At 45.3% G+C, this 71,169-nt stretch overlaps 3 protein-coding genes across 10 annotated transcripts; 2 read left to right on the forward strand and 1 right to left on the reverse strand.

Moving 5' to 3' along the window:
* Positions 1-16,904: 16,904 nt before the first annotated feature.
* Positions 16,905-32,536, reverse strand: LOC125400350 (zinc finger protein 431-like). 8 transcript variants are annotated; one of them, XM_087905847.1, is made up of 7 exons: positions 31,183-32,536; positions 27,269-27,518; positions 25,646-25,709; positions 24,658-24,784; positions 24,402-24,462; positions 23,073-23,260; positions 16,905-17,209 (listed from the first exon to the last, which is right to left on the reverse strand). In XM_087905847.1, exons 3-7 carry the CDS (start codon positions 25,658-25,660, stop codon positions 17,145-17,147), a joined length of 456 nt encoding a protein of 151 aa, XP_087761973.1. In that variant the 5' UTR covers positions 25,661-25,709; positions 27,269-27,518; positions 31,183-32,536; the 3' UTR covers positions 16,905-17,144. The 8 variants fall into 8 exon arrangements, with proteins under 8 accessions (XP_087761973.1, XP_087761974.1, XP_087761971.1 ...); XM_087905848.1 differs by lacking the exon at positions 27,269-27,518 and having other exon boundaries at positions 31,266-32,536; XM_087905845.1 differs by lacking the exon at positions 25,646-25,709 and having other exon boundaries at positions 31,266-32,536.
* Positions 32,537-32,758: 222 nt separating this feature from the next.
* Positions 32,759-38,120, forward strand: Sts (steroid sulfatase). Its single transcript, XM_048434310.3, has 10 exons — positions 32,759-33,158; positions 33,437-33,589; positions 33,815-33,936; positions 34,042-34,164; positions 34,627-35,047; positions 35,461-35,597; positions 36,025-36,162; positions 36,365-36,524; positions 36,874-36,995; positions 37,234-38,120. The coding sequence occupies exons 2-10, from the start codon at positions 33,441-33,443 to the stop codon at positions 37,539-37,541; spliced, it is 1,680 nt and encodes a 559-aa protein (XP_048290267.3). The 5' UTR covers positions 32,759-33,158; positions 33,437-33,440; the 3' UTR covers positions 37,542-38,120.
* A 2,246-nt stretch (positions 38,121-40,366) lies between these two features.
* On the forward strand, positions 40,367-50,598 carry LOC125400334 (uncharacterized). The gene is made up of 6 exons (XM_087905850.1): positions 40,367-40,466; positions 41,385-41,582; positions 41,907-42,036; positions 42,783-43,200; positions 43,285-47,473; positions 48,854-50,598. The coding sequence occupies exons 1-6, from the start codon at positions 40,444-40,446 to the stop codon at positions 50,256-50,258; spliced, it is 6,363 nt and encodes a 2,120-aa protein (XP_087761976.1). The 5' UTR covers positions 40,367-40,443; the 3' UTR covers positions 50,259-50,598.
* The last annotated feature ends 20,571 nt before the right edge of the window (positions 50,599-71,169 follow it).

Consider the following 71,169-nt stretch of genomic DNA (forward strand, 5'->3'; position numbering starts at 1 on the left):
CAAATATAAGGCTTCCACATTGAGTTCACAGTTTGACTTTCTGTCCTAATAGACGTGTGGTGTCTGGATTAAAGCCTCTCAACAACAGCTGCCCTTTGATTTGTGACTCTAACTGCCCTCTCACTAAACTTAACATAGTCACAAGTATATGAGTTAAACTACCTTTTCTATGGACTATTAGTGTAATAGAGAGTTTCAGAGATATACTTATCACCTTTTCAAAATGTATATATTTTATAATGTGAATAATATGAAATAAATGCATTGACAATTTTACAGAATAGCTCATTGTATTATGAATCAAATGGAAATATAGGTTCAGGCATTGTTTCCTTGACTTCTTTCTTAAAAGAATGACTTTCAAATGTAATTCACCTATCTGAAATTTAGGTATATGATTTTGTGATAGTTTAATAAGCACCAATGCACTTGATTATGTACATTGTTGTTTTGATTTCAAACATATAGAATACATTACAAATTCTTCAGGGGTACATCTGTATCAGCTTATACATGGAAATTACCTTTCATGTCTTCTAGAACTTTGACAGTGTTTTTCAATATTATGGTCTTCCCATTTATTTCCTAAAATACAGTGCCAGAAAAATGCATGTTATATATTAAAAATTGTAAAAAAAAATTAGTTACCATTTGAAGCAAAACTTAAAACCATGTCGAATTTCTTTACCAATTCTTCTTTCTCAATCATATTATAAAAGAGCATCATTAAGAAATGAACAGTTGTCCCCTTACTGGAAACATAAAAGATAATTCAGTCTTACCTATAGCAGTGGTTCCACAATGCTAATCTCAACTACTGTTGTTATAGGAAAGTGCTCAACCACTGTCCTTTCTCTCCCTTTCTGCACTGTGAATCTGCCAGCTTCAAGCTTAACCTATGTACTCACCCTCTTCATCTATAATCATACATTGAAAGTCAGAGAGACTGGAGGTCACTCATCACCTGGTTAATTTTTCCTTCTCACACAATGTGAAAGTCAAAGCCCAGTCCTGAAAAAGGTGAAGGACTATGTACCCAGCACTAGGCAGCAGAGAGAGAATTAGGTTTTCAAAGCTTTTCTCAATTACATAGTGTGAGGCAACAATATTACAAACTCATAGTCTCCAGCACTCTCAACAAAGCTCAGAGGTCAAGGGCCATCATCCAAGTCACCACGAAGAAAAATAGAACCTGTCTGGCTCATGACTCATCCCTGTCCAAGCAGCTCTGACAGCTCATCTAACCTGTTCTTCTTGGCCTGGGGACAGTGACTCCTATATTCACCGTGGCATGGCTTGTGGTCAGCATACTTGTAATCTAAGAATGTATGATGGTTAGCCAAGAGCAATGCCCTGTGGGACTAGTCCACCTCAATCAGCACAGGGGAAACCGAGTCACAACTGCTTTCCTAAGAGCTGAAAAATACAGCTGATCTAGAATTGTTATACTCTCCTGGGACAAAAGGTTGTGACCCCGTAATGGCCCCTGAGTAGCACGCAGGTCAGAGGCCTTTGACGGAGAAGTGGGTCTTCTGACTGGTTGTATATCATGGTTGTCTCATTTGTTATAGGAATGTACCTTAATGGCTGATTAATCCTCGTGAACAAACATTTACAACTCATGATACTAATCTCTATCAGGCATGATGTGCATGCTACTCATCTTTGGATATTTGGGATGCAGCCCTCCCTCACTTAAATTCCACTTTGTGTGACTTAATGTCTCCTAAGGACCTTTAAATCCTCACACCATTAATTCTATTATCAACTATACTCGTCTGCATCACAGTTTAGTAGTGGAGCGCTACTCTACACAGGAGAAACCATTTACAAGCCAGAAGAAATTAACTACAGATGGATCTCAAATCTAAAGGTTAAAAGTGCAGAACTTCTGAAGATCCAGGAGAGACCAGAAGTCTCCGCGTTTGCCGAATGTTCAGCTATCTCTCAACGTGCGACAATATAAGAACGACAGACACCACCATCTGCGGCTCCCAATGCTCTGCTCTGAGAATACACAACCCAGACAGTGAAGGGATTCAGAGGCTACCAGCAAAGAGCTGCAAGTTTAGGACTACTGAGGCAGGAAGACGCTAAACTCTGTCTGTCTGCTGGCTCCCACCCACCACATGGGCCTTGAGCCTCAAAGGAAGCTCCATCTAGTTTAGGGACATTGGCACCTCTCTCGCCAAGCCCAGCCACTCCTCCCATCTGTGGAGAGCAACCCCTCACTCACCATGGTGCAGATGCCCAGCTGACACGCTCTCTGTGAGCTGCCGAGCTCACAGGTTATCTGCTCACAAGAGAGCCCAAGACACGGTTCCTGAGAGAGCTGAACCACGATGGAGGTCTGGCTCCCGGAAGAGCCCTCTCATCTGACTGGCTGGTCTGTTGGAGGCTCTGATTGGCTGGTGAGGTCTGAGTGATGAGACCAGGTGAATTGAAGCACCATAGTGGAGCACAGATTTCTAATGTGAAGACAGACCTATCCCAGATTGGTTGGAGGTTTATGCCAAATTCAACAGCAAGTCAATTGCTAATGTAAATCAGTGGGGTCAGTTTTAAAGGGAAGTATACAATTTCAGAAAATTAACTAAAATTATTCTAAATAACCTGGCATTAAAAAAAGAAATGAATTGGTTGTTGGAGGCACAATGCTATAATCCCAAAACTCCACAAAGAAGGCGGGCAGGTCTCTGTGTGTTCAAGACCAGACAGCTAGTAATGCTACATGGAAAAACCCTGTCTCGAGAAAAAAAAAATCGAACAAATTTTTGAGAAGCTGCTTTGGAGCTTCTGCTGGTGAGTATTTATTGATCTGACATATGTGGGTGGTGGGGAAGGGATTTCTAAAAGAAATGGTCTGTGACCTGAAGAGGCTGCAGAATCTGAGAATGAATTCCAATGGCATCCAACAGAAGTGAACTGGGTGTGGCTTCAGGTCCCTGGAGGAGTGTAGCTAGCATTGACCTTGCCAATAGGCCCCAGTCACCTGTTAATGTCAGGGCCTGAAGTTCCTCAAAAGGGGATAAATGAAGACCCTTTCTTCTTTAAATGCCCGACGTTGGGGAAAGGACTTGTAGGAAGCAGGCAGCACTTAAAACTAAGGTTTCTTGTCCTAGTCTTGCCTTCCGCACCTGTTCCCCTCTGAATGTTCCCTCTCAATAGGAAAGGTCATGAGGTCTTACTCTTTCCCCAGAATAACTTCCTACCTATCATTCTGATGGATTGTTCTGTACTGATTCCTAACCCTAACTCAACTCTTCCACTGGAAATAAATAAAGCAAATATGTGAACAGATGAATGAACAAACAAACAAAGAAAGAAAAAGTTCACAGTTGTTTATTGACTTTTGTTTTCATAATGAAAACTTTTGACATATGACCTAAAAAGTGTCTGGAGTATACCTTTATACTCAACACACCCCTCTCTGTCTCTCTGTTTCTCTGTTTCTCTCTCTCTCTCTCTCTCTCTCTCTCTCTCTCTTTCACACACACACACACACACACACACACACAGAGAGAGAGAGAGAGAGAGAGAGAGAAACATTTGAATAAATTTAAAATTAAATTACATATACAAGAAAAGGAAGCAAACAGATTTACTGTCATCATCCCATCACTTAGAAGGTAGAATGAACTCTGTGAACTCTGAAAGTCATGGAGAATAGCGGGAATTCCTGCTGCATTTTGTCAAGTTTTTCTCATAAGATTTTCATCTTTTATGATCATGTGAGAGTCTACATTTTTTATTTGATAGATGGGTACATGTTCCTTCTAGTTCTACTGGCTGTACAGCTTTGACAATGCAAGCAGGTTGGATTTCATCAAAGAACTTTTTGCCTTTTTAATTTCATCTTTGATAGCCATTAAGTGCCATCTAGTTGGTTCATGTTGTTTCATGAGCACCTTTCTATCTCTTTTGTTTTTTGTGTCTTGTTTTGTTTTGTTTTTTGAGGCAGGGTTCTCTATGTAACATCCCTGGAACTTGCTTGATAAATGAGGCAGGCCTTGAACTCACTGATATCCTCCTGCCTCAGCATCCCAAGTCCTAGGATTACAAGTATTATGTCACCACTGCTTGGCTTTTCCTAATTCTTTTTTGGTGGTGGTGGTGGTGGTATTTTGCTTTCTTGTTTTTTGAGACAGGGTTTCTCTGTAGCTTTGGAGCCTGTCCTGGAACTAGCTCTTTTTTTGTTGTTGTTGTTGGTTTTTCAAGACATGGTTTCTCTGTAGGTTTGGAGCCTGTCCTGGAAATAGACCCTATAGATCAGGCTGACCTCAAACTCACAGAGATCTCCCTGCCTCAGCATCCTAAGTACTAGGAATATAGGCACCAGGCTAGATTTTTTTCCTAATTCTTAAATGGGGTAACTATCAAAGGCATTTCTTTGTACTTGGTTTGTGTTTGATTGTTTGCTGTTTTGAGTTTTAGATCATCTATTCCCTGGGCCCTAGGCTCCACACCTGTCCCCTGAAGGCACCTGGTAGGAGTGAGACTCAGACTAGTAAAATTCAAGGTCACCACCCCTTGCTAAGGTCTTGAACTCCTGCTTGAACCATTAAAGGGTGAGGCTACAATTTGACTGGCCTGCTTAGATATGCTTCTTTTGTTGTTGTTTATTGAGAAAGTGTTTCCCTGCCTAAGAGTCCAAGCTGTACTGGACCTAGTTCTTGTAGACCAGGCTGGCCTTGAACTCACAGGGATTCACCTACCTCTGCCTCCCAAGTGTTGGAATTAAAGGCACGTGACACCACCACATGACCTAGATAGATGTGCATTTTTGCTGCCTTCTTGCTGAAGTTGGAAAACATTACCTTCTTGTTGCAGTTCAGAAATTGATAAATTCAATCATTTTTGGGTTTCTTAGCAAAAAAAAAGAAAACTAAAAAACTCATAAAACCTTTATTTGCCTTCTTTGTTTGATTTCACATTTTAACTTGATTTTTTTTTTTTTGGACAGGACCTGTCTTTTTATTTGTGCTTCAGACAAACTATTTCCCTACATGGCCCATGACTTTCTTCTGAACACTGCTGCTGCAATTACAATTTAGAAAGGAAAACTAAAATTAAAATAAATAATCTGGGATTAACAAAGAAAAACGGGAAAAAGCAGCATTTTCTTTCCTTCTTTTTTGTTTTCTTTCTTTATTATTTTTTGAGGCACAGTTTCTCAGTGTAATAGTTGTAGCCATTCTGGAACTCTCTTTATAGACCAGGCTGTCTTCTTGGTAACATTCTGGTTTTTTTCCCTTATTTTCTATCTGTAAATCGACATTTCTTCTCTTTTTCTCTCTTGTTTTCTTTATGTGGGTTTTTTGTTTTGTTTTTGTTTTTCTCTGTTTTTGGAACTAGCTCTTGTAGACCAGGCTGGCCTCAAACTCCCAGAGATTCACTTGTGTCTGTAAGATATGGAACCAGTCCCCTCTAATGCTTTCATCTTGGTCTTATGGGCTCCATGCTGTCAGTACTGCATGAAAAACTCCAGTGTGCAACCCTTGTCTGTCATGCCATCAGCACTCAGGGACTGGAAATACAAGGATCAGGAGATCATCTTCAGCAACACAGCAAATGTCAACATCCTGGTGGGAAACGGACCCTCTAAAAGAAATCAATAAAATGACATTTTTACTTTTTATGTCTGAAGGAAAAACATTTAAAACAAATCACTATGTCAATATTATTCCTGGAAATGATATCCAATTGGGAATTTCTAAAATTATTTCACAGCTTTTTTAATTTTCTCTGACTCAGTACTTAGTCTGAAAAGAAGGGTGAGATTATATGAACAGAACAACAGAAAGAGAACCCCAAGCATGCAAGTGGTGGCCATAGTGAAATGTCTTTGAAAGGAGACTTAGATGTTAGGGAACTGACCTTGCTACCTTTCTCCCTCCCTCCCTCAGTCCCTCGGTCCCTCCCTCTCACCATGTCATAATTGTGGCAGCCCCGTGGCACACATAGTCCTTTTGCTGATCAGTCAGACACACTTTTTATTTTTTAATTTTTGAATTATGGGTGAAGTCAATTATTTGAAATCTTAGATCTATTATTATTATTATTATTATTATTATTATCATTATTAGTTGAGTTTTGGTTTTTTGACATAGGGTTTCACTGTGTATCTTTTTCTGCCCTGGAACTCACTTTGCAGACAAGATGGGCTTCAGACTCACAGAGATCCAGCTGCCCCTGCCTCTGCCTCCTAGTGCAGGGATCAAAAGCACAAACTAAACACACTTTCTTTTCAAGACAGGGTTTCTGTGTGGTACCTTGCCTGTCATGAAGCTCACACTGCAGAGAAAGGTAGCCTCAAACTCACAGTAATAGGCCTGCCTCTGCCTCCCCTGATCTCTGAGGTCTTCAGTCATCTCTATCTATCTGTGTAGTTGTCTATCAACCTATGTATTTATGAATCTATCTATGTATCCACCTGTCTGTCTATACATCTATCTGTCTATTCATTTAATACTTTACTTATTTATTTTTTGCCTTTTCAAAGTTTCTCTCTAGCTTTGGAGTCTGTCCCCTAGAATAGGAAAAAAAGGAATGCTTCACCACCCCCCAGGTAGATGTTTTCTTCTTATGGTGGGCAATGAGACCTATAAATTTCCTCAAAGGATGTATTCACTGTGTGCCAGGTATTCTGTAGGGGTTATGTTTTTCTTTGTTTAGGGGAATACTCTCTCTCTCTCTCTCTCTCTCTCTCTCTCTCTCTCTCTCACCCTTTCACCATAGACAGGAAGCTAAAGGTTTACAGTATTTTTCTTTCTTTTTCTTAAAGATTTATTTATTATATACAGTGTTCTGTCTACATGTATGCTTTTAAACCAGAAGAGGGTACCAGATCTCACTGCAGATGGTTGTAAGCTACCATGTGGTTGCTGTGAATTGAACTCAGGACCTCTGGAAGAACAGTTAGTGCTCTTAACCTCTGAGCCATCTCTCCAGCCCTATAGTATTTTTCTTTACACATATAGTATATTGTCACAATGTGGAGAATCTGAAGACACTGATTTCAAATCATGGTCTTCTAGAGGCTAGGAGACTGAGAACAAAATGGACCTTGAAAATATGGCTCATAGTGTTTACCATCTTGCTGAGGTCAACACTCATCAAGATGGTTACCAGAGGCAGCCTCCTGAAAGCTTCCATCTTGGTGAAGTCAACATCCATGCTGTCTGCAAAGGGCCTTGACTAAAATGTTTTAAACTGTGATCCTGCCTCCCTCACACACACACAGGGACGGACATGGCCATACTAAGAGAAACAAACAAAATTTGAAATTACACTCAATGTATGAGAGAGTCAGAGAACACAAAACAAAACAAAAATACACAATAAAAACATGCCACAGTGTGGTCTCATGCAGGACTGTCATGCATTTGGAGATGAAATTCTGCCAGGGAATTTTGATTTTTAATGTCATTCACATCCCATGGTGATTGTAGTTCTCCTCTTGAACAAGGAAAGTATCAGAACTAGAGAGATGGAATTTCTGCAACTTCCAGAAACCACAAGGTAGGGATCTATTGTGCTCTTCTGGTAAAATGGAGTACATGCAGATAAAGTGTTCATGCATAAAATAAATTCATTATTTTTTTCCTAAATTAAAGAAATAAACAAGGGCTGGAGAAATAGCTCAGACTTTAAGAGCACTGGCTGTTCTTCCAGAGGTCCTGAGTTTAATTCCCAGGAGAGATATCTCAGTGGCTCTTCCTTAATAAGTGTCTTCATTTCCCAGCACCCACATGGCACCCCATAAGTGATTGTAAATCCAGTTCCCAGGTGATCTGACACCCTCACATCATTGCACATATAATAAAGTTAAATAAATCATAAAAACTTATTCTGTCTGACTTTGGACCCTGTCCTGGACCTACCTCTTGTACAACAGCTCTTGTAGAACTGGAAATAAAGAAACGTGCTGCCACCACCACACAGCTAGATGGTTTTTTCTAAATGGTAAGCAATAAGACCTATAAATTCCCTCAAAGGACTTAATTCACTGTGTGTGCCAGGTATTCTGTAGGGTTGTGTTTTCCTTTGCTTGAGGGAATACTGTGTGATTCCCTCCCCCTCTCCCTCTCATTCTAGGTCTCTATTTTGTCCTGTTCCATATAGGAACTTCTCTGTTTTTCTTGATTTTTTTCTTTCAGTCTGTCTTCAAAATTTTTTAAACTAAATGTATGAAGACAGAGCAACCAAGCATGATGTTCAAAACACTGCTGGGGCTGGGATGTGGTAGAATAGGCCTTTGACTCTGGCACTTCACTCAACCTGATTTCCACCTGCAGGAGAACAGCAAGAAAAAGTTCCTGCCAGGTGGTTGTGGCCCATTCCTTTAATGTCCGAGAATATCTGGGGAAAATAAAACCAAAATTATGAGAGCTATTAATAAGAGTAGAATTCCTAGAAAGTCTTTGATTGTATAGTAAGGGTGGAATGGGATTTTTGTCTGTGTCTGAGTTTAAGCCTGATGGGGTGTTGGACCCTGCTCCATGAAGAAACAGTAGGTGTACAAATACAAGGGCTGTGATGATAAAAGGTAGGATGGAATGTAATGCAAAGAATCATGTGAGGGTGGCTTTGTCTACTGAGAATCTGACTCAAATTCATTCTACTAGAGTTGTGCCAATGTAAGGGATGGCTGATAGTAGGTTTGTAATTACTGTGGCCCCTCAAAAGGATATTTGTCCTCATGGGAGAACATAGCGTATAAATGCTGTTGTTATTACGGCGAATAGAAGGACAATACGTATGTTTCAGGTTTCAATTATATTTTAAGAGCCATAGTAGACACCTTGTCCTACATGGAGGAATAGGCAGATGACAAATATGGAGGCTCCGTTTGCGTGTAAGTAGCAGATGAGCCAACCATAGTTTATGTCTCGGCAGATATGGGTGACTAATGAGAATTCTGTTGATGTGTTTGATGTATAATGTATAGCTAGGAATAATCCTCTGAGAATTTGGATAATTAAGCATAGGCCAAGTAGAGAGCCGAAGTTTCATCATGATGAGATGTTTGATGGGGCTGGGAGATCAATGAATGAGTGATTAATGATTTTGATTAGTGGGTGTTTCTTTTGGATGATTGTCATTAGGAGTTTATTGGCCTTATAATTAATTGGATGCAGAATTACACATGCAGGAAGAACAATGAAAGAATCAGAACTGGAGAGGTGGAATTTCTGTAATTTCAGGAAATCACATGTTGTTGATCTAGTGCCCCCTTCTGGTGACAGGGAGTATATGAAGAAAAAGAAAAAAAGGAAAACCAAAAAATACAAACTAAGAATCTATGAAAAATAATGCTGACTCGTGTGGGGGGGTATATGACTTATAAGAGAGAGGTTTTATTGGGATAAAAATTGAAAGTCTCATGCTCTCATGATTGCTCCTGCTCTGCCTTCACAGGCTGCTCAGGAAACTTTCTTCCTTTGGTCTTACCAAGGTTCAGAGAGCCATCAGGCACAGTGAGGTAGAAAATGAGGCACCTCTTAGAGATTCTCAATGGAGGCCTAGCCCCTTGTTGTAAAGCAGAGAGGTGGAGCAAGGGCCTAAGCGGTGGGCACAGAGGAGCTGGGATGCCCACAGTGGTATTTGTACGTTTGTTCCTATCTTGGGTAGTGCCAAGTCAGTCAATCAAGCTGATGTCCACCTGCAGAAAAGCTGAGAGATCCTGCAGGGTGGTGCGGTGGTGGCCCATTTCTTTAAAAACAGGTTGTATTTCATCAAAGAATTTCTCTGCATTTTATATTTCACCTTTGATTGATATTAAGTGACATCTAGTTGGTCTGTGGTGTTTCATGAGCACTTTCCTAATCTTTTGTTGTCTTGTGTCTTGTTTTGTTTTGTTTTTTGAGGCAGGGTTTCTCTATGTAACAGCCTTGGAGCTTGCTTGGTAGATGAGCCAGGCCTTGAAATTACTGATATCCTCATGCTTCAGCATCCCAAGTGCAGGGATTACAAGTATTATGTCACCACTGCTAGGCTTTTCCTAATTCTTTTTGTTGGTGGTGGAGGTGTGGTTTTTTTTTTCTTTTTTGTTTTTGGAGACAGGGTAAAATTACCTGGTGTGAGTGAGAAGAAGACACAGAATGGCAACAAACCTTCTTAGAGTTTATTAGAGGGCAGTGTGCACAGGCCTGGAGATCAAGGTGCAGACAGAGAGTATGGTGCATCCATCATTTAAAAGCTGCCTTGCACACGCGCACAGGGGGTTGGTGGGACTATGGCACACTGATGACACAGGTGATGGATGAGTCACACATGTGTGCAAGTGTTTAGCTGAGGCATATGTAGATGTAACCACATATGTGTGCATGTGGGTCACACACAGGGCCCTTTGTGCTTGAGGGTATGCCCTCACATGCCTGCCTTTAGAACACAGAAGTGCAGTCTTATCCATGGCTGAATAATTACATTCCACCCTTTTGTTTATTACAAAAATTTGGGGAGTTTGTGGAGTCTTAATGGATGAGAATGGGGCGCCATAAGGTCTCTCGTGACTGCTTCATGCTGACTTTGTGGGCGTTGAGGAGTTTAGATGCTTGACCATGTCTGGGGGTGGCTGATTGCTGTTATATTTTTTGGGCTCTAAGGAACTGGCTGTCTGACAGCTTGGACCTTGCAATATGCTGGAAAGGCCAAAAATTATGTCTGGAAAAAATTTAGATACCTGTGATTAAGAGAGGCGAGTCCTAAGATGTAAGATAGAGGGGGTTTCCTTTGGGGGGTGGGAAGGGGGAATTTCCCAGAGGTTCCCAAGACCAGGAATGACAAGGGAAGAATAAAAATGATACTTATTCTGGGTGAGTCTGGTACATTTAGGTAGGACCAATTGACTCCGGGGAACTTATGAAAAAAAGTTTGAAAAGACAAATTTTATACATATTAAAAGTTTATGATTATGATGATAGAATGGAAGAGTGTGGGAAGGGGGAAGAAGGAGGAAATTATTGAAATGGAAAATTATTAGAGCCTTTAATGTTTTACCTGAAATAAATGCTAAGGCACTGGTTTTCCTTTTGCATCATGGTATTACCTTACCATCCAGGAAACACTGCTGCAGTCAGTGATAAACCTGTTATGTTAAAGTCTGTTTTGTGAGATTTCTGAAGTTTGGGGCTAAAACTCATCATTGTTTCTTACCACCTGGGCTTTTGACAGTGCTTGTACCTCTGGCTCCATGTTTAATGATAATCCCTGTAATAACAGCTGAGTGGTTAACTGGAAATTTAAGCATGACATTGGAGATGTGGAGAATTTGGTAAAGCAGATAGGAGAAAGTGGAAGAGGGAGAGTATATGGAGTTTTGGGCACAGAAGAGTTGAGTAAGGATGAGGCTTTTATTTTTCTGGAACTGGAGAGAGAGTGGCTGATCTTGGTGTCCTCTGGAACTTAAGGGAATAGGGTCCTGTTTGAGTTACTTTATATGAGGGAGTATCTTGAGCTGGAATAGCAAAAGGTTTAAGATGCGACAGGTGAATCCAATGAGGAAGTCCCCCGAACTTGGAAGCTATGAGAGTTACAAGAATTACTTTTTTAAAAAAGGGGCTCTCCCATTTAGGGGGAAAAGGTGAGGTGTGTTGGTCTAGGGAAGAGAATAATACCTGATCCCATGTTTTAATCAGCGGTGGACATGAATTAACACATGGTTGAGGTAATGAGTAATTGGTAAAAACCCATAATAGGGAGTGTAGATGGGATAATAGTAGAGTAAGCAGGTGATCAGGAAGGGGAATGGTTTTAGGTGAGAGGCTGAGGGTTATAACTGGCCACCCACACATGAGTTTAAAGGGCAAGATAAAAGGGGAGCTTTGGGGGAGAGCCCTAAGACTAAGAAGGGCCAGAGGCAAAAGTTTTACCCAGTCAAAGTGAAACTCCTGTGACATCTTAACAAGAACATTTTTAAAAGAGTGGTTAGTTTGTTATACCTTCCCTGAAGACTGAGGGTGGTATGGGATTTGAAAATGCCAGGGGATGTTAAGAACCTTGGACAAATTTTGGGAAATTGTGGAGATGAACTCTGTGCCATTTTCCAACAGAAGAGAGGTTTGGATTCCAAGCCAGGGGATGATTTTCAGAGAAGAACATTGGAAACTCTCTGGTCCCTCTACCTAGTGGTGGGAAATGCTTCAATCCACCCAGACATTGTTTCCACCAAGACCAAGAGATATTAAACTCTACTGACCATGGGAGTATGAGTAAAAATCCAGCTGCCAATCAGTTCCTAAATGGGAGCCTCTGGCCTGGTGGGTGGGGAAAGGGAAGCTATAGTATTTGGTCTTGGGATCTTACTTTTGACAGATTTGACAAGAGGCAGTGATAGTTTTTAAGAATTCTAAGTACTCATGGATGGGTTGGAGGTGAGCCTTGACAACATAAAACAGAGCTTTACTATTAGGATGAAAGAACTGATGTAGGTAGGACAGAATTTGCTGGGTGTCAGGGGGTGTCTGTGAGAATGCAGGCTGTACTGTATAAAACCCCTGAGGTGACTGAGATAGGCTTGGGCTCTGGAATGCTGCTGTTCTAGCTGCATGATCAGCCCAGTTATTTCCCTTGGAAATAATGGAACTGTTGGTCAGATGAGACCGACCGTGAATAATTCCTATAGCTTTGGGGCGATGGGAGCCTTTTAACAGGTCCATAATATAACCTGAGTTAGTTATGAATCCTCCTTTCATTGTAAGAAGCCCACATTCCATCCAGATAACTGTGTGGGACAGGAGGATATGAAAGGCATATTTGGAGTCTATGTAAACATTTAAAGAGTGTTCTTTTGCTAACTGAAAGAAACAGGTAAGTGCTATCAATTCAACCTGCTGATTAGTGGTATGGGCAGAAAGTGCCCCTGCTTCCACCACCCCTGTATCCGATATTATGGCATAACCTGATCTACGGGTCCCATTACATAGAAAGGAGCTGTCATCTGTGTACCAGGTATAAGGGGCCTGGGACAGTTTGCCTGCCTGTATATGTGAGGGGTGGGGCAGTAGATGCTCTGAGATTTCTATGTAGGAGTGAGATGGGGAGTAATTAATGTTAGGTTGAGGTAGGAGATTTGAGATATTAAGGGGTGGGCAGCATTGGAAAGTGAGTGTGGCATCTTCTACCAGTGCCACCTGGAGGGAAAGAACTTGGGAAATGGGTAAGGTTTTAAGCATTTGTAAGTTAAGAGGTGGAACAGATTGTGGCAGGAGAAGACAGTGTTGGGTGACCCAAAAGTTAGTTTTTTTTGATCCACAAACAAGAAGTTCAGCAACTGCTAAAGCACATAAGCAGAGTGCCCATCCCTGAGTGGTGAAGTCCAGCTTCTTTGACAGGTATGCTACAGGTGCAAAAGAAGGTCCCAGTTGATGTCCTAGGACCCCAAGGGCATATCTCACCTTCTCTGTTACATAGAGGTAAAAAGTACATTAACTCTGGGAGATGAGGAGCTAGGGCCTGGATAAGAGCTTGCAGGAGTCTCTGGAAGGGTTTCGTAATTGGCTGTAGAAAGGACTCATGCAGAGAGCTCAGAGCTGCCTCATATAAGGGGCGTGTGAGGGGAGAAAAAGAGGAGATCCAGGAATGCAGGGAGCCATTTATTCCTAGGAATGATAAAACCTCTTCTTTTCTGGAAGGAACTGCAAGGGACTGAATTAGTTTCTTTCTGTCTAGGGTAATAGCGTTTTGAGTTGGGGTTATCGTTAATCCTAAATAAATGACCTGATGGGGTAGACAGTTTGGCTTTAGAAGGTGAGACTTGATTGCCCTTTTTGGACAGGAAATTTAAGACTGGAAGTATCAGTTTTGCTGATGTCCAATGATGGGCTGCAAAGTAAAGTGTCATCCACATAGTGTATGAGTTTCGACTTAGGGAGAGACAATGAGAGCAGGTCAGAGGCTAAAGCCTCGACAAACAGATGTGGGCTGTCCCAGAATCCCTGGAGAAGGATAGTCCAGGTGAGCTGTGAGGAGATGTGAGTGTCAGGATCAGTCCAGGTGACTGCAAAGATGTTTTCAAATTGAGAGCTGAGAGGAATAGGGAACAAAGCATCCTTGAGATCTAGAATTGAGAAGTGGGAGGTTCCTAGAAGAATGGTGGAAAGTGTGTAAGGGTTAGGCACTACAGGATGAAGAGGGACCACTGCGGAGTTAATGAGCTGGAGGTCTTGAATGAGGCGATATGTTACATTAGGTTTTTTTAACAGCAAGTATAGGGGTGTTAAGGGGAGAAGAGGTGGGGCAAAGTGGGTTTTTTCTTAAAAGGCCAGAGAAAATAGGCTTAAGGCCTCCAAGGCTCTGGAGAGAGAGGGGTACTGAGCTTGAGTGATGTCCTTAGTAGGATCTTGTAATTGGACAACAATGGGGGAATGGTGCTTAGCAACAGAGGGGTTTTGGGTGTCCCAGACATAGAGGTCTACCTGCATGGCTGGTAGAGGAAAAGACACATTGGGGTTGAGAGGTTGGGAGTCTAGGAGAAGGAGGAGTGGAGTGCTGGTGTGTCTGGGGTAAGGTAAATGGGAGGAGCAAATGAAATGGAAGTTCCTACTTTTACTAAAAAATCCCTTCCCATGAGAGGTGCCAGGCAGGTTGACATGACTAAAAATGAATGAGTGAGATAAATACCTCTAAAAATACAGTTAAGTGGTGGAGTCTGCTGAGGTAGACAAGGCTATCCCTCTACCCCAACAATAGGGAAACTAGGAGAGGTAGGCCCCCAGAATTCCCTCAGTGCTGAGTATGTGGCTACGATGTCCAAGAGAAAGGAGATGGGCTGTCCTGACACCGTGATGTTTACCCATGGCTCCCTATTACAGATGATGGTTGTGGTTGGGTCAAAGGAGCCTAGACAGCCTCACTCGTCCATGGCCAGACCTAGATGATCAATTTGGGAATAGTCTCCATGCCACTACGTGCATGAGAACCATCTACTGCCCAATATCCTTCCCTATGGCATCTTGGACAAGGTCTCGTGGGACCAAGATGAGGATTAGGGCATGCTTGAGGCCAATGACCAGTTCTACCACATTTGAAACATGGGCCTGGCAGTTTTCGAGCTCTGGGTGACAAGGTAGCAGCACGAACAACACGGATTGGGCGGTCTGTCACCTCGGCTGGTCGGGAGGCCATGGTTAGCACGTGACAGTCATTTCTCGCATGGTACTCATTAAAAACCAACTATAAGACTTTTGCCTGCAGGGTCAAGGGTCCTTTGTCCAAACATTTAAGATTCGCCCTAATGTCAGAGTAGCACTTATTAAAAAAATGAGTCATTAGTAATTGTCTGCCTTCCGTGGTTTCTGGATCTAAGTTAGGATACTGTAACAGAGCTTTTGTGAGGCACTCCAAAAATGTGGAAGGATTTTCCTTCCTATCTTGAATGCTCTCTGAGAGCTCAGTATAGATTACTTGTTTGAGGGCAGCCTTACAAAGACCTGTCAGGAGCCAAGTCCAAACCCAGTCCCTAGCTAAAATCCCACCCGGGGCTACTCGAGCAGGTAGTGGGAGGGGGAGCTGAAGAGCAAGCAGAGGGAGGTGTCGAGGCAGCTGGAGATAAAGAAGCAGAAGTATCTGACTGTTGAGGTTGGGAAGATGTGGATTCCTAAGCAGGGGTTGAAATTGTGACGGCATGGGCTGAAGGGACAGTGCAGAAACAGGGGTTGAATGAACAATGACAGGGGCTCAAGGGACAGGGGTAGAAACAGGGGTTGAAGGAGTAATAGCAGGGGCTGAAGGAACAGGAGTGGAAACTGGGGTTGAAGGTTCAATGGCAGGGGCTCAAGGGACAGGAGTAGAAAGAGAGGTTGAAGGAACAATGGCAGGGACTGAAGGAAAAGGAGAAGAAAGTGTGGGCATAGTGGTAGCTGACTGACCACTGAGGCTGAAAAGGTGGGGTTTCATTAGTTGGGTCCAGAGCTGAAATAGAAGGTTCTTCCAGTACAGATGGCACAGCCAGGAACATGTGAGCAGGCACACAGCTTGCAAGGTCAGAGGGCTTAGGCTTAGAGCTTAAACAGTAAAATGTTTGGGTGTATGGAAACTCCTTCCATTTGCCTGTACGCTGACAGTAGTTAGAAAGTTCCTGTAAAATATTGGGATCAAAAGTGGCATTAGGCGGCTACTTTAGATTTTCATCTAAATTGTAACAAGGCCATTTTTTGAACAAAGGTGGACACGTGTGAGAATCTATAGGTAGGGCATTAAGGCCTAGGGTTTGAGGGCCTCTAAAAGGCATCCCAGGGGGGAGGCTGGATTGATGGGCTTAGATGGCTTGCTTCCCATAGTTGAGAGCGTGAAAACACATGAAATGGCAGCAACACAAGGCCTGTTAAGGGACATCTCCCCCTATAGGTGGGGTGCAAATCAGCATGTCATTAGACCTGTGGGAGGATGGTTAGGCCTGTCTAGATCCAGTCAGGGTGACTAGAAACCCAGAGATGCCAGAGGCTGCTCTGAGTGGCCTCTCACAGTGAGGAAAAAAAGAAAGAATGATCTGAGGGACCCTGGGTCCTCAGTCACAGGTGGATTGGCCCCGTGCCATTCCAAACACAATCTCAACTGAGGGAAGCAATGCACAGACGAATGCCAGTGAAGGGAATGACCATAGCCTTGAAGACTATAAATGGTTATAAAAATGAACACATGTATTGACACGAATAAGATAAAACCTTAAAAATTAAAAAAAAAATCAAAAAGCAAATATTAAAATAAAAGAAATAGGGTAAGAAAAAGTCATCTATATGAAATGAAAATACACAGTCTGAATACTGTTATTGTGTTGTCTTTCAATTGTTTGACTGCTGAGGAAGGAGGAACAGATGCTACAAGTCATTTGATTATAAATGCTGCTGGATTAACCCAACCTATATATTTTGAAAATGACTTCAAAATTTGTGTCAAAAGATATGTTACTTTGTAGAAAAGAATTTACTTTTATTTCTGCAGGAAATGAGAGTCTGTGGTTTCCTTTTTACTTAAGAAAAATTACATTTAATCAAGGAAGACCCCTTTAAAATCTCCAGTGGAAATGAATGGCCCAGATGATCCTTCTCCTCTGATGAAGTTTCTTCCAAGTTCTACATTCAGAAAATCTCCAAGACTGCTGGTTGAGATAATCTGATGTAGGATGTCCTTCTCTATGTGTCGCTTTAATTGGTTGATGAATAAATCTGCTTCGGCCTATGGCAGAGTAGAGCAAATCCAGGCAGGAAATCTGAACAGAGATATATAGAGAGTGTAGGTAGAGTCAAAGAGATGCCATGTAACTGCCAAAGAAGAAGGATGCCCGAACATTGCTAGTAGGTCACAGCCTCATGGTAATAATTAATTAATAAGAGATTAATAAAAAATGTTGTCCTCTGGTCTCCACATATCTGCATTGGTCCTGCAAACCCATAATCACATTGCACACACACAAACACCATAAATCTTTGTTAGAAAGTAAATCTTAGTGCCATTACATTACCTGACATCTCTGGATGATTTCCTTAGAAGGCAATTCTTCAAAATAAAATGACAAATGGGTAACTAATGGGGATGAGGAAAGCATGGAGCATCTACACACACACACACACACACACACACACACACACACACAAAACATCAAGCTATGGTATGAGATACACATTGAATGATGATTATCCTACTTTTTACACCTCTACCAGATAAACAAAAACACTGTTTTTGAATAAACACGAGATCATTAATGTTTCTTATATTTTCTTCTATTAAGCTTTTTAACATTAACATTGTGAAATTGGGTTGACAGAACAGCAAATGTTGGGAGTACATTGTCTACACTTAAATTTGTATTCAGGAGGCAGACACATGAGGATCATGAGTTCAAATGCATCCCTGAATCATAACTAACATCTAAGGAAAACTGAATAAGAAACAAGAAAATCTCAGGAAAATCTGAGAGTTTGTGGAAATATAAAAAGAAAACCAATAGCAAAAACCCACCACCATTTCATAGACACTCTTACTTGAAAAGTATGATCACACACTGCCTGATATTTAAAGAAACAATGGACCACTTAGATGATGGGGATAACATTCTATGCATTACAGTAGAAAAATACCTATCAATAAGTAAAAACACAATAGATTAACAAAAATCACAGAAGAAATATAAAAACCACAAAATAAACTTCACTAAATGAGTATGTCACACATGGAATACTTTTGTATTTACCTCAAATGCTTCAAAATAGAAACTAAAATGCAGTGGTCTGAACCATTATTCTACAGTGAACATGTAAATAATTTACTACTATCAAGGCTATGATGAAAAATAAATAAAACATTATTTTTTTTCTTGATGCTGAAGACAACTGTGATGTCTAAAGTCTTTAGAAAATCATTTTCAGGAAAAAAGTTGTCATCAATGTGAGTTTATCCATATGTCCTGACTTTGGATTGACTCACATAGGCTTTAAAATATTTAGAGCACTAGAAACATGGCTGGGCAGTTAAGAAATGTCCACTCCCAGGACCAAGGTCTCATTTTTGACAACTTCCTGGAATTTCTGCTATAAAATCCTCGGATCTAATATTATCAGAAACCAGCATACACATTCACATACCCACACAAAAACACACTGATATCACATAATCACAACTAAAACAACTCTTTAAACATTTTCCCTCATGAAAGTTTTTCCCTTGTAAGAATTCATTCCTATAATACAGGTGTTAAGACACCAAATGGCTTACAAAGTTTTTCTTCACCATGAAGCAATCAGGTAGGCTTGAAGTCTGAGAAATCAAGACTTCTAAGTGAATGGAATCATTTGGGAAGACTTATGAAATGCTGTCCTGCTGGAGGAAATAAGTCACTGGGAATAGGCTTTACTAGTTTACACTTTCTGCTTCATGCTGTAGGTTAAGGATTTGAGTTCTTAGCTTTCCATTTTAGCTGTCATGTTAGACACTTGTAGCCATAACTTTCTTTTTTTTTGAGAAAGTGCTTCTCTGTAGCTTTGAAATCTGTCCTAGGACTAGTACTTGTACACCATGCTGGTGAGACCCACTTGCCTCTGCCTCCTGAGTGTGGGATTAAAAGTATGCACCACAATTACCCAGCTGTGGTGTCACTCGCTTTCATGGTGATCCTGTATCCTTCTGGAACCAAAGGCAAAATTAATTTTTATACATTGACCTAGACATTGTATCATGACAACAGAAAAGGAACCAATATAAATCAATAAACTTTTATACCTGAATCAGTGATTCCATTTAATTGAAGAGAAATATAAAATCTAAAAGGGTTACATTATTGTTTCAATTCATAGTGCTAGTATTACAGCTCTGAAGGGAAAGTTATCCTGACTGTCAGAAGTCAGGCTATACCTACAACTATGAAATGAAGGTAGTCTGGATATCTACAGCTGTGTGGAGAAAGATACCCTGATTTGATGAGGGATTCCTCTCAGTGTGCTGTGATTACCATTAATGAATTAAAAAACTGCCTTGGCCTGTTGATAGGGCAGAACTTAAGTAGGCGGGGAAAACTGAACTGAATGCTGGGGGAAGAAGGGCACAGTAAGATAGATGCTATGGAGCTGCCAGAGACAGATGCTGGGATTTTGATCCAGTAAGTGACAGCCACATGGCCATACACAGATTAACAGAAATGGATAAAATTAATATGTAAGAGTTAGCCAATAAGAAGTCAGAACTAATGGGCCAAGCAGTGATTTAATTAATACAGTATTTGTGTGATTATTTCAGGTCTAAACTAGCTGGGTAGCTGGGAACCAAACAAGCGGCCTCTGTACAATACTGCTTGTCAGAAGTCAGGTTATACCTACAGTTGTGAAGGGAAGGTATCCTCTGTATGCTGTGAACATGTTTTATTGTCATTGGTTAATAAAAAGTTGCAGGGCAGAATATAATCAGGTGGGATGAGATAGAGAGAGAGTAGGTGGAGTAGGTGGAGTAAAAGAGGTGCAATGTATTGTTGAAGCACAAAGATGCCAGAACAGAACCTTACTGAAAAGCCACCAACCTTCTGGTGAGATTAACAAAAATGAGTTAATTTAAGATGTAAGAATTAGTTAATAAGAAGCTTGAGTTAACAGGCCAACTAGTGTTATAATTAATATATTTTCTGTGGGACTATTTGGGTCTAGATGGCTACAGAAACTGCCTGAGCAGTCTCCAACTACAATCCTGGATATCTACAGCTGATAGGAAAGCTACCCTGACTGTTATTAAGTCAGGGTATCCCTGAAACTGTGGAGAAGAGGCATTCTGAATACTTATAGCTCTGAAGAGAAAGGTACCCTCACTGTCATGTCAGGATATACCTACAGCTGTGAAGGGAAAGTATACTGGACACCTATAAGGAGAAAGGAATCCTAACTGTTGAGAAGTCTGGCTGTAACTGAAGCTGTGGAGGGAAGGTAGCCTGAAACCTAGGGCTCTGAAGAAAAAGGTACCCTGACTGTTAGAAGTCAGGCCATACCTACAGTTGCGAAGGGAAAGTGTATTGAATACCTACAACTATGAGAAAAGGTATCCTTGTGGAGGCCCAAAACCACAAGCCTCTTTCCACCTTATCTGAAGGTCAGAGTTTGAGGTTGCACAAAAGTGTTAACAGGTGTGGCTACACACCCTGACCTAAAGTCTGGTTGTTTTGTGTTTTGGACTTTAAGAGAGCCCATACAAGTAAATCCACTTCTCCTTGAGCAAAGGTCAAAGAATCCAAACATACTTCTGCTACTTCTTTTGAATTAAGAGTTTGACCCAGGGAATGACTGCCTTTAGGATATTTGGTCTAGGGAGGGTTCACTCCCTGAATAACAATGTTTTTCTCAATAATTAAGGACTTGATGGCTCAAAATATTGAAGGAAGTAACTGTTCTAGTTGTCTTTTGCATTATGCTAGAGCAGTCTTTTGTCTTCTTCCCCCTGTTGTATTGGTGTGTAAAACTATATAAAAATTGGTTTGCAGAGATGGTTCAGTAATTAAGAGCACTGCCTGCTCATCTAAAGGTCCTGAATTCAATTCCCAGGAACCACATGGTGGCTTACAACCATCTCTAATGAGAGCAGCTGCCTTTTTCTGGGCTGCAGGAATGCATGTAGGCAGAATACTGTATACACAATAAATAAATCTTTTTTAAAAACTATGTGAAAAATTAAATGCAGGCAGGTTTACAGTATTCATGGGAACTCCCTCCTGGTACTGTTCTATGCTTCTGTTTTATTATTTTTACTTGTGTCTTCATTCTCTTTACTTATGTTCACATCCCCATGCCCCTACCCTGGAAAGTGTCAAAGATGGTCCCTGACATATACTGACTATTGGGAAGTCTGGCTATACCCAAGGTATGTTCCAGTGTGAGATGTTCTCCCTAAAGAGTGTAGCAATACTGTACAAAATACTCCCTAAAGAGTGTAGCAATACTGCTCCCCTACAAAATAGAGCCATCACAGCTGGGCCCTGTTTCACTCTGTTAAGAGAGCTTCAAAGCAGAGACATCCATTGCTGTTCTGCTCCACTTCCCTAAGGGAGTTTCCTAGCAGAGGTGTCCAATGCTTCTCTGTTCATCCAACTAGGGAGTTTCCTAAAAGAGATGTCAATTTTTTTCTCAACTTCAGCCCAATTTGTTACTTCTCTGCTTCACTGGAGTTGATGGGAAACTGTTGCAGAAATGTTGCAGTCTCTGGTGAAGAGTCGCTACTTCTGCTCTGCTCCTTTAAGGGAGTTTGCCAGCAGAGGTGACCAAAGCTTCTCTGTTCCAATCCACGAGAAAGTTTCTTATCACTCCAGTGAAGATCTTCACCCTAAAGTCATTCAAGAAATTTATTTGGAAGGGATGAATCCAGGAGGAGCTGCCTCTATCAGGGCAGAAATGGGCAGATGCCAACTGAACATGTACAGAACTTATAGAAAAGTTCTCAGGGGCAGAGATTTCCCAGGGAGAAGATTCTCGGGGTGGTAATTGTTTAGATGTCAATCCCTGATCTTGAACAATGCAGAGATTGGCTGGATTTCATGCTTAGGGATTGGTAGATCTCAAGCTTAGGGATTAGTTGGTTTTGTGCTCAGTTGCTCAAGGGTAGAGTGTGTTTCTTTGGCTCTTCTTTCAGGGCCAACGTGTGTTCCTTCACTGGCCCCTTAAAACCCTTTGAGTCTGGTTTCAGGGTCAGGTGTTTCTTTCATTGGCTTTAGATTCAGGATCAAAGTGTGTTTACTTGTCTTTGTTTTAGAGTCAGGGTATATTTCTTTAGCTCCAGTTTTAGAGTCAAAATTATATATTTCAATGGCTCTGGTTTCAGGGTCAGGATGTGTTTTCTTTAACTGGCCCATTTACCCTACACACGGGGCTTCATAAATTCATTTTACCATGAGTTTGTAAGTACAAACAGTATAAAAATGACATCATAATGCTTGAAAAGATTGTTAACACTGTCAAATTTGTTTCTACAGAAGAAATAGTCTTGTGTTGTAGGCAGAGGATTCTTCTTCATTCATGGCTGTCCCAGACCCAAAATAATCACACAGAAACTATACTAATTAACACTGCTTGGTCTTATCTCAGGATTCTTATTAACTAATTCTGACATCTTAAATCACCACATTCCTATTATTTTGTATTTTACCATAAGACTTATGATTTGTCAGTAAGGTTCCAGGGCATCTGTCTCCTTCAGCAGATACATGGAGTCTGACTCCACTTTCTTTTTTCCTCTGTCTCTAGTTGGAATTCCTGCCTTGCTCTAATCTGCCCTGCCATAAAACCAAAGTAGCTTCTTTATTAAACAATGGTAACAAAATACATTCACATTGTGTAGCTTATTATAAGAGTTTTGTTTAAGATCCTACCAAATACTTTATAATAAGAAGTCCTCAGTATCTTTTTCAGGTAGTCAATGTCTATTGAAACATACAAAGATTTCAAGAGATTGTTGCACACAAAAAGTTTTACTCCTCTATAAAGTACAAAACTTTATCACACTGAATACATTTATAGAGTTTCTCTGCAGTATGATTTTTTCCTCATGATTTAGATTATTCATAAATGCAAATGCTTTACCACACTAATTACATTCATAGGGTTTCTCACCAGTATGTGATCTTTTATGTTTTCGGAGACTACTGTGACATGCAAAGGTTTTACCACACTCATTTTCTTCATAGGGCTTCAATCTAGTATGTGTTTTTCCATGCCTGTGAAGATGACTGTCACATGCAAATGCTTTAACAAATTGAGTATATACAGAAGTTTCCTCTCCAGTTTGACATTTTTCATGCCTACAATGATAATGGTACATGTGAAAGCATTACTATATTTAATACATTGTTGACTATTTTTATTTCTATAAATTAATTTTATAATTTAGTCCTATTTTAAAGAGGAATTATGTGTTAAGGTTTTATCACCATGTTTACAATCTTGTTTTTTCCCTTTATTAAGGCATGTTTTTCATCTTTGAAGATAACTGATAACAGCCTTTAATACATGGTTCACATTTACAGAATCTTTTTTTCTGTATGAGAATTTTCATGTATTTGAAGAGAACTGAAAAACTCAGAGCTTTACCCCTCTTATTGCATTGATAATGTTTCCTATACTGTGAGTGATACTACATTTGTTAAGTGAACTAGAACAAACAGAAGTTTTTAAACAGTCCTAGTACTCATAGTGTTTTTTCTGAAATGTGAGCTAGTTGATATATTAACAATGAGACTAGAAAACCAATTAATTACTTGTATACGTGTGCATCAAATTCAACAAGTATACTCAACATGGGGACTGTTAAATATCTTCTATTTGTTCTGAGAGAGGGGTATGTTATATCTTTTCACATCCCTATGCTCATGTGGCTTGTATCCAGAGCAACATATGATATACCTAGTAAAGGAAGAATAACAAATATGTCTTCCACATTGAGTTCACAGTTTGACTTTCTGTCCTCATAGACGTGTGGCGTCTGGATTAAGGCCTCTCCACAACAGCTGCTCCTTGATTCATGACTCCAACTGCACCCTCACTAAACTTAACACAGTCACAAGTATATGGGTTAAGCTACCTTTTCTATGGACTACTAGTGTAATAGATAGTTTTAGAGATATACTTATCACCTTTTCAACATGTATATCTTTTATAATATGAATAATATGAAGTAAATGCATTGACAATTTTACAGTATAGCTCTCATTGTATTATGATTCAAATGGAAATATAGGTTAAGATTTTTCTTCCTTGACTTCTTTCTTAAAAGAATGACTTGCAAATGCAGTTCACCTATCTGAAATTAAGGTATATAATTTTGTGAGAATTTAAAAATCATCAATGCATATTTATTATTTGCACTGTTGTTTTTGTGTAAAACATTTGGATTCATTACAAAGTCTTCAGCAGTATATTTGTATATTTGTAAATAAAAATTACCTTTCATGTCTTCTAGAACTTTGACAATGTTCTTCAATATTATGGTCTTCCCAACTATATCCTAAAATATAGTGCCAGAAAAAAATGTATGTTATATATTAAAAATTGTTAGAAATTTAGCTACCATTTGAAGCAAACCTTACAACCATGCCTGATTTACTTTCCCCATTCTTTGTCAATCATATTACAAAAGAGCATCATTAACCAATGACCAGTTGTCCCCTTATTTGAAACATGAAAGATAATTCAGCCTTACCTATAGTAGTGAGGTTCCTGTAGGTCTCCACCATCACATCTTTGTATAGACTCTTCTGGGAAGGATTCAGCAAAGTCCATTCTTCCCAAGTGAAGTCAACATGCATGTCATCATATGTTACTGAATTCTAAAATCCCATACATGTGTACAACAGAAAGTATAATTTTGACAACACTGTAAATGTATACTTCTTTGACAGTATAGTATAGATTTCTGGTTCTCACCATACTTTTCCATGATATAGACATCATAATTTAATCACCAAGTCATTTAGAAGCAAATTGAAAAGGAAGTTCACTTCTATCATTTCTAAAACCTTTGAATGGGATATCACTTTGCAAGAGAAATGCCTACTACTGAACAATGAAAGATACATAAACAGAACAACAGTACAGAGTACAGATAAGAGAAATTGTATGAATGATTAATTCCTAACTACAAAAAAGGAAAATAAGATGAAAAAGCTGGATGCACTGCACTGAATCATGCCTCTAATCCTTGTACTCAGAAGGCAGAGGCATGTATGTCTATCTGCCTCTGTGTTCAGTACCAGCCTAATCCATGCGATCGCTTCTAGGACAGCCAGAAATAAATGTTAAATACCTGTTTCACATAAAAAATACCAATCAAACAAACATAAAAGATAGAAATAACTCATAGGCATTTGCTGAAGTTTCTTCAAAGAGTTATGTATTCACTTCAACTCTTTATTCATCTACCAGAAACTTGAAATGCCCCAATTTAAACTTTAGCATAAATAAGATTTTACTAAAAGTCACTGTGTGTTTAAAAAGTTATGAATGGACAAATGAAAACAATAGTGATTAATGTGCTGATTACAAATAATCAACACAGAGCAGGAAAGATGGCTCAACAGTAAAGAGTTCTGCTGGTCTTGCATACAGGTAGGCTCAAGGACTTGTTCCATTGTTCCAAGTTTAGGGCTTCTAGTACCATCTTTTGATCAATGTAAAGACCAGGTACTCACATGGTACATATCCATGCATACAGGTAAAATACTTAGAGGTAGGCAGAGTGGGCAGAACTGAATTCTGGAAGGAAGAAAGCAGAGTCAGAGAGAACCGCCATGGAGTTGCCAATATCAGACATGCTGCATCTTTCCTGGTAAGCCACAACCTTGTGGTGACATACAGATTACTAGAAATTCGTTAAATCAAGATGTGAGAGTTAGCAAATAAGAGGCTAGAGATAATGGGCCAGGTAGTGTTTAAATTAATATCATTTCTGTGTGATTATTTTGGGTGTAAGCTAGCCAGGACGACAAGCAATCCCATCCTCATCACCAAGGAGAGAACAAAGGGCCACCCTCCTCCTACTACAAAAATACTCTTTTTAAAATAAAAATTCCAGGGCTGGAGCGATGGCTCAGTGGTTAAGAGCATTGCCTGTTCTTCCTAAGGTCCTGAGTTCAATTCCCAGCAACCATATGATGGCTCACAACCATCTGTCATGAGGTCTGGTGCTCTCTTCTGGCCTACAGGCATATGTGCAGGCAGAACATTATACATAATAAATAAATAATTATTAAAAAAATAAATAGATAAAAAATAAAAATTCAAAGCAAACAAAACAGGCAGAAAGAAGGTTATGTACCTGTAATCCAAAGACTCAGAACACACAGGCAGTATTAATGTCATGAATACATGCCATTCTGAGATAACATAAACATATTATGAGATAAGATAAACATAATGATACCCTCTGTCAAATTTTAAAATTCAAGATATGGGTGAAGCTCAGACCAACAGTATATGCTTTATAGGAACAAAACCACCATACAACAATATAGAAAGAAAAAAGCCAGGAATGCTGGCCCACCTTTAATCCCAACACTTGGGAGTCAGAGTCAGAGGTTCTCTGAGTTTGAAGCCAATCTAGTATATAGAGCTACTTTCAGGACAGCTAGGGCTACACCGTCAAACCTTGTCTTCAAAAATAAACAAACAAAAATGAAAACAGTAGGCTACCAAACCACCTTAGCAACAAATAGCTGTTAATTCTAATGAATCTTGTGTGATTTAGTGATAGAGTTTATGGTGGTGGGGAAGTTATAACAGCAAAAGAAAAAGTTGACTGATTAGTTTTAACCACAACACAGTAGGCACAAAGAACAGGAAATGGACTGAGGCTATAGAAACTTATATTGTGGGACTCACCTCTGGATGCTGTGATTATTGTTGTTTAATAAAGGAACTGCTTTGAGCTATAGCAGAGCTATAGGACAGAACTTAGGTAGGCAGGGGAAAATAAACTAAATGCTGGGAGGAAGAAGGCAAAGTCAGAGAGAAGTTATGAAGCCCTGCCAGAGACAGATGCTGGGAACATTACCTGCAAAACCATAGCCATGTAGCAATACATAGATTAATATAAATGGTTTAAATTAAAATGTAAGAGTTAGCCAATAAGAAGCTAGAGCTTGTGGGCCAAGCAGTGATTTAATTAACACAGTTTCTGTATGATTATTTTGGGGCTGAGCAGCTGGGAACAAACAAGCAGCCCTTACTGCTTATCGTATCACATCCCCAATGAGAGATTTCATCCAGAAAGGCTCCTCCTACTAATGTTTCACAAGCCATCAAATGAAACTTACCAAGAAGAGGCACATGTTAAAATACATCTTCCGATCTGTATTATGGATCATATCAATTCTAACAGGTGTAAGATGAAATCTCAAAGTAGTTTTGATATTCATTTTCCTGATGGCTAAAGATGTTGAACATGTCTTCAAGTATTTCTCAGTCACTTTAAATTCTTTTACTGAGAATTCTGTTTAGAGGTGTTCCCCATTATAATTGGATATTTGGTTTGTTGTTGTCTAGTTTCTTGAATTCTTTAATATCCTAGGTGAGGAAACCCAGAATCACATAGAAAAATATGGTATTTACTCACTTATAGGTGGACATGAGCAGTTAAGTAAAGTATAATCACAGTAATCACAGCTAATCACAGTATAATCCATAGACACAGAGAGGCCAAGTAATAACAGCTTTAGGGGAGATGCATAGATCTCCCTGGTAAGCAGAAATAGAATAGATTTTGTGGGTACACTAGAGGCAGGAGGGATAGGAAGAGGAAGGATCAGGTGAGCAAGGAAGGGACAGATGGGGAGCAGACCGGGAGAAATGACTGGAATAGGGGAGCTTTTAACAGGGGATGTGGAAACAGTGTAGTGAAAACTTTCTGGAACCTATAAATGTGACCCTAGTGAGGACTCCTAGTAATCAAGAGTATGGAGGCTGAACTAGCCATCTTCTGTAACCACATAAAGCTCCCAGTGGGACTGGGACACCAAGCCAACTGCAAAACATTCAACCCACACTTGTACTGCCTGCAAAATATGCTGAGGCACTGGTGACTCAGAGCTTTCTTAGTGGCCAATAAATGACTGGTCTATCTTGAAGCCCATGCTGTGAGAGGAAGTCCATAACTGACACTGCCTAGATGGTAAGGAACTAGAACTCAAATGGTTCAGAGAACCAGGGTAGAACCAAATACAGCTGACCAGAAAAAAATATCAATAAAATGATTCTTAACTATTTCCTGTTATAATCATAAGTTGGTACCTGGCCTACTTGTTATTCAAGAGGCGTCTTCCAGGGGCTGATGGAAGCCCATGGAGAGATTCCTACCCAAACATTAGCTTGAGCTGTAGGGATCTTGTAGAAGGAGGATGTGAGAATTGTAGCATTTAGTGGTTGAGGAAATCAGGGGAACATGGCCCATGAAATCAACTAAGTAGGGCATATAGTGGCTCAGAGAAACTGACATAACAATCACAGAGTCTTCATGACTCTGTTTCAGGTCCTCTGCATGCATGCTATGGTTGTTTAGCTTGGGGTGTTTGTGAAGCTCATAACTGTAGGAGTCATTGTGTCTCTGACTCTTTTGTCTGTTCTTAGGACCCTTTTTCTTCTACTGCATTGCCCTGTCGAGCCTTGAAATAAGACTTTGTGCCAAGTCTTATTTCACCTTGGTATGATATATTTAGTGATATCCTAGGGAGGTCTGCTCTTTTTTTGAAGGGAAAAGGAAGCAGTGGAGTTGGGACAATGGGGATTTGGTGGGGGAGGGACTGAAATGAGTAGAGGAAGGGGAGAATTGAATCAGGATATATAGAATGAGAGAATAAATACAAATAAAATAAAACTGCATTTAGTCTAAGTTCAATAATCCTTATAATCTGTAGCAGCCCAAACATCACAAATGTCTAAAGTCTCTTCTGACATTTAAGACAATCTCTTGAATATCACTTGTTGGAAAATCAAAAAGATTAAATATTTACAACATACAATGGCACAGGACATATTCCCATTCATAAAAATGGGAATATGACTATGTTACAGCTCCCATCTTAGGCAGACTCATGTCTATGCCACACCAGTCAGAAGAACAGATAGGCAGACCACAAACCCATGAAATTTCCATACACCCTGTATTCCCACAGACACAATCCTCCAGCAACCCTACAGCTGCTACCTCCAAACCATGTATGCACCCCTATGTCAGATGCATAGCCTCTGCTCAAGTGCAGGCCACATCAGCCAAAAAACAGGTGGGAAAACTGAGGTAAAGACTCTGCTGGACCAGAACCTATGCCAGTCACCAGAAATTCACAGAGGTTTCTTGTCTGTGCACCTCTTCCATTCTTTTAATAATCCCACAACACTACCCCCAATCCCACTTCCCTCCTCTTCTCTGTGCTGTAGCCTTCAACTTGTGTGGAGACCCACATACTATCTGCAAGAAGTCCATGTAGGCCACCTTCCAACTGACCTTCCTCATTCTCTCATTCCCCCTCAACACTATCCCCAAGTTCCTTAACCTCTCCAAAACATGGACAGACACTCTCTGCTGGAGCAAAGGCCACACCAACAGTAAGATTTTCAGCCCTAACTTGGGATGAGAGCCCCTGTTCAACCATAGGCCACATAAAGCAGAAAATTAGAAAGCAAATAGAAATCAAGGAACAAAACACCCATGCAACAAAGACAAACTGAGAAATCAGTATCTTGATACCCAAATTCCTCTTACCCAGATACTTGAACACCAACATAAAAACACAATCAACAACAGTCAGAGCAATAAGTCACTACCAGATTCCAGCTATCCTACTACTGCAAGCCCTGAATATTCCAATACAATTGAAGCACAATGAAGTTAAGACCAACTTTACAAAAATGACAGAAGTCCATAAAGAAGTAAATGAATCCCTTTTAAAAAGCAGAGAAAGGCTAAATGAAGTATTGGAGAAAATTAATAAATCCCTTAAAGAAAGCCAAAACGTAAACAAAGAAACAGTTGACAGAATTGAGTGAATCTGTTCAAGACCTTAAAATAGAAATAGTAGCAATTAAAAAATATGAACTGAAGGAATTATAAAAATAAAAACCTAAGTAATCAAGACCTACAGAGGCATGCTTCACTAAAAGAATATAAGACATTGAACAGAGAATTTGAGACTTTAAAAGTATGATCGAAGACATGGACATATTGATCAAAGAAAATGTTAAACCTAAAATTTCCTGAAACATAACATCCAGGAAATCTGAAACACTAGGAAAAGACCAATCCTAAGAATAACAGGAAATGGAGGAGAATCTCACCCCAAAGACACAGAAAAAAACTTAAAAAAAAAAATTCATAGTCAAAATTTTTCCTAACTAAAATGACACAGGAGAACACAGTAGGGCTCATAGACGCTCACAGAGGCTGAAATACCAATCATGGAGCCCGCAGGAGTTTATGCCAGGTTCTCTGCATGTTATCATTGTGTAGCTTGGTGTTTTTGTGCAACTCCTAACAGTGGGAGTGGGGAATGTCTCTTAACTCTTTTGCCCGCTCTTGGAATCTTTTTTTCTTCTACTAGGTTGATTCATCCAGCCTTTGATATGTGCCCAGTCTTATTTCAATTTGCTATATATGGCTTTATTGATATCTCTGGGACATCTGCTCTATTCTGAAGGGAAATGAAGATTGAGTGGATCTGGTGGAGAAGAGAGAAGTGGAGAGGACTGAAAGGAATGGAGGGAGAGAAAACTGCAGTTGGGATAGATTATAAGAAAAGTGATGTGCGGTGTCCTTCTGTATAAGTGTTACTTTTATTAGTTAATGAATAAAGCTGCTTTGGCCTACGGCAAGGCAGAATATAGCCAGGCTGGAAGAGATAGAGACAGTGGGCAGAGTCTAAGAGATGCCATGAAGCTGCCTAGGCAGAAAAACACCTTAGAAGCTTATCAGCAGGCTACAGCCTCATGGTGATATAGAGATTAATAGACATGGATTAAGATGAAAGAGCTTGTTAATGAGAAGCCTGAGCTATTGGCCAAACCGTGCTGTAATTAATACAGTTTCCGTGTGATTATTTGGGTCCGGGTGCCCGGGAAATGAATAAGCCGTCTCTGTTTACAAGAAGAATAAATTTTGAAAAGAGAGAGAGAGAAATGTGGACACAGTGAGGGAAGATTGGTTCTCAGTAACGAAAACTCAGCAGGGCCAACAACAAACCCTTTACGTCTCTCTCCTCCACCACTTCCACTTCCCGTCCGTCGTTCTCGGTCTCATAGCCAAACACACAGCTCTGTCTTCACCTGACAGCTTCACGCACTGGAGTCTCAGTCTCCTCACACAGACGGACTCGGTCCCGCTGAGCTGGACGGAAGGGGAAGAATCTGTGACCTAAACACGGCTCCCCCTGCAGTCCGGTTTCTAGGCTGCTGTGGATGCTGCACCACTCGCTTTTTCCACCGCAGACCTAAATAAATCATCAGCAATAAACACCCGACAGATTCTGTGCTTTGTCTGAGAAATCACCAACTACTTTTAATTTTGCCATCACACGCTAAAAAGCCCGGGGGATTCTGGGCAAACGTCTGATCCTATGGATTCGGGTCAGCTGTCAATCACGGCCTGGGGGCGGGCGCTTCCCGTGGCCTGGGAAGTCGCTGCTGTCAATCACCTCTGTAGAGAGGGAAACTTCCGGTCGCTTCTGCCAGTCATTCCCTCGAAGGCGGGCGCTTCTGTCCCGATAGCGACAACGCCCTGTCACTCAAACGCTCCAGATGGGCTGTTCTGATCGGCGCCGTCAGTCATCATTGATGAGGTGGGACTTCATGATGGGACTTCATTGATGAGGCGGGGCTGGAAAACCGCGTTGGTCGATCCTTGCGCGGGTGGCAGGGACTTCCGGCAACAACTGTCAATCATGACGTGGAAGCCGGGCACTTCTGGTACAAACACACAGAAACTGTCTATCACGGTGTATGAGGCGGGCGCTCCCGGTGATAACTGCCAATCAGTCTGCGCAGGCACGGTACTTCCGGTACGCGCTGTCCACCAGGACCCGGGAGCTTCCTGCCACCGCTGTCAATCACCCGTTCCCTGACCCCACAGCCCCTACGTGCCTGGACAGGAAGCCCTGTCGGCCAAGGTGATGGGAGCTGAGTACCCTGGGTGCTGTGCTGAGTCCGCGGGTGCTGTGCTAAGTTCTCCCCACGGGTGCTGATGACTCGGCGCTCAGTCCCCCGGATTCCTCGGCTGCCCGAAGTGCTGAGCGCTGAGTCCTTCTTCCGCGCGGGTGCTCAATGCGCAGAGCTCAGTCCCCCGCCCTCAGGACTCAGTGCTCCGGCAGCCTCAGTGCTGGTGACTCGGTGCTCAGTACCCCGGGTACTATGCTCGGTCACCCCGCCCGCCCTCCCGGAAGTGCTCGTCGCCCCGCCCCCTCCCCCGCGGCTGCCGAGCCGCGTACTGGGTGCTTAGAACTCGGTCTCCCCACACACGGGTGCTGTGCTCGGTACCCCGGTTCCCCGCATCCCGGAAGTTCCACCCCGGTCTCCGGGACTGACGGCCGCCGCACCGGAAGCGCTGGTCCGTGAACCGGGAAAAAGCCGTTTATTCGCGCTCCCGGGAACTCCTATGCGGTCCGTGGCGGCCGGGGAGGGGAGGGGAGGGAAGAAAGGGGTAGGGTGGAGGAGGGGCGGGGCCCTGCGCTCACGTGACCCCGCCGCCTCCCTGATGACACCGGTCATGAGTGTTTACATTTTTTTCTCCCGGCCGGGTGCTGTGCTGAGTCCTCCGCCCGCGGGTCACACCAGGGTCAGCGCGGCCGTGACCTCCGCCCCCGCTTGTCCCGCCCCCTCGGCGGTGACTGACACCTGCGGGCGCGCAGGGGGGGCGGGGCCAAAACAAACAAACACAGCTGGGGCCACCGGGGTTGCGCATTCGGTCAACGAACTCGTACATTACCCGCGCGGCCCCGGGCGGCAGAAGCGGCGGCCAGAGGATAAGGGCTCCTGAGGTAGCGGGACGATCCCGCAGCGCGCGCGGTCTGGGAGTCGAGCGACGAACGCGCGGGCTCCTACACGAGCGGCAAAGCCCCGACCACGACACCCCAAAGAGTCCATCAACAAACGTGCGGGCTCCTACACTGGCAACAAAGCCCCCGCCGCGGCGCGCCCAGCTCCAGACAGACAAACGGCGAACACGTATGTGACCTGCGTGGCCCCGGGGAGCGAGGGAGGGGGAGGCAGGATCGTAAACACGTGGGAAATGGGGATACGAGAGACGTCTGTGTGTGTGCCTGTGAGAACATCGTGCGTTACAACACACGTCGTGCGTGTGATGTAAGCACTCACGACGCGAGCAAGTATGACGTAAGCACGAAAGACGCGGACATGCATGACGTAAACACGCACGGCGCAGACCCGTTCCTTGCACACGCGTGCGCAAATTTGCACACTCACGCGGTCGCATCCTCCCCCAGGACGATGTCGCCACCCCCGGCCCTCGCGCTCCTGCTGCTGCTGCTGCTAGGCGTGTGCAGCGCACGCGAACCTGAGAGGCCAAACTTCGTCCTCATCATGGCCGACGACCTCGGCATTGGGGACCTCGGCTGCTACGGGAACCGCACGCTCAGGTGGGCCCCGGGGAATGCGTGTGTGCACATGACACACATATGAGGTGACACACGCAACACTCATTTGCACACTCGCTGGCACACACACACAAAAGCACACACACACACACACACACAGAGGCACACGCGCCTGCAAATGTGGACAAGTGAGTAACGTGTGCGCCTGTCACACATGCTCACGCCCGTCCACGCCCATCGCACACACATCTCTCCCACCCCCTGCAGGACTCCCAACGTCGACCGAATGGCCCGCGAGGGCGTGAAGCTGACCCAGCACCTGGCGGCCTCGCCCCTGTGCACGCCCAGCAGGGCGGCCTTCCTCACGGGGCGCTACTCGGTGCGCTCAGGTGCGTGCACAGGGAGGTAGGGCAGCGTGCACGCGCATGGGGGGCCGGGTGCGAGGGCGAGCGAGTGTGAACCAGTCTGAACCAACCCGATCCCGCTCTCCCCAGGCATGGCGTCACACAACCGCTTCGGCGTGTTCCTGTTCACGGCATCGTCAGGCGGGCTTCCCCCCAGCGAGGTCACCTTTGCACAGCGGCTGCAGGAGCACGGATACCACACGGGGCTGGTCGGTGCGTGGGGGGCGGGGCTGCAACCGCTGTCACATGACGGGACGTGGTTGATTGACACGGGACTTCATCATTCACGCATGCACACGACAGGAAGGACACGCGACTGACGTGTGGTGACCAGTGATGTCACGTGACTGCCCTTTTCTCACATGACGTCATTGCTCATGTCTATGACATCATGTCATTATTAACACGTGATCATCACGTGACAACCATGATGATGGTATTCGCACCCATGACTACACATTATTGACATGTGGCCACCCATCTTCATGCATGATATCATGTGATGTCGCCCTTCATGGGTGTGGTGCCGTGTCATGGAAACGTGATTTACATGTGATGTCACTATTTGCACACTTGACATACGATGTCACGTGACCCCCATTCGCGCCCGTGATTGACACACATCTCCGTACCTCCACCCCAGACACGCGTGTCCTCCCCCTTCCTGACCCACAGGGAAGTGGCACCTGGGTCTGAGCTGCCACCGCCGGGACGACTTCTGCCACCACCCTCAGCGGCACGGGTTCGAGTCCTTCCACGGCTTCCCGTTGACGAACCTGCGCGACTGTCGCCCCGGCGCGGGCTCCGTGTTCGACTCCGCAGAGCGGGTGGTGCGTGTGCCCGTGCAGGCACTGCTCCTATGTGCGCTCACGCTCGCGCTGCTGCGGCGCCTGGGGCTGGGGCGGGTTCCCATGGCGCTGGTGGTGACGCCTGTGCTGCTCGCGGTTGCTGTGACCGCTGGCTTCTTCGCCTTCCTGCACTTCTTCCGCCCCGCGAACTGCGTCCTCATGGCCGGGTTCGAGCTGGCGCAGCGGCCGGCTGAGTATGAGGGACTCACACAGCGACTCACGCGGGAGGCCGTGAGCTTCCTGGAGAGGTGAGCGCAGGGTAACACATAGGTCATATGTGCATCATACGTGTGCATGGCGCATGTGACCTATTTTACGTGTGAGGTCTGGGGCTAGACCACTTTTCTGTAACATGGTCACAGGTTAGACCACTGCAGACATGGTAGGAGTCTCACATCTCGCCTGTGGTCCAAGGCTAGACCCTGTGTCCATGCCCGTGTCCCACACAGTTGATGCCTTGCATGTGTGTTAACAATCACACATGCGTCCTCTCGCATGTCATGAGCGTGTCTCATGTTCTTAGACACAGGACATGTGAACAATATCATGTGTGGATTCCGAGGTTAGACTGCTTGCGTGTCCTGTGTCATGATCATGCATGTCTGACACATGTAATATGGGAGAGATCTAAGGCTAGACCCTCACCCCCTCCCGCCCGCAGGCACGCACATGCGCCCTTCCTGCTCTTCCTCTCCTTCCTCCACGTCCACACTGCCCACTTCGCGGCCCCAAAATTCTCCGGCCGCAGCCACCATGGGGCCTATGGGGATGCAGTCGAGGAGCTGGACTGGAGCGTGGGTGAGCAGGGGCGGAACCTGGCAGACGCAGGAAGGCGTCACACGTGAGATTGCCATGATGTCACGTGTGAAACAGCGTGACGATGTTATACGTGTGTTTATGGGATGATGTAATGCATGTGATTGTATGATGACATCATCCATGTGTTTATGGGATAATGTCATGCATGTATATATGTAATGATGTAATGCTTGTGACTGTGTGATGATGTCGTCCATGTGTTAATGTGATTTTGTCACGTGTGTGATAAAGTGATGTAATGTGTGTGCTTGCATGACGACATCATCCCTGTGTTTATGTGATGATGTCACGCGTCAATGTATGTGATGATGTCACGCTTGGATATATGTGATGATGTCGTGTGTATTTATGTGATGTCACACGTGTGATTATATGACGTGTGGCCATGCTCTCCCCGCCCCCACAGGTCAGGTCCTGGACGCACTCGACCGCCTGGGCCTGGCGGAAAACACATTCGTCTACTTCACGTCTGACCACGGCGCCCACGTGGAGGAAGTGAGCAGTGCGGGCGAGATGCACGGTGGCAGCAACGGGATCTATAAAGGTTGGGCTTGCGGGTCACGTGTGTGTTGGTTTTGTTTGCGAGAACACGTGACACCTGTGATTTATGTGTTTGCATGGGAGTCTGCGTCCTTCCCACGATGTCACCCGTGTTGCTGCATTGTGATTGGCGGATATGCTGATCAGGGGTCAGCTGCCTTGGCCCCGCCCTTTTTCCCATGATCCTCTCTATTCCGCTGCCACAGGTGGCAAGGCCAACAACTGGGAGGGTGGCATCCGTGTCCCCGGTGTCGTCCGCTTCCCGCGGGAGCTCGACCATGGCCTGGAGCTAGCGGAGCCCACGAGCCACATGGACATCTTCCCCACGGTGCTGGCACTGGCGGGGGCGGAGCTTCCCACCGACAGGTGAGCGGACGGGGCCGGACTTCCAGGAAAGGGGCAGGACTGGAAGTACCGTTAAAATGTGTGGGAGCAGGATTGTATGGATTGACATGTGAGGGAACAGGAATTAATTCCTGTAAATAGGCATGATTGGGGCGGGACTTCCTGTGGGTGGGCATGATGAGGACGGGACTTCCTATGGCCTGACATGATAAGGGTGGGAGTTCCTTTGGATGGGCATGATGAGGTGGGACTTCCTATGGCTGGACATGATCGAGGCAGGACTTTCTATGGATGGGCATGATGCGGGCAGGACTTTCTGAGGGCAGGACTTTCTCCCCGCATCCCGTGTCACACACACCTGTCCCTGCAGGATCATCGATGGCCGGGACCTGATGCCGCTCCTGCAGGGGACGCGCCTGCGGTCGGAGCACGAGTTCCTCTTCCACTACTGCAATGCCTACCTCAACGCTGTGCGCTGGTGGCCGCGGGATGGTGAGCAGGCATGCATGTGACACGGGTCAGGCATGTGTCAGATGGGTCACGGGTGTGTGAAGGGGGTGTGTGTAGGTCATGCGTGAGTAAAATGCGCCACATGTCTGTGAAATAAGTCGCATGTGTGTGAAATAGGTCCCGCCTCTGAAGTCACACATGTGACAAATAATTCTTGTGTGTGTGATATGTGTCACATGCCTCTGTCCCATGTTACATGCTTCACACCTGTCCCCCTCAGGCTCTGCCCTCTGGAAAGTCTTCTACTTCACACCCAACTTCGACCCGGGTGCCAATGGCTGCTTCTCCTCGCACGTGTGCTTCTGCTTCGGCAGACACGTGACGCGCCATGACCCCCCACTGCTTTTTGACCTCTCCCGCGACCCCGGTGAGCGCCACCCCCTGACCCCAGAATCCGAGCCACGATACCATGCTGTCCTGGCGGCTGTGGAAGAGGCAGTAGCTGCACATACACACACGCTCGATCCTGCGGTGCCCCAGCAGCTGTCACTCAGCAACCTGGTCTGGAAGCCTTGGCTGCAGCTGTGATGTCATGTGACACACGTGTCACTCCTGTGCGACCCCAGCACACCCCGCTTCCCAGTCACGTGACAATCACGGATCGCCCCCCACCACACACATGTGAACAAATGAAGGACACGGGTCTCGCATACCCGTCACACATGAAGGACTCGCCGCTGAGCATGAAGACACACGCTTGTGAAAACCCCACCCATGTGAACCCCGCCATGCAGCTCATGACACACACGTGTGCGACAGCCCTGGCTCAGGTCTGAAGTCTGACACATGCATGTGAGCCCCACATGCACACCATGGCCAGTTCCAATCAGTCTTTCTATGAACACAGAGTGAAACCCAGCGCTGCCAGACACACACTAAATCCGCACTTTGTGATTATTTCATTCTAATTTATTTTCCATTTTCTTTATTGATTTTGGTTTTTTTAGTTTTTATTTTCCTCTTATTTTGACCCTGCATGGATCCGGAAGAAATGAATCTGCGTGGCCACGATAATGAAAATTTAACATATATGATACACGCCCACACGATCATATTTAATTTTCCCCCGCACAACACAGAAATAAAGCAGTATTGGCGATGAGAGCATGTGCGACTGTATGGAATTCGTGATTTTGGGGTGAAAAAGAAAGAAAAATCTCAGGGAAAATGGGAAAAAAATTCTTAAGATAGTAAAAAGAAAATGAAATTATTTAAAAAATCGAGATTTTGAAACAAAAATATCATAAATTTAAAACATTTCGAAAACTTTTTTCGAGAAAATCGAATTTGCACCCGGGGCCATGTGAGGTGAGCGTGTGATGACCCAGGGTCATCCTGGGCTATGCATGCATGACATGTGATGTCACGTGTGTGACAGGAAGTCCCTCCCACCCCAATTCACATCCATGTCCATCACATGTGCTCAGCCTGTCATGCATGTGGTGGGTAGGGCGCCAGTGTGAACTCTGAGATTCATGGGAGGTGGGGACTTGCCGCATAAATTATCGGTCACATTAGCATATATGTAAATGAGAGTCTGTTCATGCCTGGCTCTGGGTTTGAGGGTTGCACATACAGGCTGATTAATATATATGCAAATGAGGCCACATGATTTAAACCATGTTTGAGTCGCTGCTAGATAATTACACGCATAGATTACCTGCCCAATTTACATATATGCAAATGAGTATTGTTGGCTGTTGGTGGTTTCTGGTTTCTACTTAAGCATGTGCATAGATTACAAAGCTCATTGTAATAAATTTGCATAAATTACAGGATCGTTGTGAATGTGCACATAAATTATTAAATTACAGCCTCATTATCATAAAGAGTGTGGATCCGCCTGCTTGCGGATTAGCATATGCAAATGGGCCTCCACAGCACCTTGAATCTCCAGATCCTTCTTGACACAAGCATCTGCAATGATCTCATTAACATATATGCAAATGAGCCCTACTACAGGGCCAGAGAATTCCCTCCAACAGTGCATGCCACGCATATATTAGTCCCTAATTAGCATGTATGCATATATTAGCATATATTATTCCAGTGAAGAAATGAAGTAAATTCAAACGAATGAATGAAATGAAGCGAAATCCAGTAAAACTGAGCGAAAGGCGAAACAAAATGAAAAATAAAAGCATTCAATAAAAGGAATAATTAAAAATAATGAATAAATGAAATAAAAATAAAATAACAGAATTATGAAATGAAATTAAATCAGATTAACAAAGTCGCTGGGTTCTGCGGATTAAGCGAATTCCTGCACATGGGAGCGATTTTCATGTGTGAGGAGGAAGCAAAAGTCACGCAGGATGGAAAAAAACCACAAATATTTCCCGTTAATTTAGTTCATGTTTTTATTTTCCCAACGGTTTTAATTTAATTTAAAATTTTTAATATTTTTTTATTTTAATTTTAATTTATTTCCAACTTTCACTGTTTCCTGTCTTTTTATCTCTTTTTTTTATTGTCTTTTACTTCTCTTTTATTTCTCTTTGTCTCATGGGCGCTGGGAGCTGAGTTCCCCCCAGGTGCTGCACTGAGTCCCCCCTGGTACTGGGAATTCAGTCCTCCCTGGTGCTAAGAACTCAGTCCCCCAGGTGCTGGGAGCTAAGTCCTCCTTGGTGCTAAGAATTCAGTGTCCCGTTCCCCTCCCCCCTCCCCCCCCCCCCCCCCCCCCGGTGCTGGGAGCTCAGTCTCCCTGTCTCCCTGGGAGCTAAGTACTCAGTTTCCCCAGGTACTGGGAGCTCAGTCCTCCCTGGTGTTAAGAATTCAGTTCCCCCGGGTGCTAAGGACTCAGTCCAGCCGGGTGCTGGGAGCTCAGTTCCCCCACCCCACCCCCCAGCAGCTAAGAACTCATTTTCCCTGGGTGCTGGGAGCTCAGTCCTCCCTGGTGCTAAGAACTCGGTCCCCGTAGGTGCTGGGAGCTCAGTCCCCCCCCCCCCCCCCCCCCCGGTGATAGGAGCTCAGCCCCTCCCCCCGCAGCTAAGAACTCAGTTCTCCCGGGTGCTGGGAGCTGAGTCCTCTCTGGTGCTGGGAACTCAGTCCCCCTGGGTGCTGGAAGCTCAGTCCTCCCTGGTGCTAAGAACTCAGTACCACTGGGTGTTAAAAACACAGTCCCCCCCGCGTGCTGTGAGCTGAGTTCCCCGGGTGCTGGGAGCCCAGTTTCCCCGGGTGCTGGGAGCTCAGTGCCCCCTCAGGTGCTGGGAGCTCAGTCCCCCCGGGTGCTAAGAACTCAGTCCTTCCTGGGTGCTTGGAGCTGAGTCCTCCCTGCGACTCCGGTCACGGGCTGAGGGGGGGACGCGCGCGGGGCGGGTCACGTGGTCGCGGCCCCCACGGTCACGCGGGGAGGGGCGTGGCCGCCCGCGGGTACAAAGTGTGGGGCTTCCTGGGCCGGGGACGCAGGGGCAGCGAGGGGATTCCCCGGATGCGGGACGAGCGCGCGTGCAGGTGAGCGGGGGCCGGGGGTCGCGGGGTCCCAGCGTGCACCGCGTGCCTCGCTTTCTCTTCCATTTCCCCGCGGTCGGAGGCAGGGGGATGACCGCGAGTGCGGGGTCCGGGTCTCGTTTTCCCGTGAGCCTCTGCGGGCGGGAATCCCCCTCCGCGCGGGGTCTCCCGGGGCTGTGGGCAGGGGCGCGGCAGGGAAATCGAAAAAACCTAAAAAAAAAACCTCGAATTTGAGAAAAATATTATTTAAAAAATAAAATTAATAAAAATCCGCGACATTTCTGAAATTATTTTTTAATTTATTGAGAATTTTTCCGTTTTTTTCTTCCGTTTTTTCGGGCTTTTTTTCTGTTTTCCTATTTTTTGGCCTCCGGCCCCAGGGGGTTTTTCCCGCCTGCGGAATTCCCAGCCGCTGACGTCACGGTGCCGGCGGCGCGATTGAGGAAAAAAAAATTTAATTTGAGGAACGAAATAATAAAAAATTTTTCAAAATAAAAAATAATTCAAAAAGAAAATTTTAAAAAAATCGGAAAATTTCGGAAAAAAAAAATCTCTCGGGACAAATCTCCCCCGCTCAGCGGAAAATAAATCGCGCGGTGTCAGCAGAAACAGCCCTGCCTGGAATTTAAATGAAAAAAACCTGGGTGGGGGCGGGGCAGTGGCGCCACGGGGGCCGGCGAGAAAAAGAGAAAAGAAACCCAAAATTTCCCCGAAATGAAAGAAAATCGCGCTGAGAAAAATTAGAAGTGGACGCGGCACCAAAATGGCAGTGACGTCATAATACAGGCGTGGCCGAGATGTCTGTCAATCATCGCCCCAAACTGCAAACAGCGGTGACGTCACTGACAGGTGTCAATCATTGGACTGCGGTGACGTCACCCGGATTGTGACTGACGAATGTTTTGGTCCCGCTCCACGCAGGATGCCTTGCGGGTGGAGCATTCACCCCGTGCTTCTCCTCCTGCTGCTGGGGGCCCTGGATGTGGAAGCGGAACAGGAAGTCCCGCCCTGCCCGGCCCGCTGCGCCTGCTATGTCCCCAGTGAGGTCCACTGCACCTTCCGGTCTCTGACATCATTTCCTGCGGGGATTTCGCGGAGTGTGGAAAGGGTCAACCTGGGGTGAGTAGCCGGGCCACTTCCGGCCCCACCTCCCATGCTGTCAGTCACCGAGAGCACTTCCCATCCCCCCCCCCTACTGTCAGTCACTCAAAGCACTTCCTGTGCAGACCCTATATCTTCTGGCTTAGTCCCTCCCCCTCTTCCCCCTACCCTGTCAGTCACCCAGGGCATGTCCTGTGCAGACCCCATGTCCTCTCGTTTAGTCCCTCCCCCTCCTCCTCCTCCCCTGTCAGTCACTCAGGGCACTTCCTGTGCAGACCTCAGGTCCTTTGGTTTAGTCCTTTACCCTCCTCCTATGTGAGTCACCCGCACACATCCTGCCAGGTACAACGGCATGACGTCACTTCCTGTTTCTGCCTTGGTGGGGCTAACACGGCTCCGCCTCCTCCTCCTGCACGGGAACGAGATTGAGGAAATTCCCTACGGCGCCATGAGTGATCTAGGAGCCCTGCAGGTGCGTGATGTCGTCCCCGTCCATCTGTGACATCATCCTTATACTCAGTGATGTCAGTGTTGTCACCCCTCCCCTTCGCTATGACGTCATCCTCTCTGGCCCTCCACCTTGCCATGGTAGCAAAGCACGAAGCAGGGGGTCACAGTCTCTGCTCATGTCTTCGGCCTAAAGTCTTGATGATGTCATTACTCGGCCCCTGCATGGTTTCTTTGTCTGTGACATCACAGGCATCCTCCAGCCCTCGTTCGTCTGCGTCCCTGCTCCACCTCTTGGTGACATCATAGCTCTAAATAATCCTGAAGTGAGGCCTCCCTGATGGTAAATGATACCAGGGGAATGGAGCACTAGAAGACATCATTAAGCATTTATACCTATGATGTCATCCACGGAGAGAAGGACCACACGGTATTGTGAAAGGTTCAACAGGATGAAGTCATCCTTAAGGGTCACAGAGATGACGTCATAAAGGAGGAGAGCAGGGACATCATCCCCAGAGGAACAGGGAGGAGAAAACGTCTTTTAAGGTTTCACAGCTATGATGTCACAAAGGGGCGGAGCGCTGACGTCTCCAAGGCAAAGCCGTGACATCAACAACACAGCATACGAGACCATTGGCAGAGGACTGAGTGACGGTGTCACTGCTTCCCCTCAATGATGTCATAGGCGCTAAGCCAGTAAAGTTGGTGCGGATGACGTCATCACCAATGCTAATCAATGTCGCCCACCTGCCCCACCTTACCTCGCAGGTCCTGAAGCTGAGCTACAACCGCCTGCACACGCTGACGTCAGGGTCCCTGCGTGGTGCGCATGCACTGACACGGCTGCACCTGGACCACAACCGCCTGACGTCACTGGACGCCAATGCACTGCTGGGGCTGACATCGCTGAGGCTGCTGACACTGGAGGGCAACGCGCTGACATCACTGCCACCCGGAGGGCTGGCAACCCTCAACCTCCTTGGGGGGCGGGACTTCTGGGCTGGAAGCCCCTTCAGGGTGTCAACACTGCGGCACCTGTCGCTTGCTGGGAATGCATTGACATCACTTCCACCCACACTGCTACTGGCCGCACCACTGCTGGAGACACTTTCACTTCACGGGAACCCCTGGGCCTGCAACTGCGAAAGCGCAGCCTGGGTTGGCAAATGGACAGCCAGGATCAGAGGTCAGGGGGCGGAGATTGGGAGAAGAGGGCTTGATTGAGGGGCGGAGTCACAATTAATTCACTTTGGCCCCACCCCCTTTTCAGCTGCTCTGCGCTGCCGGAAGGACAAAGGTGCAGAGGCCGGGATTTCCTGCCCCGTCTGTGCTGGCCCCGCCCACTTCCTGTCTCGGGACCTGCGCGACCTCGAAGCCGGTGACATCACCTGCGCCACCCCTGCCATATACTCCCCTCTGCGGAACGGGACCCGCGGACCGGAAGGAGAAGTAATGGCAGATGAGGATGACGTCATGGCGCTCAGCAACCTCGACATCGGCCTGGACCTAGCGGACGCACACGGGAACCGCGTGACGCTGGCCTGTGACCCAAGCGGGGCAGGGCCTCCACAGATGACAGATGTGCTCGCGGTACAGCCGCAAGGAGAAGGGGCGAGACTAAGCGTGGAGGCAACGATGACGCTCGCCCTGTCCTGCGAGGTGACACGCGACGCCCACGAGCGGGCATGGCGGCTGCTGGCCTACTATAGTGACGTCAGCGTGTCGCTGGGAGCCATAACTGAACACGGAAGCTTCGCGGGCGATGACGCCACTGCCTGCTATGCCCAGGACCCGGATGATGGGGAAGCGCTCTACAACACGGGGCTTCAAGTAAACCTGACCACGCCCCCAGAGTGGGTGTGGCTACGCGCGCCCCGCCTTTTCCGCCTGCGCCTTGACCGGAAGCGTACTTCAGCCCGGCGCATGCTGCTGACCTACGAGGCGCGGGTCTCGCGGACACTGCCGGGGACCGAAGGGGACGGTGACGTTATTCTCAACGGTACCGATGACGCCATATTTAGCGCTGGCGATGACCTTACTTCCTGGGTCGCTATCGCGCCCGACCCGGATGCCGGCGGCGTCATCGCCATGGAGGGGGAGGAGGTCCGGCTGCCCTGTGACGTCACCGCCTCTGCGCCGGCCAGGGTTGCTTGGCGTCTCCCGGGCGGCGCCATGGTAACGAGGACGCTGGCGGCACCGGAAGATGATGACGGGGAGCGGGAGACCCCGGCGCCGGGCGATGACGCATACCGAGAGAGGACACTGTCGGAACCGCAGCCTGAGGAAAAAACGCGGACGCGCGGTGATGACGTTCGCGATGCAGCGCCAGGCGCCTGGCGCAGCCATAGTGGACGGATTCTGTCGACTCGCAGTGGTGTCCTGAGAAACAAGCGGAGTTTTGGGACGCCTGTTGATGACATCAGCGAAGCCGCGCCAGACTCCTGGCGGAAGCGCAAACGGCACTCGCCTACCTCCGATGTCACCATCCTGCGCGATGGCTCGCTGCTCCTCCGCGCGGCGCGGCCGGATGACGCTGGCCGCTACGTTTGCGTCGCCACCGTCGGGTTCGGCGCCTCGCAGGACCGGGCGGTGCGGCGCCTGCTCGTGACGTCGAGCGCGGGTCCGTTGCGCGGCGATGACGCAGTGACGCTGCAGAAGCCGCCGGGTGCCGCGTTGACGCTGCCCTGCTTCGTTTCGGGCGCCGCCGCCCTGGCCTGGGAGCTTCCTGGAGGGCGGCTGCTGCGTCGTGGGGTGAACACGTCATCAGGCGCAGCCGTGGACGGGAACGGAAGTCTGGTGCTGGCGCCGTTGCGGGGCGGGGACTCCGGATTCTTCCGGTGTCTGGCCGTCAATCAAGTCGGCAGCGACGCCTTCGCCGTGGAGCTCGCGGTGGTTTCCGAGTCGCGAGGTGATGATGTTGGCGGTGTTGTCACCGGAGACGACGGCGATGAGGAAGCCTGGGGGGCGGAGCCCGAGGACCTTATACGTGCGAGACCGGAAGTCAGAACCCCGGACTTAGGAGGCAATGATGGGCGAGGCAGTAATCTGACGTCACGGACCCGAAGCAGGAAGTTGACAGCTGGGAAACCGGAAGTGGGCAATGCGGATCGGAAAGCAGAAACCAAGAAACAGCAGAACCGGAAGTCACTCTTCAGACGCCGAAAACTGAATCAGGCCGCGCTCGAAGTGACGTCACTCGACCCTTCCCTGTCTCCCGATAGACCGGAGCCGCACATATGGGAACCGGTAGCGGACGTGAGGCGCGTCCGCGTACACGTGACGAACCCGCGCGTCAGCCCGGCACACTGGGCTGACGTCCTCGCCCGAGTCCTGGCCCGGAACCTCACCATGGCCGGAAGTGCCGTCATCGGGACTGTGCCTGTCCCTGCCCCCGTGGTCGCTGGGGAAATGGACGACACCGCGAGGGGGGAAATGGACGTCACCGCGAGGAACGCAGAAGTCGGTGGAGTCTTAGTTCAGGTCACCCAAAACCCTGATGGCATCGCTGATGTCAGAGATAGTTATGACGTCATAGGCGCTGACATCGCTAACGCTCCTAATGTCACCTTCACCAGTGAGGCCACCGGCAAAGGTCAGGTCACCCACTCCTATGACGTCACCAACAGCACCGCTGCCAACACCACCGAGTTCATTGACTTCTATGATGTCATCAATACTCCTGATGTCATAGACAGGGACGGCATCAACGGCTCCCATGTCATCATCAACGGTACTGACATCATCGTGGCCTCCAATGCTACTGCCGCCAACGTCTCCGCCCCCAGCGCCGAGGAGGAGGAAGCGGAGACGGCAGAGGAGGAAGAGTCGGTGGAGGCCCCATCCCTAAGGTTCTCTGGGCGCCATGATGTTATCCAGGCTCCATCCTCATCCCCCACATTCCGGTTCCAGCCGGATTCGGAATCGGGTTCCTCTGCAACTGGCGACTTCCAGCCGTTGAGACCATTGCAGTTTTCTGTGTGGGGCACTTCGTCCAGTGCTTCTGCTTCTGGGTCCTCAGAGCAGCGGCCATCGCGGGGTGGGGACTTCCGGTTAGGTCCGGTTAGCGCCTTCCCGCCAGACCTGAAGGGGAGCAGGAGGCGGAAGCGGCCATGGGAATTTCTGCTGACAACTTCCAGTTTCACTTCCAGGTCAGGGGAAAACCCGGCCACGCCCACTGATCACATCACTGTGACCCCACTAAACAGGCGCGGGCGGAAGCGTTTGCAACACAGAAACCGTTTAATCCCACACCCCACTTCCGGTCCTGCGGGGCCTGAGGAACTCCAGCTTCCTGTCCCCGAGGCCCCGCCCACGAAAGTGACTCCACCTCGGCGGAAGTTGGGCAAAAAGGCGGGTAGGAGGCGTGGGACCGTGAGCCCCTTGAGCCTGTTGTGGGAACAGGAAGTTGTTGTTACCCACAGGGGCGGGCTCTCTGCCTCCCCTGCCCATCATGCCTGGCCAGTGACATCACTTCCTGTTACAGCTCTGAGACAGGGCAGGGTCACAGGGGCTGTCCAAAACATCACTGTCATGTCCTCAAATGATGCTGTGACTAAGACAGCAACCTATGATGTCATCGCAGTGACCAACGATGACATAATGCCCCATACCACGACCAGTGACGCCATTGTGTTCTCAGATGACGCTGTGACTGCGATCTTGACCAATGACGTCACCACTCCCTCCGATGACATAATGGGTATCACGACTGATGTCACTGCTTTCTTGGATGATGTCAAGACTGAGACTGAACATGAGGTCGTCCATGACCTTGTGAGTCCCAACCCCGTGGTTGACCGCACACCTGGCACTGCCACCATTTTCTTCAAGGAGGAGACCGCCAGCGATGTCAACCGTTGGGATGACATCGTGAGAAATGATGTCACCGCCGAGAACACCGTCAGTGCCACCGTGCCTCTCACTACCCCAGATGCCGGCGATGTCACCACTTCTGCCATGGATGATGTCATTGGCGATGTTGTCCGGAACTCAACAAATGACGTCATCGTTATCACAGGTGTGGGTGACGTCATTGCCCGCCCGCCCCCCGACAACCTCTCTGCTTCCGGTTCTGCTAAGGCCCTGCTCATTCCAGTGGACGTGCAGATGTCAATATCAGAGGAGATGACATCGTTGAGGCCGCAACAGGAAGTCATCTCCACGGCAACTATAACCCCACCCCATCTCCCATCAGTTGTCATGGCGGTGTCACCCCGCCCAGTGATCCCGCCTTTCTGGCCACGGATCCACGGGCACCTTGGGCCCCCGGCACCACCCGCATCTCGTGGTCTGCACCGCATCACATCACATGACCCCGTGGCAGTGACATCCCAGGGTTTGCGGGTCATCCATGTGCCCCGCGGGTCAGATCTGCGCCTCCGCTGTGTGGTCGTGGGGGGTTCATTCCCACGCATGCTGTGGCGGCTGCCATCGCGGAGGCTGCTGGACGCACACGCGAGGTGAGCAGGTGCTTTCTGGGACCAAGGGGGCACTTCCTGGTTCCCTGTGGGCACTTCCTGGTTCCCTGAGGGTACTTCCTGGTTCCCTATGGACACTTCTTGGTTCCCTGTGGGTACTTCATGTTTCCCTGTTGGTACTTCCTAGTTCCTAATGGGTACTTCCTGGTTCCCTATGTCTACTTCATGGTTCCCTATGGCTATTTCCTAGTTCCCTCTGGTACTGCCTGGTTCACTATGGATATTTCCTGGTTATCTATATCTACTTCTTGGTTCCCTATGGCTACTTCTTGTTTCCTAAGGGGCACTTCCTGGTTCTTTATGGATACTTCCTGGTTTCCTATGTTACTTCCTCTTTCCTAATGGGTATTTCCTAGTTCCCTATGTCTACTTCATGGTTCCCTCTGGTACTTCCTGGTTCCCTATGCATACTTCCTGATTTCCTATGCATACTTCCTGGTTCCCTATGTGTCCTTGTTTCCCTATGGGCACTTCCTTGTCCCCCTATGGGCACTTCCTTGTTCCTAATAGGCACTTCTTTGTTCCCTATGGGCACTTTCTGATTCCTTATGGACACTTCTTGCTTCTCTGTGCATACTTCCTGGTTCCCTATGTGTCCTTTCTGGTTCCCTATGGGTACTTCCTTGTTTCCTATGAGCACTTCTTTGTTCCTAATGGGCACTTCTTTGTTCCCTTTGGGCACTTCCTTGTTCCTTATGGACACTTCCTGCTCCTCTGTGCATACTTCCTTGTTCCCTATGGGCATTTTCTGGGTCTCTATTGGTACTTCCTTTTTCACTATGCATACTTCCTGGTTTCCTTTGGGTCCTTTCTGGTATCCTATGGACACTTCCTGGATCCCTATGGGTACATCCTGGTTCTTTATGGACACTTCCTTGTTCCCTAGAGGTACTTCCTGGATCCCCATGGGTACTTCCTGATTCCCTATGGGTACATCCTGGTTTTTTATGGACACTTACTCGTTCTATATGGATACTTCCGTGTTCCATATATACACTTCCTGGTTCTCTATGGGCACTTCCTGGTTCTCTATGTTACTTCCTGTTCTCTCTGTGTACTTCCTATTTCTCTATGTTACTTCCTCATTCTCTGTGTACTCCCTGGTTCCATATGGGCACTTCCTATTTCCCTATGTTACTTCATGGTTCCCAATGGGTACTTCCTTATTCCCAATCTGTACTTCCTGGTTCCCTATGGGCACTTCCTCGTTCCCTATGGGCACTTCCTCGTTCCCTATGGGCACTTCCTCGTTCCCTATGGGCACTTCCTTGTTACCTATGTGTACTGCATGGTTACCTTTGGGCACTTCCTTTTCCCGCGAGCCCTAGTCTCGCCCCTGATGCCTGTTTCCTGTCCCTGCAGCCCCGACTCCCGAGTCTCCGTGGCGCTCGATGGCTCCCTGTCCGTGGCATCCGTGACTGAGCGTGATGCGGGCGACTACGTGTGCATGGCACGGAACTCAGCGGGTGACGAGTACACGGCCTTCACCGTCCACATCCTCGTGGAAACCGACCCCGCGGCTCCTGAGTTCACATCTGGGTTTGCTTCCAGGTTTCCATCGCGGAATTCGCACATGGACCTTGTGGTCGTGGATGTGCGCTACGGCGACACGGCTCGGCTCCCATGCGCAGCGGCCCTGGCCCTGGATTCACAGTCCACCGAGACCATGTGGACGTCACCTGCGAGGATGCCTGTGCTGGTGACACCATCATCCGGGAGATACAGCATGGACGCAGGCGGGACTTTGGAGATCCGCGAGGCCCGACGTGCAGATGCCGGAAACTACACGTGCACGGTGAGGACGGTGGCCGGTGACGTCGTCCACTCTGTGGCGCTGCTCCGTGTGGCCGTCCTGGCGCCCCGGATCCACAGCGCTGTAGCGAATGTGGTGGTGCCGCTGGGCGGTCGGACACAGATCCCGTGCAGGGCTGAGGGTGTCCCGCCGCCCCGCGTGCTGTGGGCACTGCCTGGGGGCGTGGTGCTGCCCTCGCCGTTTGCGCCATGGTCGCGACTGGCAGTGCTGGCAGATGGCGCACTGGAGATCCGTGCGGTGCGGGCGTCGGACGCAGGGCTACTCGAGTGCATTGCACGCAATGAGGGTGGCGAGGCCCGTGTGGCCGTGCGCCTCACCGTGACCCCTGAACCCAGGGTTGTGGCCCCGACAACCACGCGGGAATCTGTCACGGCTACCGCGGGACACACGATCACGCTGCGCTGCCCAGGGTCTGCGTGGCTCCCACCCCGGTCACGTCTGCTTTGGCTCCTCCCTGATGGTACAGAGCTGGTGGGCGGGCGTGGCCGTGGCCGTTTCCACCACGGTGTGGATGGTGCCCTCCATGTTTCTGCACTGACATGGGCAGATGCCGGGATTTACCGCTGCGCGACTGCGGATGCCTCAGGCATCTACGTTGGCGCTGTGGCGCTAAGTGTGGGGTCAGGGTCTCCGGATGCTCAGGCAGACGATGCGGGGCACCTGAGGCACATGTCAGGCGTGGATGCTGTCCCCGTGGTCTCCGCCCGTGTGGGGAGCAGCGTGCGCGTGGCATGCCGTGGTACGGGGAACTCCGGTGCCCCGGTGACATGGGAGCTGCCGGACCACACACAGGTGACGTCATTGTCCACAACTTCGCGCTCATCTCGCGCCCACGTGGACCCACGGGGGTGGCTTGCACTCTGGCCTGTCACGCTCAAGGACACCGGACTTTATCGCTGCTGGGTGCCAGGCAGCGGCAATGTCGCCAGGGCTGTGTTTGTGCACGTGGACTGAGCCTGTCTCCCATGGAATGGACGCCGCCATGCTCGTGCTCAGGGAAACCGTGCCCGCCCCTCCCCCACCATGACACAGGCTTCGTCCACAGTCTCCCAGTATCCTTTGGGGCCGGATGGGCGGGGCCTACGGCAACATCACCAATCAATGTGATGGGAACCCCAGGCCCATGTCTCCCATGATGCTGTGCGGCGGCCTGCGGGATTTCCCGGAGTCACATCCATGTTTTCATGCCACTTCTGGGTCACTTCTGGTCCATTTTCTGTTTACTTCTGGTTCACTTCCTGTTGACCTCTGGTCAGGAAGTTTTACAATAAAACATTTTTTTTCCAGCAACAAAGATGGCGGTTGCAGTTGTCTGTGAGTGGGAGGGAGGGAGGAAGGAAGGGGCCATGGGGACAGGAAGGGGTGGGACCTGGGGGTGCAGTCTTCTGTCAGTCACCGACAGGACGGGAAGTGGGCGATGATCATGAGGGTCCCATGGGGAAACTGAGTCAGGAAGGATGGAGATTGCAGGAAGTCCCACTGCTGCCGTCGGCCTCGCTCCCAACTCGCAGCTGAAATGAAGGAATGAATGAGCGAACATGCCCAAAGTTTATTCATATCCCAGGTGTGAGGGTGGGGTCAGGAATCACATGATGTCATCGCCTCTACGGCGTCACCGAGGATGATGTCTTCTGACGGTCTCGGGGTTTGTGCAGGCGAAGAGAACAGGAAGTCACCCCAACAGCCCGGTATGTCCTGCCCCCTCACTTCCTGTCCCAGCCCTCACATCCTTGGCAAATAAAAGAGCAAGGGAAACAAATAAAAGCAGAAGGTTTTGAGTGACAGCAAGGGGCGGGGACAGGAGGGTGGGACAGAAAGGGGTGGGGACAGGCGACAGGAATGGGGGGGCTCACCGCTGCACCTCAGGCATCCCCACTGCTGCCTGGACCGGAAGTAGCTAATGCTGGCTCCCACGAGCCAACGACAGAGACAATCGGGGAGATGATGCAGGCGATGGTGTTTCCTGTCCGAGGCATGGCTGGGAGTGACGGACAGGTTGGGTGGTGGACAGGAAGTCCCGCCCGCTTGGGATCCCCATTCTCTCAGACTACCCTAATCTACGTCATGCTGACAGCTGAAGATAATTAAGGTAGAGATGATAATAGATGAGAAGATTTTTAAGCACAAAATCAATATATTCACCACATCAAACATGAAAAACAGAAAACACAGGTCAAGAAATGAGGAAAAGTAAAAGAAGAGAAAACTAAAACTCTCTCCCCAGAAACTTCCTAAACCAAGAAACGCTCAGGGACCTCATAATATAGTAAATTTTCTAAAAAAGAATGATGAAGATCTATTACTTTATAGAGAAAAAATAATAAATTTAGATGATAATTATAAAATAAACAGTGTAGATGGTGTCATAGGTAAAGTAAGACACAAAGACAGGCCTACAAATGCACATCATGGTTCCTCAAACAAGATTGACGAGGTGTTCACCAAAATTAAATAACAGGAAGTTGCTGGCCAGCAGTGACTGAAGATTGCCTATAAGTTGGCTTCAGAGTGAGGAAATAAAAACTTTTTCAAACCAGATGCAAGATAACAAATTTTTAAAGAATCAGTGTAGGATTTATATTTTACACCTAAAGCAACTTTTGCTCTAATTGTTTTATGAGTCACAAGGATATTTGAAAAGAAGTTTATCCCCACATTTTGTAAATGTTTATGTCTGAGAAAGAATGTCTTCCATGTGTGTACAGGTGACATATAAGGAAAGAGTGTGTCAGATCTCCTGGGTCTGATATCGGAATATGAACAGGCCTAATAATCTCAAGTCCCTGAAAAACTTTTACACTAAAGACTGGCCTGAGTTGAGCAACACTTTAGCTACATTGCTCTGGTTATCTGTGGGGGAAAATCTTTTACAAACTTATAGAGCTGCTATGGAAATCAAAATGGCAGTTCCTCAGAAAATTGGGGGTAGATTCACCCCCAGGAAGTTGCTGTACCAGCCTTGGGCACAGACCCACAAATGATCCACCCCCCAGCTCCCAAATAAATCACATGGAGGATCATTCTCACCTATGAATGCCCAGCCTTAGCTTGGTTCTCATCAGCTTTTCTTAATTTAAATTATTCTATCTACCTTTTGCCTTTGGGATTTTATCTTTATTCTATATACCTTTCTTTACTTCTTACTCTGTGGCTTACTGTGAGGCTGGGTGGCTGGTCCCCGACATTTTCCTCTTTCACTTCTTGGTCCTCAATCCTTCTGTCTTTCTCCTTCTACTTATTCTCTGTCTGGCATCCCAAACTATCTCTCTCCTGCCTAGCTTTGGCCATTCAGATCATTATTAGACCAATCAGGTGTTTTAGGCAGGCAAAGTAACACAGCTTCACAGAGTTAAAAATAGAACATAAAAGAATGCAACACATTCTTGCATCATTAAACAAATATTCTACAGCATAAATAAATGTAACACATCTTCAATTAATGTTGCTCAACCTTTCCCCTCTTGTCTAAATAAAAAATGAAAGGTTATAACTTTTAACTTTCTCTACAGCTGCCATTTCCTTTTCATTAGGATTAAAAACTTAAAGTTAGCTGGGCGGTGGTGGCGCATGCCTTTAATCCCAGCACTCGGGAGGCAGAGGCAGGCGAATCCCTGTGAGTTCGAGGCCAGCCTGGTCTACAAGAGCTAGTTCCAGGACAGGCACCAAAAACTACAGAGAAACCCTGTCTCGAAAAAAAAAAAAAACTTAAAGTTAATAAACTACTGTGCAATCTATAACTAGAGGTCTTAATTACCCCTTTCTGTTTATTAAGCATATATTTTAGGGAGCCACATGAAACATTAACTAATTAATCTTTATGAATAAAAATTGGGAGTCAGATATCGGGGTAAAAGCCTGAAAGATTGAAGAAACAGTGGAAGTCTATTGATATAAATTTAAGGTCAATTTTGTTAGATGAATCTCTGCTCTTGTTTAAGGTATTATATTTGTTCAGTTCATTTATGATAATGTATAGTTAAGATATACAAATTAATAGATAGTCATTTATAATAGTTAAACTTGTAGTCATATAAGTTAGGTTTTCTAGATGTACAGAGATATATTTCATATGCATATGTATTCTTCAAATCTTTCAAAGACATACAGAATATGGCATTTTAAAGGTTTTAAAAACTTAGGCCTTTTCATGACAGTGAGACATGTCTCCTGGTAGCACCAATTATTTCAGAGAGGTTGATGGGCATTGAAGAAACTCATTATGGAATTTGCCTTCAATGTGACAAGGCTAGCCATTTGGGCAAGACACTGCTCTTGCCCGGATTGTTTGATGGTATGTTGTATAAACTGGACATGCAGGACCTATTAAAAATGACTGGTAAAGTTGCCTAAAGAAGGTGAGACAGTTTCTGCTTCATGAAAGAGTCTGCTAGACATTCTGTGGGATACAGAAAAAAGGTGATTGAGAAACTGCCAATATAGATAAAACTGTCTTTGAAATTTTCTGCTTTGGAAGTGCTTATAATTACTTAAGTAGTATATATCCTTCTAGAGTATTTGATGAAGTTGAAGAAAGATCATTTTATTATTATAAAAGGTAGATTAGACATAAAACTTTAGACTCACAAAGATAGAATAAATGATAGAGTATTTTCCTTAATTTGCAAATGTAAATGGACTAAATATTGTAACTATAGCTATTGCTTGATAATTGTGTTGTTATATGTAATCATGCTATATCAAAGTTAAAACCTTCCTTTTAATTTAGACAGAAAAGGGAGGTGTTGTGCAATTCCCCTCTGTATGCTGTGAATATGTTTTATTCCCATTGGTTAATAAAGAAACTGCTTTGGGCCTATGGCAGCACAGAATAAAAAATGTGGGAATTCCAAGCAGAGATAGAGGAGAAAAGAAGGCAGAGTCAGGGAGATGCCATGTAGCCACTGAAGGAGATAGGTGCTGGATGGAACCTTACTGGTAGGTCACAGCCATGTGGCAATACACAGATTAATAAAAATGGGTTAATTTAGGATGTAAAAGTTACTTAATAAGAAGCCAGAGCTATTGGATATGCAGTCTTATGATTAATACAAGTTCTGTATAATTGTTACAAGTCTGGGCAGAGGAGAAATGAACAAGCAATCTCTGTCTATACCAGGATATAATGAAGTTTGCAAGCTATACAGCATACACAAGATTAATGTCTAAATTCAATTGTCCTGTTAAGCATTTAGGACTCCTTGACTACTAAGGGATCATACAAAGAAGCACAAATCAGCCTGAACGCTTCACTGCCTGAGGGAATGCAACAGTCTGTCAGGAACTGGGAGGTATATTGTGACCCAGGAATCATGGACTTTAACCTAAAATACCTATGACACAGGTCTCTCAAGCCAGTTAGATCAGAGGCCAACTTCATGGTTCCCTGAAGAGCCTACTGCCCACTAAAATCCTATGACCTCCACCGTCTGTCATTACTCTCAACATTCCCATCTTCTAGGTCCTACAAGAACAGCTGATTAAGCTCTTTGCCCAGTTTTCTGATATCTTCAGCATTCTTCTCAGAGTCAACATTCCCAGGTCCTTTGCAGCAACAAAATCCCCATTTGAGTCCCAATTTTGTTCTGACTTTCTTCTCTGTTGCTGTTATTAAATTATGGAATCAAAAGCAACTCAGGTAATGAGCATGTTTATTTGTTTGTTAACTCTATTTGACAATTCCTCCTTGTGAGAGCTTAGGATAAAAACTCAAGCTAATAAGTAAAGGCAAAACATGTGGAATCATTGTTTTCTGGCTTTCACTTAATTTTGTCACTGTCTTGTGCTCAGCTAGTTCTCCTATCTATCCCAGTGCTGCTTGTTCAGAGATATTGGCAACTCAGTGGAAGAGCCTTCCTATATCAATCAAAATCAACACAATCTCTCTCAGATACCTTAATCAGGTATTCTGATCTAGGCAAACTTCCATTGGTATTTTCTCAGATAACTCTAAGCTATGCCATGCTGATAGCTGAGGCTAATTAGAAGAAAGAGACAATAATATACAAGAAGGTTTTAAAGATCCAAAGGCAATGTACTAATTATATCAATCACTTAAGCAGGACAAACATAAAGATAGATATGCCAGGAAATGGAAGGAGGAAAACATCTAAGATAAAGAAGAGAAAACGTAAACTGTCTCTCCACAGAACCTTCCTAAACCAACAAATTGTCAAGGAACTCATAACATGAGAAATCTGAAAACAAAATTGGTGAGGCCATTATTTTCCAGAAAATAAAAAATATACTTAGATAACAATTAATAAAATCAACAACATAGATTGGTGGCACTGACAAACAAAGACACAAAGACATATTATGCTCCTTTAAGTAAAAACTACAAGATTCTAACCAAAATCAAACTCTAAGAAATCACTGACCAGCACTCATCCTATACACTTCAGTTTTTTATCCTTTACCAATAATAGAAAATGGCTTGGGTGAGAAGGGCTGTTCCACCAACACTGGAGAGATTCACTTGAAACCTACTCTTGTCTTAACTTCGAAGAAAATAGTTTTGACTACGAAAAAAAAATCTTAATATCTAATAGTAAAGAAAAGGATGTCTGTTAGGATCACTTAGACACCATTTTGCTCCCACTGATTGATGATTGCCTGTAAGTCTGCAATCAGAGTGAGGAAATGAAAACATTTTAAAACAAAATGCAAGTGAGAAGACCCCCCACCCGTCTGCCCTCGCAGCTACCCCTGCCTGCTTCGAGGAATCTCCATTGCAACCAGGTCAAGCTGCTCCTAGGCCAGCATAATCGCCCTGAGGTCAGATGGGACCCTTCTGAGAAAACAGGATATCTGTCACCCTGAGACCAGATGGTGAGAAAACAGAATATCTGTAGTCAGATACCTGGAGGTCAGCCTTCAGCCGATAGGAAGACAAAAAGGGAGCAGGAAGCCCAGAGTGGGCTGCCTTAACTTATTCCCATGTAGTCAAGATGAATAGACAACCCGTCCCTGACCTGACCCCACCATTTTATCTGAAATAACCATTGAGAATGTATCCACTTCTGTAAGTCCGCTTCCCATCATCTTATCTGAAATAACCGTTGAGAATGCTTCCATTTCTGTAAGCTCGCTTCTTGCTATATAACCAGCCCCAAATTTAGCTCGACACGCTCAGCTACCCAAAAGCTGCAGCGTCCACGGGCACCCATGTAAACAAATAAAAATACCTCTTGCATTTGCATCCAGTGCAGACTGATCTTGGTTTTTGGGTGTCAGGGTCCCTGAGGGGAAGACACCCGAATCGGGGATCTTTCACAAGATAACAGATTTTTAAAGAATCAGTGGACACCTAAAGCAACTTGTTTAACTCTAATTGCTTTAAAAGTCACAAGTACTTTGAAAAGAAGTTTATTGCTATAATTTGCATGTTTGTGAGTGAGTGAGAATGTCTTCCACATGTCTCCAAGTAACACAAAAAGGAGGGGTTCAGATGCCCTGGATCTGAAATGGTAGAGTTCTGAGCCTCACAATTTAAGTGTAGGTATCTGAACTCAGGTCACCTCCAAAATGAATATGTGCTGAGCCACCTGCCTGTAACACGAGAGCCTGCTCGTTGGGGTTTCTATCCTGCCCAGTACCCCACAGCCAACAAGTCCCAAAGAAAATCAATCACACAGAGATCTCTATAAGTTAGATAGATCTCTATAAATTAGATATAATCTATAAAGCTGATTGGCCCATTAGGTCAGGCTACTTATTAGTTCTTTTGACTTATTTTAATCCATTATTCTGAGCTATGTTAGCCACGTGGCTTGGTACCTTTTTCAGCTTGACAGCTCACATGTTGCTTCTTCAGTGATCTGGGCAGGAATGGCGGAGGAAGCTTCCTGCTTCCCAGAATATTCCTGTTCTCTTTGCTCCACTCCTACTTCCTGTCTGACTTTCCTGCCTATACTGCCTACCTGGCCAATCAGCATTTTATTAAAATATGATTGACAGAATACAGACAATTCTCCCATAACATTTCCCTCTTTTTTTTAACAAAGGAAAATACCCATAGTCCATTTGTTGGGAATGTGTGCATAGTATTTCAGGCTACTTCCTGCTGGTTGGGGGCGCTGATGATCTTATGGGGACCTAAAGAAAATTTAGAATTATAATCAAGTCCTGACTGGAGTATCCTGTGAGTCTTGATCATCTCAGGCAGCAGACTTGAATCTGTTCTGGATGTAGAACTCTGTCATCTGGGCCATCTGTTCTTATCGAAAATTTCTCAGGTGGTCTTCCTTTTTCGAACCTGATTTTTCTTAACTCAGAATGAATCCACAGCCTCTCATTTTCTGTGGAAACAAAAGCAAAATCTCTTCTCCAAAGTAACATACCTTTTGACTTCAGTTTTGAAGCCAAGGTATTTTCAAAATACCTATCTTGGGTTAGTTCAGCAGCATTTATAAACAAGAGTCTTTTAGCAGCTGTTGCTCCTTCCTCAGCCTTAAAACAATTCAAACAGAGAATAACAACATACAGTATCAGGATTCTCTGTGTATTTTCCATCTTTATGAGGCTTTATTTTAACCTCTATTTCTTTTATTTTTACTTTTACTTTTTGAGACAGGTTCTCTGTATATCTTTGTCCTGGAATAACTCTGTCCTTGAACTCACAGAGATCCACTTGTCTCCACCTCCCAAGTGCTGGGATTAAAGGTGTGTGCTACAGCACCTTGAACTCACAGAGATCTGTCTGTCTTTACCTCCCAGGCATTGGGTTTAAAGGTGCATGTTACCACACCTTGAAGTCACAGAGGTCAATCTACCACTGCCCCTTGAAGTCACAGAGGTCAATATGCCTCTGCCTCCCAGGCATTGGGATTGAAGTTGTGTACCACCACACCCTACTTCTCTCTTTCTTTCTTTTTTATTTTTAATGACTTTAATCTTTAGCCTGCATATATTTTTAACACACTGTAAGCCATTTAGAGGTTTTCTTTGTCTTTGAATCTCTCTTTACTGCATATCTCTCTTTTTCTGACCACATGAGCCTTTAATTTACTAAGCAATATGGAGAGCCATGGCTTTCACAGCAAGGTCCAGCCCATTCCTTAGCTTTTCAGCCTCATGGCAGAGGTACCGCCAGAGCCATTTTTATTGTCACAACTCTACAGTGTTTCAAGGTCCCTGCCAGCAAGCAAGCTTCAGCATTCTGCTCACAGACCACACTCAGTCACACTGCCTGCCTGAAAGAGTCAGAGTTTGCCCTGGTAGGACGACCCAGAAAGCCAGCATTTTAAAACAGCACAGCTTTTTTCCTGCTACAGCTGAAAACCGAAAAGCGTACCTACAGTTTTTCATCAACACCATTTAAGTGTTTCGTGGCAGGACCTCTTAAAGGAGCTACAAAGTTTTGCAGCTAAAGCTGAGTCAGGAAGCCTCTCTTAGATAAGAGCATTTGCTTGCCTCTAGCAAGCAGAGCAGACCCGAGAAATTGCCAACGGGTCCAGGGGAGTCACACAAAGATGAGAACACCACCAAGTCTAATAAACCAGTAGCAAACTTTATTCCAGAAACCAGATCCTAGGAAAACCAGAAACAAACTTAAAAATAAAAAAAAAATAAAAAACTGTGGGGCACAGAAGCTTATCAGCTAGCTGAGACCACAGCCAGAGATGGCGTTTGTTAAGTTGTGGCAAAAGGCCGGTTTCTGAAACCACTTTTTATAGTAGGGGCACCAGGCATTATCTCTGAACAAGAGAAGTTTTACAACCTTGCCCTGACCCTTGGGTTGGTCAACGGAGACCCTAAAGAGGGGAGTGAGTGCTAATGGCAATGAGTAATTAGGCAGTCATCATGAAATATGTTTTAGGGGAGATTACAACGAAAGTCACTAATTGCGAGAAAACAGATATCTTTAGCAATTCATCAGAAAAGGGGCTGCTTGTAATACTAGAAGGTTAATAAATTAGGATTAACTGGTTCTTGGGCTGAGAACTTAGAAGAAAAGCCTTTCACACTGTTTCCAGGTAAATCTTCAGATACTGACTGCCATACTTTACAACCTCCATTATCAGAGCTTATTAATTAAATCTTTGTATTTATCCACTGTCTCCTGGTACCTCCAGGTGTAAACTGGAGTCTTATGCCTCTCCTCTGGTGGCGCCAGTTTCCCATAACAGAGACAATGTCTAACCCAGAGGTCACATATCTCTGTCTCCTAAAGGTTAACTCAGTTCACATCTGCCATTTATCAGGGATGGTCAGGATACTGCTCTCAATTGTAGAGAGACACTCTGGCCTTGTAAATAAAACAGCCAGTTGTAAAATGACCTATGCTTCCCAAGCATCTGAGAAAATAGCTCACTGTGAATGAATGATCCTTGATCTGCTGAGAAAGCTGCTGATAGTCTGTTCTCATTCTCCTAGACTTACAACTTTATATTTCTTTATTTCTACATTTTTATTTTTGGAATCTACATTTTTATTTTCTTATGTCTGGACAGTGTATCATTTAGTAAATATGCCTTTGTACTGCTGTATGAGATTCAGTCTATCAAAGGCTGAACATTTCCTGCTACCAATACTACAAGCCAAAAGATTTCATTTTGGAGTGACCTCTTTCTTCAACCAATGCACACAACACAGAACACAGAGGAGCTCAAGGCAGCTAGGGGGTGTTCTCTGGTAGCCAGGGGTATATGGTAGCTGTATAGGAAAGGAGTACACTTCAGGGACTCACTGAAGTAGGTATGGCCACACTTTGACACAGCTGTGGGGACACGAGAGAAGCATAATGGGACACTGAGACAGCCTGGGTGATATCCATGCAGTCATGGTTACATCAAGTCAGCCAGTGAGATACTGAGGCAGTCAGGGTGGGGGGGGCATCGAGGCAGCCTGGGGAGCTCCAAACAGTCTGGGAGGGGGGAGACAATGAGGCAACATGGAAGCACACAGCAAAGCAGCATGGGGGCCCCTGACACAGCTGGGTGACACCCAAACAAGCCTTGGGACTATGAGGTAAAGGCCAAAGGCTGTGGAGGGTGAGGAGGACAGACACTGAGGCACCTGGGGATACACTGAGGCATTCATGGGACACACAGGTTGTGATCTAGCTGCCCTCACTCCCCCTGACTGACAGATAAACTTCCTTGAAATCAACAAGAATGTTCGTGTTCCTTCTTCTGGCCTTCTGCCCTGATCTTGACCTCTGGCTGCTCAGCATGTCTCTGGCCAACCTAAAGGCATTAAAAGGCTCTAGCTTGGGGCAAAATAAAGGTTGTTTTTCCTTCATCATTGCAGCCTTCAAGTCTCAATCCTGGCACACCCACTTCCACACAAGTCTCGGCTTCCAAGCTGCGCAGGTGCGGTACACACATGGGCATCTTGGTCAACTGACACAGCCAGATAGACACTCAGTCTTTAGTGAGGGGAGGAGTACACTGAGGCAGCCTGGGAAACTATGGAACTCTGGGGGAGGGGACACTAAGGCAGACTTGAGGAGGCATCGAGACAGACCATTGGAATCTAAGTCAGTCATGGGAAAACAAAGAAGCATGAGGGGACACTGAGGCAGCATAGAGGGGTGAGGCCACCTGGGCTGCAGTGGATCACCTAGACAACGGTTGTGAGTTGTGTATTGAGGCAACTGGGGGTACAGCAGAGCAGCATGTGTGGACACTGATTAAGCCTGTCAAACACTGTGAAAGTGTGCAGGGGGTGACGACATTGATGACACACCCAAGCATGTGGTGGGACAATGGGGCAGGGTGGGAACATCAAGGTAGCTGGGGTGGCATAACAGAGGCAGGTGGTGAAACATGGGGGCAGCCAGAGATCTTGGGTGGGTGGGACTCCAAGAGAGTCTGAGAACTTCCTAGGCAGTCCAGGGTCTCTGAGGCAGCCTTGGGCACACTGAAGCAGCCTGAAGGATACTGAGGAACTCAGGAGGCATGCTGAGGTCCACTGAGGCAGCCATGGTGACACAGAGGCAGCTTGGTTAGGGACACAGAAGAAAACCTTGGTGAAATTGTGGCAATTCCGGTGTCTGGGACACTGAGACAGGCGGAGGGGAGGTGATGCAGGGGGTGTGGAGTCAGGTGGGGCACTAAGACCTCAGAGGTCAGGCCCCAAGGCAGCTGGGGTGGGGGTAGGGAGTGGGATCCCTAAGCAAGAAGGTGGGGGGGGGGGGACACTGAAACAGTATGGAACCAGACTGAGGCAGTTGGAGGAGACCAGGTATTTGGGGAGACAATGAAGCAGTCCAGGAAATACTGAGGCATCCAGGAATTGATGGGCTGAGGCAGTTTGGGTGACCTTTAGACAGTCTGTGGGGACACCGAGATTGCAGGGGGTAAATTACTGTCTCAGTGGGAAGTGAGGGGTGAAGACAGCCAGGGGGACAAATTGAGGCTCCTGGGAGACACTGAGGTACTCCAGAGGAAGACCGAGGCAGTTTGGGGTCCACTGAGGTAGCCGTGGTGGGTAGTGGGTGGGGCACTAGGCAGTGGTGGAAGGGCAACACTGAGGAATCCAGAGGACACAGAAGCAGCTTGGGGTACACCCAGGCAGCCATGGGTTGAGGTACTGTGGCAGCTGAGGGCATACTGAGGTAGCCTAAGGGGGGATACCACGCAGTCTGGGGAAACACTGAGGTAGTTGGGGCGCCACCAACTCATCATGGGTGGGATGCTGAGGTAGTCAGAGGACTTAAAGCTATGAGTTTGGGGGAAACTGAGGCAGCTATAGGGGGACATTGAAGTGGGCAAAACACTGAGGGAGCCTTAGAGAATAGTGAGCAGCTGCAGGGGGACACTGAGGCAGTTTGGGGGAGACAAAAGTGGGGGACACTGAGGCAGTGGGGAGAGGCACTAGGCAGTGGGGGGATGACACCAAGAAAGCTGAAGAGCCCTGGCCTAAGGTGCTTCAAAAGCTCTTGGCTGCATCTTCTTAGAACTGCATAAACTTGGGTGTAATGGCCTATGTCTGTAATCCGACCACTAAGGGACTGAAAAGAGAAGGATCAGAAGATTACCCCAAGCAACATAGCAAGTAGGAGCCATTCAGGTCCAAAGGAGACCCTCTTAGAATGGTAATATAGTTTTCTGACCAAAGTGCAAAGCGCATAAAACAAATCACTATTAAAATGTATTCCTTGAAATAAAATACAAACAAGAATTTTAATTATTCCACTGCAGTCTTAACTGTATTTTGTCTGAGACCCTGGAGTGAGGCTATGTGGGTGGCATTGACAGCAACAAATTGCCACCAACACCACCACAAACACCACCAACATACCAACATTACAAAACCCCAGGCGGTGAACTGTTTATAAAAGGAGACTTAAAGTCAGTCGATGGCTGCACACACCTTAAGCTTGGTACTCTGGAGACATAGGCAGGCTATCTCTATGATTTTGAGCCCAGCCTGGTCTATAGAGTGAGTTCCAGGGCAGCCACATCTACACGGAGAAACTGTGTCATGAAAAACTGAACAAACAAAATTAAAAACCAAACTGTATTGGTTTAAAGGAGTACAGATTCAAAGGGAGTGGCACTCTTATGAGGTGTGGCCTTCTTGGAGTAGGTGAGGTATGATTGGAAGAAGTGTGTCACTGCTGGGAAGGGAGCTTTGAGGTTTCTGTTTCTCAAGATTTCCATGGTGTGATTGTCAGTTGACTTTCGATTGCCTGCAAGATGGAGGACATTGGCTACTTCTCCAGCATCATGCCTGCTTGCATGCTGCCAGGCTTCCTGCAATGATGGACTGAATCTCTGAGCTGTAAGTGAGTCCCCTCAGTTAAAAATTTCCTTTATAAAAGTTGTCATTGTCATGGTCTCTCCTCACAGCAATAATAAACTCTGAGACAGAAATCGATACCAGTGCAGTGGGACATTTCTGTGACAGACCTGACCATGCTTTTGTTTAAGTTGTTACGAGCTGGAAGACTTCAGCTCCAGGTTCTTTTCTAGAAATACCTATGAGGACTCTGTGCCCTTCTCCCCAGAGAGTGATGAGTAACCAGACCAAGCAAGAGAATTGTTCTTATAATGATTCTTTACTAGCAACTTCAATATGCAGGGGGATGCATCTGGGATTTGAGAGATCCTAGGTTGAGCCTATGGGTGACAAGGTACTGGAACCGCACTTCTGAACTTTTCTGTGACATTTACAGTAAAAGGACTTTAGATTTAGAATCTTCTGAGAGAAATTTTGTGTGGATAAGAACCCAAAGAAAAATTATCAGTCAACTCTCAAAGTTTACTGTATGTTAGGAAGATGTACTTCTTGAAGCACAAAAGTATATAAGAGAGGAGAATGGGAAGAAACATCTAAATGGTAACAATTTATAAGTCATTCCATTTTAAAATGTCCCTGCACTTAGTTTTAAAATATTTTATGTGTAACTGTTTTAAGAGTAGTTTCTTGAGTTGAAAAAGTATTGATTTTTGTTCTTGCTGATTGCCGGGGTGTCTTTTATGTCACATGAACTCCCTTTCATCAGCTCAATTAAAAATAATTTTCTTTTTGTCGTCTATTTGTTTATAATATTTACTTAAACTTTTATCTTTTGTTTGCAAGTGGAGCTCCATGAGATTTGTTTTAAATCTATAACAGGTGATTATTCTGCAGGGTTTGCCTCTTAAGAAAGCTTGAGAAATGGGCCCTATGCCACTCCACCAGTGTTGCTGTATTGCATGTCACAAGTATTTTACTTAATTTAAAAGGTGCCACAATGACAGAAATTTGCAAAAGATCTTTTAATATGTGCAATTCATTAATTTCCTGCATTCCATTAGTTTTATGTGTGAATATCTTGACTAAAGACTTTGGGACTGAGGAGATGGTTCAGTAGAAAAAGAGGGCACAAAATTTGTACTTTATTTCCATCATATTGAGTAAGTTACCACTGCAAAGAACAGTATACAAATAATATAATTAAAAATGTTGGAAAGAAGAAACATGGTTCTAAGCAATAATAGTCACTCAAAAGTAGTCTTTTGAACTAATATTTGGAAATACAATCACAGTGTTAATACTGAAAGATACCGATGTGCCAGACATTGTTTTCATTCTATATGCAAATATTTATTTTCATGACCCTTTGGCAATAGAAGAAAAGGAGACTTCACTGGTCTCTGCTTGTTCCAATAGTTCAGAGTTCAACACAATGCTGAGGTTGGTGCTGTGTTGACCCTGACTTATGACTTCCAACAAGTAAGGCAATTTTGAGGGAGATGTCTTTACTGTGTTTTTTTCTTCTCTTCACAATATTGTTAGCAGAACGAGGAAAGTCTTTCAGAACTTGACCAAAAGAGATGTGTAGTCTTGGACATCTTTAATTCTCCTGGATATGTATATATTTACTATATAGCTATAGTAAAAACTATTTTAGAGTATTTAGCTCTTTGGTTTTCTTTAAATGTATCATGTATCATTTTTAAAAAAATAGTCCCTTTAATACTTCAGTAGTAGCATCCATCACTGAAAAATTAAACATCAAAAAATAAAACCAATACACTGTTTGTTCCTTTATCATTAGCTCACTCAAGGGAGGTCACTGTGTTTATCTCAGGTTGGTTCCCCGTCTGCCTGAAGCAGCTCGGTATGTTTATATGCGAAGGTGAGGCTGGTGAAGAAGTCTGGTCTCTCTTGATGCACTGATCTAGCCAGGACAATTTTACTTTAAGTCCTACTATGACTTATGCCTACACTGAAGAGTATTCAAGGGATCCAATTCCTTCTTCTAACCTCCGCACATTCTTGCATGCATGTGATGCATTTAAACTAACTCAAACTAACACAAATATATACATATAACTTTTTAAAAATGTCTTAAATGAAAATACATTTTTTTCTTAGTTATTATGAATCTGAACTACATAATCATAATGGCCTGAATCGTGGCTTCAGTAGACCTGGTAAGGGTGTTCAATTTGAACTTAGGAAATTTTCCAGAAAAGGAAATTAAAGATTTAATTTCAGATACCCACTGTCAAATTTTGAGATGTGAAAGCAACAGTGCCCTCTATCAACTTTACTTTCCCAAGCTATCACTGATGGTAATGACAATGACCGAATTCACCTGGTGAGAAGTACACTACTAAAGTGTGTACTGAAGTTCATCCAACTCCCAATCCCCCAGTTTTGGTGTGACACACAATAACAAGGAAAGAGAGGTAAAGGACAGGAGAATGGATTGATGATGTAGGATGATGATGTAGGATGCCCCTCTGTATGCTGTGAATATGTTTAAGTACCATTGGTTAATAAAGAAGCTGCTTTGGGCAATGAAGAATAGAGCAAGATGGGAATTCTAAGCAGAGATAGAGGAGAAAAGCAGGTGGAGTCAAGGAGACACCATGTAGTTGCTGAAGGATAAAGACACCTGCCTAGTGGAAACTTATTGGTAAACCACAAAATAATAGGAATGGATTCGTTAAAAATATAAGTGTCAGTTAATAAGAAACCCATGCTAATAGACCAAGCAGTGTGATTCTTTTGGGTCTGGGTGGCTGGGAATGAAGAAGCAGCCTTCATCTACAGATTGACATAGACAAATTACAGAAATGAAGGTAGGAAGTATGTAAAGGAAGAAATAGCAGGGAAAAGAAAGAATTATTTATGAATTTATAGCCTCATTTCATTCACGGTTTCTGTTTGATGGTAGTTTGCCTCAATTATAAATGAATCTTAAAGTTCAAATCATATAAAGAGAATCAAACAAAAGGTTAATGGAAGCATAGCTTTCAAATCTCTACACTAGGTTATCAATTGTATAACTTTGAAGTTTACACTAAGAAGAAACACTCACTAGAACAACCTACATTTACTTGGTCATTGCTCAGGAATACAGGATTTCTCTATTTTGTTTTAAAATTAAGATACGTATCTCAAACTTAGACAAATAATAAAGGGGTCAATGTCACAAACTGTACAGTGTTTCCACAGTATAGTTTGGGGGCTATTTCTCAGACACACTCCAACATAAGAAGCAGGTTTACCTACAGGCTGTGACCAGTTAAGACAGTGTATCAGGACTTGGAGACCATGTTTTCAACCTGCTTAGCAATTTAGGACTGCAGTGTCAACATTATGTACTCTAAGTGCTCACGTGTGGGCCACCTTACAGGTGTTCATGATACCAAAACAAAACATCAGGTAAGCATCTGAGGGAGTGAGCAGGGACCCATCTATCCAGAATAAAGACAGTCATGAGTACAATCAGAACTCAGTCTTCATGTTACCCAGGTGGAGAATGGGCCTTAAGCTCACAGAATTTTTTAGTGCCCACTATATCTAAGAAGTGATTCTCCCCATCCTTGTTCTTCCTGGGAGTCCTAGCATAAATATGGAAACTGTAGTACGGCCACCAGCCATCTCTGTTTGAAGAGATCTCCATGTTTAGGTTCCAAGTCCTAAGAAAACTGTCATCTGTCAGAGAAGCACTTGACTGACACTTCTTCACAACAAGCTCTTGATTTCAACCCAGTTCCCACTTTCTGAGGAAACTATTATCGAGCCAAAAATGCTGGTCTGTCATTTTCATTCTTGTTCTACATTCAACTTGCAACATTGGAGATCATGTTACCAGAATCAAGCAGCCATAAATGATTCTACACTGAAGGAACTGGATAAACCCAGTTTCCCTTGTGTTTGGAGGAACATGTCTGAGAGCAGCTTGAGAAGAAATTCTTAGGAGTGGAAGGTTTCCAGTGGGAGGTATGCAGATGTATATTTTTCACACAACTCTCATGATAACTGAAAGTCTCATTGCTCCAGGTATGAGGGACCTTCTTGGATTGAAGAGCTATCAAGTAAGAATTTGAGCCCAAATCTTCAGAATTCATACTCTTCAGCAGACTAGTCTAGGAAAAGTATTTAATGTATACCAGGGTTTCTTACCATCTAGTGGTCACAGTATGACTCAGCCCACCAAAACCTATGCTTGAGCTGGCATTTTCCATCATATGCTACTCTTGAATTTCTGGAAGGATGTGTAATTTGTTAGCCGAGAATGGAGCCACAGTGATGCTGATACTGCCCCATATGTCATAGAGGGAAACAATTCAAAGCAGTTGATTTCCATATTGGAGGGAAGGGGTCCCTTTTGAGTTGATGTTAATAAATTTATGTAAGATGACATACTTGAGACTGTCACCAATTCCCTTTTCCCAAGTGAGCCAAGATTTTTCTCCCCCTCACCAGAGATTAAGTGGAGTGGGACTGGAGCTGCATGAGATTACTGAGCTGCTCTGCAGTTCTCTTTAGGGACAGTTAACAAATCAAAATACATATTTGAAAATGTTCACAATTAACACTGGGGGAAAACAGTAAACACAGTGTCACTTTAGGGAGCAACAGTTTCATTTTGTTTAAATGCTCATGGCCTCAAATGGGGAGCAACAACCCACTAGACTGAGACTGGAAGTGTCAGCACATGACTAATTCACTAATAGGAAGAAGTCATAGAGTAGTGAGGAACAAGGCAGTAAAGCATGCTGGAGGCTGTATAGTGGACAGTCCAAACACTTAGCATGTGGGGCTTAGAGCCAAGAAGACCTGAATTTGAATCCTGCCCTCATACAATTCATAGCACTGCTGTCTATGAGTTATTTTGTTTCCCCTGAGTCTCTGTTCCCCATTCTGTACAATGGGCATTATGATGGTAACCATATTACAGGATTGTTAAAGGTTGAACTGAGGTGACACCAGTAAGTCTGTTGATACTGGGCCTGCCATATCACGAGCATTCCATGCCTTGTTGGAATATCCACCTGATAACATGAGGTAACTTTGAAACTGTGATCATTTTGTAAAAATGAAAAATAATTGATTTTCTGTCTGTAGGTATGCATGTCTTTGGTCTCTAGGTCCCCATTACTCATATATATCTGGCAAGGAAATGCTTTTGGTTTGTATTGTTTGAGTGTAAGTTTTGCTTTTATTTTTGAGTTAGTATCTTGTATACAAAGGGTCTAAAAATAAGAATGATAATATAGAAGCAGAAATATAGATTAGAATGTAGAAGCTTAGGATATAGGAAGAAAGACACATAAAGAAAGCTATAAATCTAAGCAAATTATCAACAGCTTTTCAAGGATCAATCATTCACAGTGAACTATTTTCTCAGATGCTAAAGAAGCTTCTCAGATGCTAAAGAAGCTTCTCAGCTTAGGTCATTCCATTTTACAACTAGCTGTTTTATTAGTAAGGCCAGAGCTTTTCTCTGCAAACTGAGAGTAGTTTCCTGGCCATCCTTGATCCATGACAAGTATGAGCTGAGTTAACCTTTAGGAGATAGAGATATGTGACCTCTGGGTTAGGCATTGTCTCTGCTATGGGAAACTGACAGCATCAAGGGGATCACAGGCTTCAGTAAACACTATCTGGAAATACCAAGGAAGGTAATAGGTTGAGCACAAACATTAGGTTAACTGAAAAATGAAGATTGTAATGTAAGGTCATCTGTATCTGAGTTTTGCCTTGAGATTGTAAAAAAATCCTTTGTTCAGACCAAATGCTTGGTGCCACTATTATAAAAAGATGGGTTCAGAAACCAGCCTTTTGCCAGTGTCAGAAGCCCAAACTTTGTCTGTGGTCTCAGCTAGCTGATAAACTTCTGTGCCCTGCAGTGTTTTTCTTTTCCTTTTTATCTTTAAGTTTGCTTCTGGTTTTCCTGGAATGTGGTTTCTGAAATAAAGTTTGCTTCTGGTTTATTAGACTTTGGTGGTCTGTCCCCATCTTTGCCTGATACCCACTGGAATCAACATTTTGGTGACCCATACAGGGAAGCACAAACCTGGTTCTGTGGGGACCCCCTGTTGTGCCCAGATCATGACTTCCCCTCACTCCCCCAGGGAGACCACCAGAAACCAGAGCAGACTGGACTGCAAATTGCAAGGTTAACTCTTTTATTGCAAGTACAGGTGAGCACAGGCTATTACAGGCTAGCCAGGAACTTTCTCTTCACTACCCCAAAACAACAAGGTAGGGAGAAAAGTTAAAAACTCCTTTGCGGGGTTTAGATTTTTAAAGGTGGGACTTCAAAAGGGCCTTTTGAATATGCTTTAGCATGGGTGTTTTTACCAATTGGTAAGTTTCTGTTTTTGTTTTCTGGTGTCTGGACAATCTGGAGGCTCGAGAAGATATAGGGGATGCTATTATTCCTCCTCTGGCCATTGGTTTGTGAGGTTGCAACCTTTTGGAAGTGGTATGGGATCACGTGACCCTATGTGCAGTGTTTCCCCTTCTGTGTCTGCTGGCTTCTTGTCTCCCCATTTTCTTTTTATTGTTCTATTTGTTGTCAGTCTTCTTGTTGTGGTTGTGTTTGAAGTAATTTCCATTATGGGAAAAGCTTCTTCCAAACCTAAGGCTCCCCTGGAACTTTTCCTTTCTCATTTCCAGGATTTCAAGGAGGCTGCTGCAATCTCTGCAGCCCTGTGAAGCTAGAGTGACTTAAAACCTTCTGCTCTTTAGAATGGTCAACTTTTCAGGTCAGTTGGTCCTCTGCAGGCTCCTTTGACCTTAAGCTTATCTTTAAAGTCCAGAAGGTTGTTTTCAGTCATCCAGGGCACCTGAACCATGTACCCTATATCACAGCCTGGCACTACCTCCTGATACATCCTCCTTCATGGCTGAAATCCCTACTTCGTTCTGCAGAGAATGAAACTAACATTCTTCCTGTTCTACTGAAGCAATCAAAAGGAAGCACCAATGGATCTGGTACTCCTGCTGTCTTGCCCCCACCAGTTGATCCAGACAGACACCTTTTCTGTCCCCCATATAACTGTCTGCTTTCCAGACAGGCTAGGAACTTCCCTCTGAGTGCTGATTCTACCATTGTTTTCTTCTCGCCCAAATCTTCTGCTCCCTTTCAGAGTGCCTTTTCCATCCCTCCTCCTCCTCCCCAACCTTCTTCTTCAGAGCACTTGTTCAAGGAAGCCGCAGGTGGCAGCATCTCTTGCTCCCCTTCTCTGCACTGTGGGACCTCCTGATGAGGACCCCACTTGGTCTATTTCTCCTTTTCAACTACTGATCTGTATAACTGGAAACTTCAGACTCCTTCCTTTACTGAGAAACCCCAAGTGCTAGTAGACCTCTTAAATACCATCCTGTTTACCCACTCCTTGACCTGGGAGGCCTGCCAACAATTGCTCCAAATATTGTTCACCACTGAAAAAAGATAGAATTCCACAAGAATGCCATAAGCAAGTTCCAGGACAGGATGGTTGACCCACCGATGATGAGGCAATCATTAATTAGGTCTTTCCCCTTATGCATCCTGAGGAAGGGTGGGATTACAATATTGCTCAGGGTAGAGAATGGCTAAAAGTCTATCCCGAATTTTCATGGGTGGTCTCTGAGCAGCTGCTACACAGCCCACCAATTTGATACAGCAGGGGAAGGATGAGTCACCAGAAGCATTGCTTGAGTTCTTGATGGAAGCCTATTGTACATACACTCCATTGAATCCAGAGGCTCCTGAAAACCAAATAGCAGTCAACTTGGCTTTCATCAACCAAGCAGCCCCAAATATTAAGAAGAAGCTTCAGCCACTCAAAGGATTTGAAGGTAAAAATCTGACTGAATTGATTATCAGAGCCACTGAGGTTTATCACAATAGAGAAACACCCAAGGATAAGCAAATTTGGGGACTGGCAAAAGTCTTATTGGCAGATAAGACCTGGGGGCCTGATGGGCAGTGGAAATACAAACTGTTCCAAATAATCAATGGGCGCTCCTCCATAAAAAAGGACCAATGTGCTTATTGCAAAGAAAGGGGCCATTGGAAAAAGGAATGTCCACTAAGGAAGAGAGGACAAAAAGTCCTGAAATTGGTGGGTCCAGATGATTTAAGGGGGTGGTATTCAAAGCCTCTCCTCAAACCTCAGGTAACCCTAAAAGTGAAGGGGCA

The sequence above is a fragment of the Myodes glareolus genome, chromosome 4 (genome assembly GCF_982192425.1).
Source record: "Myodes glareolus chromosome 4, mMyoGla1.1, whole genome shotgun sequence".
Classification (NCBI taxonomy): Eukaryota; Metazoa; Chordata; class Mammalia; order Rodentia; family Cricetidae; genus Myodes; species Myodes glareolus.

What these genes read in the sequence shown, in the direction of transcription:
- LOC125400350 (XM_087905845.1), bottom strand. Translation starts at nt 27,370, where the DNA reads ATGAATATCAAAACTACTTTGAGATTTCATCTTACACCTGTTAGAATT. An exon ending in TTAACATGTGCCTCTTCTTG is followed by an intron (nt 24,785 to 27,268) that starts GTAAGTTTCATT and finishes ATGGGATTTTAG; the next exon opens with AATTCAGTAACATATGATGA. An exon ending in ACATAAAAGATCACATACTG is followed by an intron (nt 17,210 to 23,072) that starts GTGAGAAACCCT and finishes ATCTCTGTTCAG; the next exon opens with ATTTCCTGCCTGGATTTGCT.
- Sts (XM_048434310.3), top strand. Translation starts at nt 33,441, where the DNA reads ATGTCGCCACCCCCGGCCCTCGCGCTCCTGCTGCTGCTGCTGCTAGGC. An exon ending in GCGCTACTCGGTGCGCTCAG is followed by an intron (nt 33,937 to 34,041) that starts GTGCGTGCACAG and finishes CGCTCTCCCCAG; the next exon opens with GCATGGCGTCACACAACCGC. An exon ending in CAGCAACGGGATCTATAAAG is followed by an intron (nt 36,163 to 36,364) that starts GTTGGGCTTGCG and finishes CCGCTGCCACAG; the next exon opens with GTGGCAAGGCCAACAACTGG.
- LOC125400334 (XM_087905850.1), top strand. Translation starts at nt 40,444, where the DNA reads ATGCGGGACGAGCGCGCGTGCAG. An exon ending in GTGATCTAGGAGCCCTGCAG is followed by an intron (nt 42,037 to 42,782) that starts GTGCGTGATGTC and finishes CTTACCTCGCAG; the next exon opens with GTCCTGAAGCTGAGCTACAA. An exon ending in ATGGACAGCCAGGATCAGAG is followed by an intron (nt 43,201 to 43,284) that starts GTCAGGGGGCGG and finishes CCCCCTTTTCAG; the next exon opens with CTGCTCTGCGCTGCCGGAAG.